A 60,948-nucleotide genomic window follows, 5' to 3' on the forward strand; every position below is an offset into this window, starting at 1 on the left:
AATGTGGGAAATGTTTTACCCAGAAGTCTGGTCTTGTTGACCATCAGAAAACCCACACAGGGGAGAAACCCTTTTCATGTTTGGATTGTGGTAAATGTTTTACCCGGAAATCAGTTCTTGCTGAGCATCAGAGAATTCACACAGGGGAGAAGCCATTTTCATGTTTGGAATGTGGAAAATGTTTCTCTAAGAAATCAGTTTTTGTTGACCATCAGAAAATTCACACAGCATCAAAGCGTTTTTCATGTTTGGAGTGTGGAAGAGGATTTAATAGGAAATTAGATCTTGTGGAACATCAGAGAAGTCATACAGGGGAAAAGCCATTTTCATGTTTGGAATGTGGAAAATGTTTTTCTAAGAAATCTGTTCTTGTTGATCACAAGAGAACTCACACAAAAAAGAAGCAGTTTTCATGTTTGGAATGTGGGAAGTGTTTCTCCAGGAAATCCCTTTTTGTTGACCATCAGAGAATTCACAAAGAGGAGAAGCCGATGTCTTGTCAAGATCCGGGAAATGTTTTAAGCACAGATCAAAAAGTTTAGGGAACTAGATTCTTCCCACATATTCGAGTCTGTAACTTTTGAATTTTAATTTGTCATTGAATTTCCTTTAATCTACTTCTCCCAAGTTGGCCTTTTCTGATATTTATGAAGGCTAGACGCCTAGAAGGTGTAGAGAATCAGAGAGGACCTCCCTGTCTTCTGAAGTTGTAAAACTTTGACTTCTGGTCAAAGGGCCAAGATTTCCCTCCATCTGATGGAGCTTTTTTCTTTTCTGTAGTTTCAGATCATGCCATTATCATGCAGGTAAAAGCTGCTGTCCCATGAGCACTCCCTTCATAAAATAGCACTTAGTCCTGAAATCTCTCAGGACTCCAGTAGCCGTACTCCACAATAGCAGCATTGTGACCTGCCCTGGAGTTTGCTATGGGGAGCTGTTACACATTCCCACCAGTTTTGATACATTTTCCCAGTGTTTTTCTCCCAGACGATTGTGAAATCTACATGTTCCGCAATGGATGATCCTCCATGGAAAATGTTTGTAAACACTTTTTTATAAAATACTGCTCCATAGGGAAAATGTACTGTAACGCTTAGTTCCATGGCGTTCCGTGTACGACCCGCTGAAAGGTGATGTAAAATATAGTTTTTGGCCTCTGATCAAAATATCTGGATGGTTGTCAGAAAGGCTTATTTACACACAGATTGCTTTTTTTTATCCCGATTGGAACAGGTTTTACTTCAATCGTGGCTTTCGCCTTCTTTGTGGGATCAAATCCTCCTGTTGCCATCGGTACAATCATGGAGTATTAATCATCGGTACCCGTCAGTCATAATAATCATTTTCAGGCAGGTTTTAAGGTCAAATACATTGTCTTACACATGAATACCTGCTGACCGTTTACACGCAGCAGTTTAGATGGATATTGGTCTGTTTTATGGCCAAATCTGTGTTTATGAACGACTTAAACTGCCCTCACATTGGTATAGATGGACTTTCATCGGACCCAGTTCTGTAAGTTGGTCTAATGTTTCAAAATGAATCTAACATGATCTATTCTGTTTGATGTTGGACATTTGATACAATCAGATCTACCAGCAGGTCTGCCAACATTTCAACAGATACTTAGTAGATGACCTTAGCTCCGTGTTTGGACCACTCCAAGTATAGTATTGTGCATTGAATTAGACATGATTAAAGTGTCCCTGGAAAGCCAAGACTGCGGGCGCCATGTCATGGCGACACATCTGCACTCTAGTACCTCTTGGTTGAATTAGCCGGTATACGTGGCTTTTGTTCTGGAAGGCTTGATCTATCATTGTATTAGCCTAAGAAGAATGGCCTACCGAAGGGCTAAAATGGCCACTGTGAGGAATGTTACATCTTTGCTTGATTTATTTTTTTAAGTTCCCCCTTTCCGTTAATACTTGGACCAGTAAGATACCTTCTAGGCAATACTTCTCCTAACTGATAGTGCCATACAAGTTTACCAGTGTGTTGAAGAAACAGATAGGGCATTTCGGGCTCAAGATCTCTCTGTAATGGAGTGAATGTCCCATCGAGCTGTACATGTAGACTGATTGCACATGACTGCACGGCTCTTATACCTCCACATCATTGCAGCAGTACCGAGACAAAATAAAAACGTAATTCCTCAGCTCTGCTTCCATCCTCTGTTCATGGCTACCTGGAGGGCTTGTTTATACGGCCTGGGGAATACTAGATGAATGCCTTAGATGTCATACCATCCATCCAAGGTCCACGGCTCTGAATTGTTACCGCACTGCTCTTTGTTTGCTTGACTTCAGTAACTCTTTGGACAATGAGAAGAATAAGAATTACCATCTTAAGAGTACATCAAGATAGTCACTCTGTAACAAAAGCAATGCTCTGGTACCCTGTTTACCTGGTGAGACCTTCAGTTCAGTAATGGATAAACACTCCTTGAGGAAGAGGAACACATGACAGTTGGCATTCTGTATGCCAGAGGTCAGCTGTAATGTAGACGGAGCTCCGTGCGGCACTGCATGCTTTGTGTGTGAATACCAGAAAGCATCACTGATATACCGTATTTTTCGCTATATAAAATACACTTTTTTCCCTCAAAGCTGAAAGAAAAAAGTTGCTGCGTCTTATAGAGCAAATGTGCCGAAATTCATTACAGTCGCCATTTTTTTTGCCCAATTGCGAGTTCAATGCGCAGCCGCAATCTAGTTAGCGTAATCGCACGTTAAATTTACAATCACACGAACAAACGTGTGATCAGTTAGCAGTTTTCTCTCCTCCCCACTGCCGCCTGTACGTACCGCCGATTGGTGGTGAGCGCCGGCAGGTACTGCTGCCGCTCCCCGCCTCCACCAAATGGCTTCTTCCCTTCCTCCTGCCGCACACAGGCGCCGCTGTGACACAGAGCTCCGGTTTTTCAGACCTCTGCTGCTTTTTATGCTCCTTCGTCCAGCACTATCGCTTGCACTGTCCCTGGGTGAGTTCAAAATATGTTTTCCCTATTTTCCCGCTCTAAAAGAGGGGTGCATCTTATTGTCCGGTGCGTCTTAGGCTGCCTGCAGACGACCGGGTTGGCCTCTGCGAGACTCGCACAGAAATAGAACATGTCGCGATTTGTTTCCATGTGTGATTTCACATCGCGGCCGTCTGCTAGGATAGCGTTTTTTAACACAATCCTATGGCAGCTTCCACGGGCGGAAATTCTGCGGGAAATCCCACCGTGGAATTTCCGCCCGTGTGCAGGGGGCCTTTATAGAGCGAAAAATACGGTACCATGCAAATCAGCATTGCTCTGGGGTCAGTATATGATTGTAATATTTTTAATATTGACACCATATTGTAGCCTTGGGAATGTAGAGCAAGGAGCTGAAAAAGCAGGAACACCTTACCTGGGCCGGAAAGTTTAAAGATAACTAGTGATGCACTGCCCGGAACTGGCACGGCAGGAGTGCGTTGTTGTGGCCAGTCATGTCCCACATTAAAAGTACCAACTAAATGTAGGAATGTACTAATTGTTTTACTGATCTGAGTGGCGCTGCACCGAATAAGGTACTAGTAACAATGTTGGACGGCATATGAAATGATGTCCTCATGTAACAAAACTCTCAGGGTTCAACAGTCGTATGACTCAACCTTCTCTGACATCAGAGCCATATTTCATGGGAGGAGGGCATGTAGGAAGCTTACAGGGCCCTTTAAATCTGTCATGCCACAGATGAGGTTTGGTGATGTACACATTCGTGCCTTTCTTTGTATTCAAGGATGAGTGTTCTGCTCTGACCTCTGGAGGGGATTGTGAACCCCATGGAGTCACTGTTAGAATGGGCTCAAAGATAAATCAGGGGTGATGTTTGAAGGATTTAACTATTTTTCTCCTTAAAGCCAACTTAAATGGGGGACTGACTTTGATATATGTCCCCCGGGTAGTTTCTAATAGCGACTGCGGATTGCTTGCAGATAGTATAGCTAGAGAGTTCATGCAACATTATACAGGTCAAGAAAGGCAGTGATTAACAGACAGGTTCAAAACCATAAACATCTGCACACATGAACGAAACCCTTGTTGCCCAGGTGAGGTTTGGCAGTTCTGAAGAGATGTACATTATCTAAGGCACTCAGCTTGAGGCTGCGATACTATTGCAATATGTCTCCACCGGATCTATGGGTAGAGACATGGGCTGGCCAGGCTCAGTGACAGGGAACGGGCAGGTCACGCCCCCTGCTGTGGATTGGCTGCTGCCGCCGCTGGAGTGGAGAGGCTGCATACCAACAGCTGATTTGCGCCTGCCCCTTTAAGACGCCACACAGTGCAAAACTGCACTTGCACAGAGAGCCCAGTGATGGTGATAGAGAGTGACGCTGATGACACAGGTGACATGGCCTTTATGTTTAGCTGTGCCAGTGGATCCCCTGCATGAAAAATTAAATTTCAATGGAAAGAAGCTGCGCTCAGTTTTGCCTGTCTTAGTTTCACTGTATACCACATTTTTTGATTTCTTGTCCAAGGCGAGGATATAAAGGTTACTTTTAGAGCTTGCCCACAATGTGCACAAATCCATGCCTGCCACCCTCAAAACTTGTCTCTGCATTTTATTAAGTCCTTACCAAACTCTACAGGAAATGGCTGCTGTTTAAACTGGAGGGGATATCTAGGGGGTAAATTGGTATTCTTGGTATCAAGACCTTTCCTATGGTGCCGTAGCCAGTGAAAGCAGTTGCTTCTCAAAGCTTTGCTGCTGTTAACGTGCAGGCGGGTGCTATTTCATAATTTGGGTGGATATGTTTCCTAATAAATTTCTAGTGTTAAGCGTTGAGAGGTGTGCCTTTACCAGCCGTGGGCCCCTCCATTCAGAAGACTCTTCAGAGAAAGGCTTCCCTCTCAATGCTCCATTAGCACTGCGGCGCAGTCCGCCCCCCTCAGACGACTCTTCAACAAGCTGGGTGGCAACTCGTTCTCCATCCCCAATTAAAGGAACCTCGGTTGTGTGATGTCAAGGCTTCTGAGGGTCCTTTTAGACGGGACGATTGTTGTGCTCTTAGTCATGCCAGCGATGATCGCTCAGTGGATAGAGGTGGAGCGGCCGCAGAACACTTCGGCTGCCGCCTCACAGGCAGTTGTTCCTAGATGATGAACAGACAGATCATCGTCTGGTTTTTATGCCTGCAGACACTAAGCGAGGAACAAGTTGTCGTCCGTCATTCAGTCACTGCCAGCACTGGCGCTGAACCAGATCATTCCGATGGCCGCGCTCCAGTGAGGATTGTTCAGTAAGAGGACCCTAAGCGTGACGAGTCTACCCTCCCTATATGAAGAAGGTTGTTGACTCGTGTCCCACAAAGGACGGGCTTCTCTCTGGGACCTACTCTAATGGTTTCTATGTTACCGTATCCTTTTAGCGACTTGTGTATTTTTACTCAATGAAGATTTTTCATGCCAAGGTATGGAAAAGGAAGAGAAAGGCAAGTAATGAGCTAAATGAGCCCCACTGAATGCAAAGTAAACTTCACCACTGAATAAACAACGTGGCACATTTATGAAACTGTCTAAAAAGAAAAACTGGGTGTTGCCCATACCAACCAATCACAGCGCAGCTTTCATTTCTCATAGCGAAAGAAAATATGTAAACTGCTAATGGCAAAAATATTATTACTTTGTACGTACCAAATAGATTGATGAGTCAAAGCCTAAATAACCTGATAATGCATGAAAATGGGGGCAGCAGTTCTCGAGTTATAAGCGAACGGCCAGGCGTTGCAGTTTATAATAGGTAGAAGTTACTATCTTCAGACATACTCTTTAGCAGCTTCATTTCACTTACACTAACCCTCCTGGATGAGGTGTTACATTGGGCACACTTACTATTAACTCACCTTAGTGAGGATCTTTTTGAGTCTATTAACCCTTCCACAAAGAGAATCTGCTATATCTAAGCTTAGCTTTCCTAATATTGCCTCGTTTCACTTCTGAATAAGTTTCTTAGTCCCTTTTCCTGTCAGCTTTTGGAAGATCCCAGTCTGCATTGTCTGCCTTCTCCAGTGTCACAGGCTGCTGCTTTACATCCACAGTTTAATCACCCATCTTCCAGTGCGCCCATTAATTTATCTCCATTTCCGACATCGCCAACTGCCAGTGTCTTAACCAATAAACAGGCAGCCGTTTCCCCCCTTGTGGGCTGAATAAAAAAACTATTCCGTCAAACAGACAAATGATCCGACTCCTCCAGCTTCTCGGGGGATGTAGAGGAGGACACATCTGCCCAATTCCATCTCCAGTGGAGACTGACTGAAAATGGCTTCCAAGCCCTGGTGGTCCTGGTTCCGTGCCATGCGTGTTATAATAGAACCTCACAAAGCAGTCTCAACTGCTAGACCGCCAGGCTTATTATATTGTGTCTAATGAATCATTTTACACTTTGCTTGCCATGGATTATTCTAGGGGTTTTCTCCAGCTCGAAACGTTCTTTCCACTGCGCATCTGTGTCTAGCAGAGTGCAGTACAATTGGGAGCAAAGCCACAGCCCGTTAATACCAACTATAAGATTAGGGAGGTAAACAAGTGGCTCAGGAGTTGGTGTAGGAAGAAGGGTTTTGGTTCTTGGAGAACTGGGACAAGTTTGCTGTTGGCAACAGGTTCTACTGTAGATATGGGCTGCATCTCAGTGAGGAGGGGGCAGCTGTGCTGGAGGAGAAGATGGTTGGAGGCGTCTGTAGACTAGAGACTGGGGGTGAGGGCAACCAATGGGATGGAAAGGTAGATGGTAAACAGATCTGTGACTAATGAGAATGAGGGTGGAGCGGTGGGAGGAGTTAGTACAGTTAGAACTGACAGGATAATTAATAGGGAAAAAATATCAAAAATAACCAAAACCTTCTAAACTGTATGGTTACTGATGCTAGAAGTCTGACCAATAAAGTTGAAAAACTGGAAGTAATAATGACTGAAGAAAACTATGATATAGTGAGAGTAACTGAGACCTGGTTGGATGACAGCTGTGACTCGGTGGTGAACTTAATGGCCTACAGTCTGTTTATAAGGCATTGTAAAAACTGGAAAGGGGGAGGGATTTATCTTGTTTGCTACCTACCTAACAACTTACTGGCTTGGATGACTTAGTGACTACCATTCGGTACACCCTGAACCCAACATCCAACCTTATTACTAAGTCTTACACTTAACCCAGTCTGTTTATAAGGCATTGTAAAAACTGGAAAGGGGGAGGATTTATCTTGTTGCAAAATCATGTTCAAAGACCACACTACTGGAAGATATATGGAAGGGAGATGCACATGTGGACTATCTATGGGTGGACTTCAGGAAGGCAACATTTGATCAGTTTAAAGAAGCCTTTAAATTGGTCTTCAAGGTAGCCCTGGCTGTCAGTTGGAGTGGGAACTGCTGCCCCAACCCATGTAGTGGCTGGTGCTTGTAATTGCAGGAGCAGTTCTCATTGAAATCAATGAGAGTTGGGCTTGTAATTGCAGGCTGAAATCCCACTGATTTCAGAATGGGAGGAAATGGTCTAAGTGGCAGCACATGTGAAAAAAATGTGGGTATACTAATAGATCATAGACTGAACATGAGTCAACAATGTGATGCAGCAGCCAAAAAGGCAAACACAATTCTGGGATGTATTAAGAGAAGCATAGAGTCTAAATCACGTGAGGTCATTATCCCCCTCTACTCTTCCTTAGTCGGACCTCATCTGTGATGAGGTCAGAGAAGAGTTATCCAGATGGTGAGCGGTCTGCAAATCATGTCCTATGAGGAATGGTTAAAGGATCTGGGAATGTTTAGCAGAAGAGAAGGCTGAGAGGAGACTTAGTAGCTGTCTACAAATATCTGAAGGGCTGTCACAGTGCAGAGGGATCAGCCCTATTCTCATCTGTACAAGGAAAGACTAGAAGCAATGGGATGAAACTGAAAGGGAGGAGACACAGATTAGATATTAGACAGTGAGGGGGATCAATGAGTGAACAGGTTGCCACAGGAGGTGGGGAGTTCTCCTTCAATGGAAGTCTTCAGAGGCCGGACAGACATCTGTCTGGGATGATTTAGTGAATCTTGCACTGAGCAGGGGGTTGGACCTGATGACCCCGGAGATTTCTTCCAACTCTACTGTTCTATGGTCACTGTGCTTTGGCCCGTTTCTCCTCTCTGGCACTTCAATCATGCCTTGCCTGAATACCAGTTGCTCCTAGTTGTGATCCTATGAACTACTAAGCCAGGTCATCCTGTTATCTAGTCTTGTCCTGTTCCCTGCATAGCTCTGTTTCCTTGATACCTGTGCAGCTCTATTACACCATTGCCAAGCCACCCCATGATTGCAAGTCAGATTGCAGCTCAAGGATCCACAAAGCAGGTTCCCTTACGTTTTCTTTTTTATAAATCAGTTTTTATTGAAGTTTTGGCAATTAGACAGAAATATCAAAAGATACAACATGTAACAAGCATACATGGGAAGGGAGAGTGCAACCTGCCAGTATTATAATTTCATACTCAGCTATTCGTTCTGCGATTGGCATTATGAAAAGATATTTGTAACGCTTCTGGAGGAGTTTTCATAATAAAATAAAGCAACACTATCAGAACTCTTCTCCTCCAGTTTAACTCTTCAACCCGACAGATGGTAATATAACACAAAATCAACATCTGTGGATTGTGAAGGGGGGGGGGAGGAAGGAGGGGGGAGGAGAGTGCTGTAGGGACGAAGGGGGAAGGGAGATGGGAATGCCGTGGTGGTCTCTTAGTACAAGGGGGGGGGGTGAGATGGAAAGAGCGCCCCCAACTCATCCGTCTCTTTAGTCTCACAACGCCAGGGGCCGAACCTCACGCCATGGCGCCCATGTTACGATGAACTTGTCATAAGATTTGTTGGACCAGCTATGTAATTCTTCTAACGAGTATAGATTGTCCACTCTATCTCTCCATTGACCCAACGTTGGGGGAGTATTTTGTAGCCATAGACGGGGAATTAGGGATTTAGCAGTATCCAGGAGCAAAGCAATCAATTTATTTCTGGAGGGGTGGAAATGCGCATTTGGCCTCCATAACAGGACTAGGTCCGATGAGATGAGATCTTTGGGTTAATCTTCTGTATAATTTCTTCCACGCCTCTCCAAAAGGGGGTCAGCAATGGGCATGACCACCAGATGTGAAGGTATGTCCCTACATCTTTCTTACAACTCCAGCAAGCTTTCTGGGTGGAGAGTTTGTGGTCAAATAACCACTGAGGGGTTCGATACCACCTTACCAGCAGCTTGTAGTGTGCCTCTTGGGCCAAGACGCAAGGGGACAGACCGAATGAGGTATTAAGGATTGAATTAGTTTCTTCTGTGCTTAGATGGATCCCCAATTCCTTCTCCCACGAGATGAGGAAGGTTGGTTTATAGGGGTGAACTGGGGAGATAAAGTTCTTACGAAGGAAGGTAATTTTCCTTTGAGAGGCTTTGTTGTCTAGCCAGGCCCTTTCAAAGGGTGTAGAAGGTCTAGTGGATTTGTAAGTGCTGAGGTATGCTTTAAACATGCCCGTCACCTGAGCTACCTCCAAGAAGGAGAAGTTCTGCTCCGGCTGCAGCTTTTGGAGGATGCTGATAGGGTCCAGATGGGCCAGGGATTGTAGATGTGCTATATGAAGTGACTTAAATTTCCCCCACATCGGGGCAAAGTCCTGACTCTTATGGGGGTTCAGAATTTTGGAGATGGAGGACAGCGGGAGTATGGGTGAGGGAGATGGAGCCAGCTCCTCTCTAAGCCTATCCCATACCCCACAAGGCCCCCTGAGAAGCGGGTTGTAAGTCTTGGCCTGATAGCGTGATCTGACTGGGAACCATAGGTCCTCTGCCAGAGGAGTACTGTTATACCCTTCTGCCAGTTTTGTAAGTATCCTATCTCCCTTCGTCTGCGTCAGGTCCCACCAGTATTGAAGCTGGGAAGCTCTGTAGTAGTCGCTTAGGTTGGGGAGCTCTATGCCCCCCTCCTTGCCCCTCCTGACCATCAGGCTGTGCGCCAGTCTTGGTCTCCTCCGCCTCCACACAAAACATGAGGACGAGCGCAACTCCTTAAAAAAGCTGGTAGGGAGGTGGATAGGGAGCATCCTGATCTTGTATAGAATTATGGGAAGAATTTAGGTTTTAATAATGTTTTTTTTCCCAAACCATGACACAAATGGGATGTCATAATTTTTTGAGAAGGTGCTTGACCCGGTCGATAAGAGGGGCGAAGTTTGCGTTGTATAAATCTTCGGCTTTTCTGGTTAGTCTAATACCCAGGTATTCTAGGTATGTGGATGACCAAGCCCATGGCGAGTTGGCTCTCAGCTGGTCGTACTGCTTGGATGGAATAGAGATATTTAAAGCTGTCGACTTTGCGAAGTTAATTTTAAAGTTTGATAATTTGCCAAACTCCTCTAAAAGCTCTAAGAGTCTGGGCAGACTCTTCTGGGGGTCGGTAACCAAGAATGCCACGTCGTCCGCGAAGGCCGCCGCTGAGAGTTGTTGGCCACCCACATTGAGGCCTTTCACCCCAGCGTCCTGCCTTATCCTCAGCAGTAGGGGTTCCAGAGACAGAATAAATAGAGAGGGGGAGAGGGGGCACCCCTGCCGAGTGCCATTTTTTATGTGGAAGGGAGGGGAGAGAGTCTCGTTCTCTTACATTTTCTATGGGGTTCAAGGCAGGTGACTGTTACAGCCATTCCAGAATCTGCTACGGTTTCTGAAACCAAGCTTTGGTGGATTTTGAGATGTACTTGGGATCACTATCCTGTTGGAAGGCCCAGCGCCCCCCAGGCTCCAGCTTCCTCACTAGAAGCATTACTCTTTTCCTCCTAGGATTTCCTGATACGTGATTGAACCCGTCTTGTCCTCCACACGCTGCAGGTTTCCAGTGCCGGAGGCAGCGCAGCAGCCCCGAGCTTCACCAGCCACCACCCTGCTTCACTGGACGCAGGGTGTTTGTTGTTTAGCGTATACCTCATCCTTCCTCCTCCAGACACACTGCTAATCCACAGAAAATAGAAAAGCAAGCACCAACAAATAATGCAAACATTTTAAATTGTGCAACTCCTGAAAATGCAGCGCTTTGGGTTAGCAGGGCGCAGGCTGTAACAAAGTGTCCCGACGGTGGTGAGCAGGAGTTTATGTCTGATGGACAGCTGATCAACCATTCTGGTCAACAACCCTTTCTCAGGCTGTACAAAAATAACACGGTGGAGACAAAAGATCCTGTTACCATCCGAGTTCAAATAAAGGGAGATGGAATAGTTCCTCCACAGTGCCACCTATTGAAAGGCGTGATATAGGTGGCACTGTGGAGGATTTATTCCATCTCCCTTATTTGCATATTACCCAGAGGAGCATGCGTGGTCATTTGAGTCTCCTCACTTAGTTTATAGTATAGTTGCTCTCCCTTAGGAGAAAAGATAGTGTTTCTGACATCCGAGTTCAGTGACGTCATAGTGGAATCTATCTGACACAGAGGCTATGATTAATGTTAGTACATTTCTAGAGCATAATATAACATTGTACAACAAGCTCGCACCTAAATCGTGATCTGTGATTGGTTATTGAGCACCATGGCTCATCCAATCAGTGCAATCGCTTGCTGGAGGCAGGATTTACAAACCCCGTTACCTGCAAGCAATGTTCTGTCAGGCTGAGAACTGTAAGAAAGCCTGCTGGTACTGCGGAGAGCAACGGGAGGGACCCGGACGGCGCCTGCCAGGTAATGTATTGCTGTTTTTTCATGTAGTGTAACTAGGGCTTATCTTCAGGGTATTTCTATCATATACCTATGACCGACTCGAGGAAGTAAAGAAGAACAAGAGTGCGCACAGATCTAGTAAGACATTTGCTGTTAGCGCTACAAACAACAAGTAGATGTCGGTCTTTTTATTTTACAACCATTTACGGTATTGTTGTTATTGGGGAGGTTGGGCAGTCACTGGTAATTGGAACTATTATTGTGGTTATTCCTACTGCATTGTTAAGGGGATTGTCCCATCTCAGGACTTTACCCCCAGCCAAGCCCGCAGTGCCTCTGCTCCATTCATGGCACCACTAAAGATTGCCGCGTTCCAGCGCTTGGCCATCTCTGCCAGTGCCACACTCTACAACATGATGAAACACTGATATAGCCCAATCCTCTTTTTCCAATGAACATCCATCCAATAGAAACTATATTGTATATGACAAGGGTACGCAACTACTTTTAGTAAAGGTGCAGTCCCTGGGTCTGCCAGTAGGTGAAGGTCCAAGCTGAACACTTAGGCTGCCTGTCCACAGGCGGGTTTTCATTGCATTCCCCATGGCGATAATCTGGCCACGGGGAACACAGTGAAAGCTCTCTATAGCGTTGCTTCCCCCGTTGCATGCTGCGAATTTACCATGATTCTCCGCGGTCAGATACGGTGAAGATTCACCTGCCAGCTACTGCTCCCGGGTGGCGGAATCCGGTGGCAGATCTCTGCTGTGGGATACAGCAACGCCCATGGACAGGCAGCCTTAGGCCAAAAGACTTATACACTGGGAGCAGGACCATATTAGTTACCACTGTATACGAGTGCCCAGCGTGGCTCTGTGGCAGGGCAAGCTCCAAGTGACAGGGATGAACTCATTGTATTCTTCTCCTTTATCCCCGGCCTTCTGCAGGCTGCCCAGTACAAGCTGCATGTCTAACGTACAAACGGTGCTGCAGAATTGAAAATGGCTGCATTCTTCTGGCAATGCCACAGCAAAAGCCACAGGCAGAAATGCAGATTTGGGTGTGGATTTCCCGAGGCAAATTCTGCTACATGTTGTGACCAATTGTATTCTGTGCGAATTCTCGTTTGTGGGTCAGATGGTGCAGCATGAATGATCAGCGCTCAGATTCCTGCAGGCCAGCGAGAATCTCAATGTTAGTCGTTCAGTATAAAAAGTTCCTTACAGCCTCAAAACAAGCAAACGAACAGCACCACAAATCAGAGCCATCAATGCTTCACACAAAGCAACCAGCAGACACACCTCACCATCAACTGTCCAGAGGAGCCGCCGGGAAGCAGGCCCTTAGGGGCGAAGTCCTACAAAGAGCCATTACTGAGAAACATCAAGAAGAAGAGGAGGATTGCTGGGGAGAAGAAACGCAAGGATGGACATTCGACCAGTGGCAGTCTGTATACGGGTCTGATGAGTCAAAGTAAGGTGCACACAAATGATGTCTACACATGTGGTTCCCAGCGTGAAGCACGGAGGAGAACATGTGGTGGGAGTTTTAGTAACCATTCATTGTACACTGGACCAGCAGGGCTCCCACCACGCTCTGACCTCACTCCAGCCCATGTGGTTTGCACTTAGGCTATGTGACCCAGAAGGAGAGATGGAGGGCTGCGGCACATGACATGGTCTTCACAACCCCCCGACCTAAGCCCAGTTGAGATGGTTTGGCGATGAGGTAGATGGCAGAGTAAAGCCTCTTCACACGGGCGACAGCGATATTGCTGTGTTTTTTCGTAGCGATATTGCGATTTTGTGTTCTACAACGTTGTAGCGCTCTTTTGCCGAGATTTTTTGAGGGGCTTAAAATATAATCCCCATCCTGAAAATAGACTCTGGCAACATAAAACAACACAATACATCACCGACCAGGCGATGTCCTCTCCACCGCACTTCTCCTCGCAGCACTTGTTTGTAGTCTTCTGTCAGTGCTTCCTGGATTGGACGTTCAAAAACCCCGCCTCCAAGAAGTGCTGGCTCGTATTGGTTCTTGAGTGCCGTGGCTCAGCCAATCTGAGCCAGCGCTCGAGAACCAATCAGTCATTCAATATTGGTTATGCATGCAGTATGCAAATGCACTGCCTCAAATAAGACAGGCAGCACCATCATCGCTTCCTGTCAGTGCAGCACTGTGGAATCCCGGCCTCCTCTTCTGGCCACCTCCCTCTGGTAGCGTCCCGTCACTGGATCTTCTGCTGCATGTGCAGTGTGTTGGTGAAGCCGAGGTGTATACAACTTGCTTAACCGCACATGTGTGGGCCGTCAGGCTGAACGGCACTACCACCGCTGATGTCAATGCGCTGGGGGAGGCGGTTGGGTTTTTGCTGCGACACGCCGACTCAGAAAAACACTAGTAAAATCTAAACCTATATCATCGCCGTAATCGTCCGGACTCACTTCGTGGGGTTAATGCAGCAATTATACCGCCGCACGCCACCCTAAGAACGAGCTGCCATCAGACAGAACAATTACTGTTCAAACAAGCAAAAGTGAGCAATAATCCTTCAGGGGAAATGTAGCCGACGACTGAACGCCCAACGAGAATCATTCCCTTTCATTCATTGTATTCAGCATACAAGTCATCGTTATCGGTCGGTGAAGACAGCTGTTAGCCTATACAGTGAGTGTGATATACAACGTATCTGCTGTGTAACAGGCTGACCGTCAGCCAACGAGCCGACTCTGCTGTCAGTCGCTCCTTCAACTGAGAAGCGGCACGTCAACAGCTCCCTTATTCTAGTGAGTTTACAATATATATATATATGCGCGCAACGTACCTCGACTCCGAAAGCCATGTGAATCACTGTGAACGGCGCTATCAGCGGGGGGCATTTACACCTTACATTGGGGCCCTTTTACACGGAACAATTACTGTCAAGGAGAGAAAAAAACACTAGATCCTGTGAATGATGATGCTCAGTATAAACACGGACAACGAATGAACAAGAATGCCCTCCCTCATTCTCACACACAAAGCTTGTTTCCATGACCTCCCCCAATCACACACAGCCTGCTCCCCGCCTCCACCCTCATTCACAAACACAGCCTATTCCCAGTGTCCTCCATCATTCTTACACATACAGCCTGCTCCCAGTGTCCTCCCTCATTCACGCACACACACAAACAGCCTGCTCCCCGCCTCCTCCCTCATTCACACACACACACAGCCTGCTCCCCATGTCCCCCCTACTCACACACACACAGCCTGCTCCCCACCTCCTCCCTCATTCACACACAAACACAGCCTGCTCCCCACCTCCTCTCTCATTCACACACACACACACACAGCCTGCTCCCCGCCTCCTCTTTCATTCACACACACAACCTACATCCTCCATCATTCTCACAGACAGCCTGCTCCCTGTGTCCTCCATCATTCTCACAGACAGGCTGATCCCCGCCTCCTTCCTCATTCGCTTATATACAGCCTGCTCCCAGTATCCTCCCTCATTCTCACACATGCAGCCTGCTCCCCATGTCCTCCCTCATTTTCACACACACAGCCTGCTCCCAGTGTCCTCCCCCATTCTCATACACATAGCCTGCTCCCAGGCTCCTCCCTCATTCACACACAGCCTACTCCCCCTGTCCTCCCTCATTCACACACACACAGCCTGCTCCTTCATTCACACACACACAGCCTGCTCCCCACCTCCTCCCTATTCTCACACACACAGCCTGCTCCCCACCTCCTCTTTCATTCACACACACGCAGCCTGCTCCCCACCTCCTCTCTCATTCACACACACACAGCCTGCTCCCAGCCTCCTCTCTCATTCACACATACACACACAGCCTGCTCCCAGCCTCCTCTCTCATTCACACACACACAGCCTGCTCCCAGCCTCCTCTCTCATTGACACACACACACAGCCTGCTCCCCGTCTCCTCTCTCTTTCACACACACACACACACACACACACACACACAGCCTGCTCCCCGCCTCCTCTGTTTTTCACACAAACAGCCTGCTTTCCGCCTCCTCTCTCATTCACACACACAGCCTGCCCCCGCCTCCTCTTTCATTCACGCACACACAACCTACTCCCAGTGTGCTCTCTTATTCTTACACACAAAGCTTGTTTCCCACGACCTCCCTCATTCTCACACAGCCTGCTCCCCGCCTCTTCCCTCATTCACACACACACACACACACAAAGCCTGCATCCCGTGTCCTCCCCCATTTTCACACACACAGACATGCTCCCTGTGTCCTCCCCCATTTTCACACACACACAGCCTGCTCCCTGTGTCCACCCTCATTCTCACAGACAGCCTACTCCCGGCCTCCTACCTCATTCACACAGACACAGCCTGCTCTCTGTGTCCTCCTTCATTCTCACACACACAGCCTGTTCCCCATGTCCCCCCTTATTCACACACACACATACACAGCCTGCTCCCCGCCTCCTCCCTCATACACACACACACACACACACACACACACACAGCCTGCTCCCCGTATCCTCCCTCATTCACACACACAGCCTGATCCCCACCTCCTCCCTCATGCTCACACACAAAGCCTGCTCCCCACCTCCTCCCCATTCTCACACACACAGCCTGCTCCCTACCTCCTCTTTCATTCACACACACAGCCTGCTCCCAGCCTCCTCTCTCATTCACACACACAGCCTGCTCCCAGCCTCCTCTCTCATTCACACACACAGCCTGCTCCTCGCCTCCTCTCTCTTTCACACACACAGCCTGCTCCCCACCTCCTCCCCATTCTCACACACACAGCCTGCTCCCTACCTCCTCTTTCATTCACACACACAGCCTGCTCCCAGCCTCCTCTCTCATTCACACACACAGCCTGCTCCCAGCCTCCTCTCTCTTTCACACAAACAGCCTGCTTCCCGCCTCCTCTCTCATTCACACACACAGCCTGCCCCCGCCTCCTCTTTCAGTCACGAACACACAACCTACTCCCAGTGTGCTCTCTTATTCTTACACACAAAGCTTGTTTCCCACGACCTCCCTCATTCTCACACAGCCTGCTCCCCGCCTCTTCCCTCATTCACACACACACAAAGCCTGCTTCCCGTGTCCGCCCCCATTTTCACACACACAGATATGCTCCCTGTGTCCTCCCCCATTTTCACACACACACAGCCTGCTCCCTGTCCACCCTCATTCTCACAGACAGCCTGCTCCCGGCCTCCTCCCTCATACACACACAGCCTGCTCCCCGTGTCCTCCCTCATTCACACACACAGCCTGATCCCCACCTCCTCCCTCATGCTCACACACAAAGCCTGCTCCCCACCTCCTCTTTCATTCACACACACACAGCCTGCTCCCAGCCTCCTCTCTCATTCACACACACAGCCTGCTCCCAGCCTCCTCTCTCATTCACACACACAGCCTGCTCCCAGCCTCCTCTCTCATTCACACACACAGCCTGCTCCCAGCCTCCTCTCTCATTCACACACACAGCCTGCTCCCAGCCTCCTCTCTCATTCACACACACAGCCTGCTCCCAGCCTCCTCTCTCATTCACACACACAGCCTGCTCCCAGCCTCCTCTCTCATTCACACACACAGCCTGCTCCCAGCCTCCTCTCTCATTCACACACACAGCCTGCTCCCAGCCTCCTCTCTCATTCACACACACAGCCTGCTCCTCGCCTCCTCTCTCTTTCACACAAACAACCTGATCCCCGCCTCCTCTCTCATATACACACAGCCTGCCCCCCGCCTCCTCTTTCATTCACACACACAGCCTGCTCCCCACCTCCTCTTTCATTCACACACACACAGCCTGCTCCCAGCCTCCTCTCTCATTCACACATACACACACAGCCTGCTCCCAGCCTCCTCTCTCATTCACACACACACAGCCTGCTCCCAGCCTCCTCTCTCATTCACACACACACAGCCTGCTCCCAGCCTCCTCTCTCATTGACACACACACACAGCCTGCTCCCCGCCTCCTCTCTCTTTCACACACACACACACAGCCTGCTCTCCGTGTCCTCCCCCATTCTCACACACACAGCCTGCTCCCCACCTCCTCCCTATTCTCACACACACAGCCTGCTCCCCACATCCTCTTTCATTCACACACACACAGCCTGCTCCCAGCCTCCTCTCTCATTCACACACACAGCCTGCTCCCAGCCTCCTCTCTCATTCACACACACACAGCCTGCTCCCAGCCTCCTCTCTCATTCACACACACACAGCCTGCTCCCAGCCTCCTCTCTCATTCACACACACAGCCTGCTCCCAGCCTCCTCTCTCTTTCACACAAACAGCCTGCTTCCCGCCTCCTCTCTCATATACACAACACAGCCTGCCCCTCGCCTCCTCTTTCATTCACGCACACACAACCTACTCCCAGTGTGCTCTCTTATTCTTACACACAAAGCTTGTTTCCCACGACCTCCCTCATTCTCACACAGCCTGCTCCCCGCCTCTTCCCTCATTCTCACACACACACACACACAAAGCCTGCTTCCCGTGTCCTCCCCCATTTTCACACACACAGATATGCTCCCTGTGTCCTCCCCCATTTTCACACACACACAGCCTGCTCCCTGTGTCCACCCTCATTCTCACAGACAGCCTACTCCCGGCCTCCTCCCTCATTCACACAGACACAGCCTGCTCTCTGTGTCCTCCTTCATTCTCACACACACAGCCTGTTCCCCATGTCCCCCCTTATTCACACACACACATACATACACAGCCTGCTCCCCGCCTCCTCCCTCATACACACACACACACACACACACACACACACACACACAGCCTGCTCCCCGTATCCTCCCTCATTCACACACACAGCCTGATCCCCACCTCCTCCCTCATGCTCACACACAAAGCCTGCTCCCCACCTCCTCCCCATTCTCACACACACAGCCTGCTCCCTACCTCCTCTTTCATTCACACACACAGCATGCTCCCAGCCTCCTCTCTCATTCACACACACAGCCTGCTCCCAGCCTCCTCTCTCATTCACACACACAGCCTGCTCCCAGCCTCCTCTCTCATTCACACAAACAGCCTGCTTCCCGCCTCCTCTCTCATATACACAACACAGCCTGCTCCCCACCTCCTCCCCATTCTCACACACACACAGCCTGCTCCCTACCTCCTCTTTCATTCACACACACAGCCTGCTCCTCGTCTCCTCTCTCTTTCACACAAACAGCCTTCCCCCCGCCTCCTCTTTCATTCACGCACACACAACCTACTCCCAGTGTGCTCTCTTATTCTTACACACAAAGCTTGTTTCCCACGACCTCCCTCATTCTCACACAACCTGCTCCCCGCCTCTTCCCTCATTCTCACACACACACACACACACACACACACACACACAAAGCCTGCTTCCCGTGTCCTCCCCCATTTTCACACACAGATATGCTCCCTGTGGCCTCCCCCATTTTCACACACACACAGCCTGCTCCCTGTGTCCACCCTCATTCTCACAGACAGCCTACTCCCGGCCTCCTCCCTCATTCACACAGACACAGCCTGCTCTCTGTGTCCTCCTTCATTCTCACACACACAGCCTGTTCCCCATGTCCCCCCTTATTCACACACACACATACACAGCCTGCTCCCCGCCTCCTCCCTCATACACACACACACACACACACACACACACACAGCCTGCTCCCCGTATCCTCCCTCATTCACACACACAGCCTGATCCCCACCTCCTCCCTCATGCTCACACACAAAGCCTGCTCCCCACCTCCTCCCCATTCTCACACACACACAGCCTGCTCCCTACCTCCTCTTTCATTCACACACACAGCCTGCTCCCAGCCTCCTCTCTCATTCACACACAGCCTGCTCCCAGCCTCCTCTCTCATTCACACACACAGCCTGCTCCCAGCCTCCTCTCTCATTCACACACACAGCCTGCTCCCAGCCTCCTCTCTCATTCACACACACACACACAGCCTGCTCCTCGCCTCCTCTCTCTTTCACACAAACAGCCTGCTTCCCGCCTCCTCTCTCATATACACACACAGCCTGCCCCCCGCCTCCTCTTTCATTCACGCGCACACAACCTACTCCCAGTGTGCTCTCTTATTCTTACACACAAAGCTTGTTTCCTGCGACCTCCCTTATTCTCACACAGCCTGCTCCCCGCCTCTTCCGTCATTCACACACACACACAAAGCCTGCTCCCCGTGTCCTCCCCCATTTTCACACACACACACACAGCCTGCTCCCTGTGTCCTCCCTCATTCTCACAGACAGCCAGCTCCCCGCCTCCTTCATCATCCTCTCATATACAGACTCCTCCCAGCATCCTCCCTCATTCTCACACACAGCCTATTCCGTGTCCTCCCTCATTCTTACACACACAGCCTGTTCCCCGCCTACTCTCCCATTCTCACACACACAAAGCCTGCTCCCCGTGTCCTCCCTCATTTACACACACACAGCCTGCTCTCCGTGTCCTCCCCCATTCACAGACACACAGCCTGCTCCACACCTCCTCCCTCATTCTCTCACACACAGCCTGCTCCCTGCCTCCTCCCTCATTCTCTTACACACATCCTGCTCCCCTCCTCCTCCCTCATTCTCTCACACAAAGCCTGCTCCACGCCTCCTCCCTCATTCTCTCACACACAGCCTGCTCTACTCCTCCTCCCTTATTCTCTCACACAAAGCCTGCTCCCCGCCTCCTCTCTCATTCTCTCACACACAGCCTGCTCCCGGCCTCCTCCCTCATTCTCTCACACACAGCCTGCTCCCCGCCTTCTCCCTCATTCTCTCACACACAGCCTGCTCCCCGCCTCCTCCCTCATTCACACATGGCCAACTTCCCGCCTCCTCCCTCATTCTCACACACACAGCCTGCTCCCCGCCTCCTCCCTCATTCTCTCACACACAGCCTGCTCCCGCCTCCTCCCTTATTCTCTCACACACAGCCTGCTCCGCGCCTCCTCCCTCATTCTCTCACACACAGCCTGCTCCCCGCCTCCTCCCTCATTCTCTCACACACAGCCTGCTCCCCGCCTCCTCCCTCATTCTCTCACACACGGCCTGCTCCCCGCCTCCTCCCTCATTCTCTCACACACGGCCTGCTCCCCGCCTCCTCCCTCATTCTCTCACACACGGTCTGCTCCCCGCCTCCTCCCTCATTCTCTCATACACGGCCTGCTCCCCGCCTCCTCCCTTATTCTCTCACACACAGCCTGCTCCCCTCCTCCCTCATTCTCTCACACACGGCCTGCTCCCCTCCTCCTCCCTCATTCTCTCACACACAGCCTGCTCCACGCCTCCTCCCTCATTCTCTCACACACAGCCTGCTCCACTCCTCCTCCCTTATTCTCTCACACACAGCCTGCTCCCCGCCTTCTCCCTCATTCTCTCACACACAGCCTGCTCCCCTCCTCCTCCCTCATTCTCTCACACACAGCCTGCTCCCCTCCTCCTCCCTCATTCTCTCACACACGGCCTGCTCCCCGCCTCCTCCCTCATTCACTCACACACAGCCTGCTCCCCCTCCTCCTCCCTCATTCTCTCACACACGGCCTGCTCCCCGCCTCCTCCCTCATTCTCTCACACACAGCCTGCTCCCCGCCTCCTCCCTCATTCTCTCATACATGGTCTGCTCCCCGCCTCCTCCCTCATTCTCTCACACACAGCCTGCTCCCCCTCCTCCCTCATTCACTCACACACGGCCTGCTCCCGGCCTCCTCCCTCATTCTCTCACACACGGCCTGCTCCCCTCCTCCTCCCTCATTCTCTCACACACAGCCTGCTCCCCGCCTCCTCCCTCATTCATGGTCTGCTCCCCTCCTCCTCCCTCATTCTCTCACACACGGCCTGCTCCCCTCCTCCCCCCTCATTCTCTCACACACGGCCTGCTCCCCGCCTCCTCCCTCATTCTCTCACACACGGCCTGCTCCCCGCCTCCTCCCTCATTCTCTCACACACGGCCTGCTCCCCGCCTCCTCCTTCATTCTCTCACACACAGCCTGCTCCCCTCCTCCTCCCTCATTCTCTCACACACAGCCTGCTCCCCTCCTCCTCCCTCATTCTCTCACACACGGCCTGCTCCCCTCCTCCTCCCTCATTCTCTCACACACAGCCTGCTCCCCTCCTCCTCCCTCATTCTCTCACACACAGCCTGCTCCCCCTCCTCCTCCCTCATTCTCTCACACACGGCCTGCTCCCCGCCTCCTCCCTCATTCTCTCACACACAGCCTGCTCCCCGCCTCCTCCCTCATTCTCTCACACACGGCCTGCTCCCCTCCTCCTCCCTCATTCTCTCACACACAGCCTGCTCCCCAGCCTCCTCCCTCATTCTCTCACACACGGCCTGCTCCCCTCCTCCTCCCTCATTCTCTCACACACGGCCTGCTCCCCTCCTCCTCCCTCATTCTCTCACACACGGCCTGCTCCCCTCCTCCTCCCTCATTCTCTCACACACGGCCTGCTCCCCTCCTCCTCCCTCATTCTCTCACACACGGCCTGCTCCCCTCCTCCTCCCTCATTCTCTCACACACAGCCTGCTCCCCGCCTCCTCCCTCATTCTCTCACACACAGCCTGCTCCCCTCCTCCTCCCCCATTCTCTCACACACGGCCTGCTCCCCTCCTCCTCCCTCATTCTCTCACACACAGCCTGCTCCCCGCCTCCTCCCTCATTCTCTCACACACAGCCTGCTCCCCTCCTCCTCCCCCATTCTCTCACACACGGCCTGCTCCCCTCCTCCTCCCTCATTCTCTCACACACAGCCTGCTCCCCTCCTCCTCCCCCATTCTCTCACACACGGCCTGCTCCCCTCCTCCTCCCTCATTCTCTCACACACGGCCTGCTCCCCTCCTCCTCCCTCATTCTCTCACACACGGCCTGCTCCCCTCCTCCCTCATTCTCTCACACACGGCCTGCTCCCCTCCTCCTCCCTCATTCTCTCACACACGGCCTGCTCCCCTCCTCCTCCCTCATTCTCTCACACACAGTCTGCTCCCCTCCTCCTCCCTCATTCTCTCACACACAGCCTGCTCCCCGCCTCCTCCCTCATTCTCTCACACACGGCCTGCTCCCCTCCTCCTCCCTCATTCTCTCACACACGGCCTGCTCCCCTCCTCCTCCCTCATTCTCTCACACACAGCCTGCTCCCCTCCTCCTCCCTCATTCTCTCACACACAGCCTGCTCCCCTCCTCCTCCCTCATTCTCTCACACACAGCCTGCTCCCCTCCTCCTCCCTCATTCTCTCACACACGGCCTGCTCCCCTCCTCCTCCCTCATTCTCTCACACACGGCCTGCTCCCCTCCTCCTCCCTCATTCTCTCACACACGGCCTGCTCCTCGCCTCCTCCTTCTCTGCCCCCTTCTTAGCTCCCAGCAGCCTCCAGTACCTCCGGTTTGGCTCCTCCCCGCAGCCACCTGGTCACGTGGCCATGACAACATCGAAGGTCCTTTACCCCACAAGGAGGCGGCGGGCTGCAGCGAGTCGGTGAGTGAGATGGAGCGGCCGGTGCTGTGGGCACACCGGAGCGTCATACTGTCATGTGACCAGCGGGACCGGCATACGGGGTTACACTGTTGTGGCTCTCGGGGCGGCCGCATTGTGTCCCTCACACACCATGCCACACTATAGACCACATGTAACGCGCTACATGCTACACACACTACATGTAACATGCTACACATACTGCATACTAGATCTACTACATGCTACACACACCACATGTAACATGCTACACTCACTGCATACTATATCTACTACATGCTACACACACCACATGTAACATGCTACACTCACTGCATACTAGAACTACTACATGCTACACACACCACATGTAACATGCTACACACACTGCATACTAGATCTACTACATGCTACACATACTACATGTAACATCCTACACTGCATGCTACACACACTGCATACTAGAACTACTACATGCTACACACACCACATGTAACATGCTACACACACTGCATACTAGAACTACTACATGCTACACACACTGCATACTAGAACTACTACATGCTACACACACCACATGTAACATGCTACACACACTGCATACTAGAACTACTACATGCTACACACACCAGATGTAACATGCTACACACACTGCATACTAGATCTACTACATGCTACACACACCACATGTAACATGCTACACACACTGCATACTAGAACTACTACATGCTACACACACCACATGTAACATGCTACACACACTGCATACTAGAACTACTACATGCTACACACACTGCATACTAGAACTACTACATGCTACACACACCACATGTAACATGCTACACACACTGCATACTAGAACTACTACATGCTACACACACCAGATGTAACATGCTACACACACTGCATACTAGATCTACTACATGCTACACTATAGACCACATGTAACGCGCTACATGCTACACACACCACATGTAACATGCTACACATACTGCATACTAGAACTACTACATGCTACACACACCGCATGTAACATGCTACACTCACTGCATACTAGAACTACTACATGCTACACACACCACATGTAACATCCTACACACACTGCATACTAGATCTACTACATGCTACACACACCACATGTAACATCCTACACACACTGCATACTAGAACTACTACATGCTACACACACCGCATGTAACATGCTACACACACTGCATACTAGATCTACTACATGCTACACACACCGCATGTAACATGCTACACACACTGCATACTAGAACTACTACATGCTACACACACCGCATGTAACATGCTACACACACTGCATACTAGATCTACTACATGCTACACACACCGCATGTAACATGCTACACACACTGCATACTAGAACTACTACATGCTACACACACCGCATGTAACATGCTACACACACTGCATACTAGAACTACTACATGCTACACACACCACATGTAACATGCTGCACATAGTACACACACACACACGCACACTGCATACTAGATCTACTACATGCTACACACACCACATGTAACATGCTACACTCACTGCATACTAGAACTACTACATGCTACACACACCACATGTAACATGCTGCACATACTACACACACACACTGCATACTAGATCTACTATATGCTACACACACCACATGTAACATGCTACACTCACTGCATACTAGAACTACTACATGCTACACACACCGCATGTAACATGCTACACACACTGCATACTAGAACTACTACATGCTACACACACCACATGTAACATGCTGCACAAACTACACACACACACACACTGCATACTAGATCTACTACATGCTACACACACCACATGTAACATGCTACACTCACTGCATACTAGAACTACTACATGCTACACACACTGCATACTAGAACTACTACATGCTACACACACCACATGTAACATGCTGCACATACTACACACACACACACACACACACTGCATACTAGATCTACTACATGCTACACACACCACATGTAACATGCTACACTGCATACTAGAACTACTACATGCTACACACACCACATGTAACATGCTACACTCACTGCATACTAAAACTACTACATGCTACACACACTGCATACTAGAACTACTACATGCTACACACACCACATGTAACATGCTGCACAAACTACACACACACACACTGCATACTAGATCTACTACATGCTACACACACCACATGTAACATGCTACACTCACTGCATACTAGAACTACTACATGCTACACACACTGCATACTAGAACTACTACATGCTACACACACCACATGTAACATGCTGCACATACTACACACACACACTGCATACTAGATCTACTACATGCTACACACACCACATGTAACATGCTACACTGCATACTAGAACTACTACATGCTACACACACCACATGTAACATGCTACACTCACTGCATACTAAAACTACTACATGCTACACACACTGCATACTAAAACTACTACATGCTACACACACTGCATACTAGAACTACTACATGCTACACACACCACATGTAACATGCTACACACACTGCATACTAGATCTACTACATGCTACACACACCACATGTAACATCCTACACACACTGCATACTATAACTACTACATGCTACACACACCGCATGTAACATGCTACACACACTGCATACTAGAACTACTACATGCTACACACACCACATGTAACATGCTACACACACTGCATACTAGAACCACTACATGCTACACACACCACATGTAACATGCTACACACACTGCATACTAGAACCACTACATGCTACACACACCACATGTAACATGCTACACACACTGCATACTAGAACCACTACATGCTACACACACACCACATGTAACATGCTACACACACTGCATACTAGAACTACTACATGCTACACACACCGCATGTAACATGCTACACTCACTGCATACTAGAACTACTACATGCTACACACACCACATGTAACATCCTACACACACTGCATACTAGATCTACTACATGCTACACACACCACATGTAACATCCTACACACACTGCATACTAGAACTACTACATGCTACACACACCGCATGTAACATGCTACACACACTGCATACTAGATCTACTACATGCTACACACACCGCATGTAACATGCTACACACACTGCATACTAGAACTACTACATGCTACACACACCGCATGTAACATGCTACACACACTGCATACTAGATCTACTACATGCTACACACACCGCATGTAACATGCTACACACACTGCATACTAGATCTACTACATGCTACACACACCGCATGTAACATGCTACACACACTGCATACTAGAACTACTACATGCTACACACACCGCATGTAACATGCTACACACACTGCATACTAGAACTACTACATGCTACACACACCACATGTAACATGCTGCACATAGTACACACACACACACACGCACACTGCATACTAGATCTACTACATGCTACACACACCACATGTAACATGCTACACTCACTGCATACTAGAACTACTACATGCTACACACACCACATGTAACATGCTGCACATACTACACACACACACTGCATACTAGATCTACTATATGCTACACACACCACATGTAACATGCTACACTCACTGCATACTAGAACTACTACATGCTACACACACCGCATGTAACATGCTACACACACTGCATACTAGAACTACTACATGCTACACACACCACATGTAACATGCTGCACAAACTACACACACACACTGCATACTAGATCTACTACATGCTACACACACCACATGTAACATGCTACACACACTGCATACTAGAACTACTACATGCTACACACACTGCATACTAGAACTACTACATGCTACACACACCACATGTAACATGCTGCACATACTACACACACACACACACACACACACTGCATACTAGATCTACTACATGCTACACACACCACATGTAACATGCTACACTGCATACTAGAACTACTACATGCTACACACACCACATGTAACATGCTACACTCACTGCATACTAAAACTACTACATGCTACACACACTGCATACTAGAACTACTACATGCTACACACACCACATGTAACATGCTACACACACTGCATACTAGAACCACTGCATGCTACACACACCACATGTAACATGCTACACACACTGCATACTAGAACCACTACATGCTACACACACCACATGTAACATGCTACACACACTGCATACTAGAACCACTACATGCTACACATACTACATGCTACTCTACATATTATACACATACTAAGTGTAATATAATACATGCTATACTGAGGAGAATCTACCTCACCTCTATGTGTATATACTGAGGAGAATCTACCTCCCCTCTATGTGTATATACTGAGGAGAATCTACCTCACCTCTGTGTATATACTGAGGAGAATCTACCTCACCTCTGTGTATATACTGAGGAGAATCTACCTCACCTCTGTGTATATACTGAGGAGAATCTACCTCCCCTCTATGTGTATATACTGAGGAGAATCTACCTCCCCTCTATGTGTATATACTGAGGAGAATCTACCTCACATCTATGTGTATATACTGAGGAGAATCTACCTCACATCTATCTGTATATACTGAGGAGAATCTACCTCACATCTATGTGTATATACTGAGGAGAATCTACCTCACATCTATCTGTATATACTGAGGAGAATCTACCTCACATCTATCTGTATATACTGAGGAGAATCTACCTCACATCTATCTGTATATACTGAGGAGAATCTACCTCACCTCTGTGTGTATATACTGAGGAGAATCTACCTCACCTATATGTGTGTATACTGAGGAGAATCTACCTCCCCTCTGTGTGTATATACTGAGGAGAATCTACCTCCCCTCTGTGTGTATATACTGAGGAGAATCTACCTCCCCTCTGTGTGTATATACTGAGGAGAATCTACCTCCCCTCTGTGTGTATATACTGAGGAGAATCTACCTCACCTATATGTGTATATACTGAGGAGAATCTACCTCACCTCCGTGTGTATATACTGAGGAGAATCTACCTCACCTCCGTGTGTATATACTGAGGAGAATCTACCTCACCTCCGTGTGTATATACTGAGGAGAATCTACCTCACCTCCGTGTGTATATACTGAGGAGAATCTACCTCACCTCCGTGTGTATATACTGAGGAGAATCTACCTCACCTCCGTGTGTATATACTGAGGAGAATCTACCTCACCTCCGTGTGTATATACTGAGGAGAATCTACCTCACCTCTGTGTATATACTGAGGAGAATCTACCTCACCTCTGTGTATATACTGAGGAGAATCTACCTCACCTCTGTGTGTATATACTGAGGAGAATCTACCTCACCTCTGTGTATATACTGAGGAGAATCTACCTCCCCTCTGTGTATATACTGAGGAGAATCTACCTACCCTCTGTGTATATACTGCGGAGAATCTACCTCACCTCTATGTGTATATACTGCGGAGAATCTACCTCACCCCTATGTGTATATACTGAGGAGAATCTACCTCACCCCTATGTGTATATACTGAGGAGAATCCACCTCACCTCCATGTGTATATACTGAGGAGAATCTACCTCACCTCCATGTGTATATACTGAGGAGAATCTACCTCACTTCTATGTGTATATACTGAGGAGAATCTGTATATACTGTGGAGAATCTACCTCCCCTCTCTGTGTATATACTGAGGAGAATCTACCTCACCTCTGTGTATATACCGAGGAGAATCTACCTCACCTCTATGTTTATATACTGAGGAGAATCTACCTCACCTCTATGTGTATATACTGAGGAGAATCTACCTCCCCTCTGTGTGTATATACTGAGGAGAATCTACCTCCCCTCTGTGTGTATATACTGAGGAGAATCTACCTCACCTCTATGTGTATATACTGAGGAGAATCTACCTCACCTCTATGTGTATATACTGAGGAGAATCTACCTCACCTCTATGTGTATATACTGAGGAGAATCTACCTCATCTCTGTGTGTATATACTGAGGAGAATCTACCTCCCCTCTATGTGTATATACTGAGGAGAATCTACCTCCCCTCTATGTGTATATACTGAGGAGAATCTACCTCCCCTCTATGTGTATATACTGAGGAGAATCTACCTCACCTCTATGTGTATATACTGAGGAGAATCTACCTCACCTCTATGTGTATATACTGAGGAGAATCTACCTCACCTCTATGTGTATATACTGAGGAGAATCTACCTCACCTCTATGTGTATATACTGAGGAGAATCTACCTCACCTCTATGTGTATATACTGAGGAGAATCTACCTCACCTCTATGTGTATATACTGAGGAGAATCTACCTCACCTCTATGTGTATATACTGAGGAGAATCTACCTCACCTCTGTGTATATACTGAGGAGAATCTACCTCACCTCTATGTGTATATACTGAGGAGAATCTACCACACCTCTATGTGTATATACTGAGGAGAATCTACCACACCTCTGTGTGTATATACTGAGGAGAATCTACCTCACCTCTGTGTGTATATACTGAGGAGAATCTACCTCCCCTCTGTGTGTATATACTGAGGAGAATCTACCTCCCCTCTATGTGTATATACTGAGGAGAATCTACCTCCCCTCTCTTTGTATATACTGAGGAGAATCTACCTCCCCTCTGTGTGTGTGTATACTGAGGAGAATCTACCTCCCCCATGTGTATATACTGAGGAGAATCTACCTCCCCTCTATGTGTATATACTGAGGAGAATCTACCTCCCCTCTCTTTGTATATACTGAGGAGAATCTAGGTGAGGTAGGTTCTCCTTGGTATACACACAGAGAGGGGAGGTAGGTTCTCCTCGGTATATGCCCACATAGGGGAGGTGGGTTCTGCTCGGTATATGCCCACATAGAGGGGAGGTGGGTTCTCTTCGGTATATGCCCACATAGAGGGGAGGTGGGTTCTCCTCGGTATATGTCCACATAGAGGGGAGGTGGGTTCTCCTCGGTATATGCCCACATAGAGGGGAGGTGGGTTCTCTTCGGTATATGCCCACATAGAGGGGAGGTGGGTTCTCTTCGGTATATGCCCACATAGAGGGGAGGTGGGTTCTCTTCGGTATATGCCCACATAGAGGGGAGGTGGGTTCTCCTCAGTATATGCCCACATAGAGGGGAGGTGGGTTCTCCTCGGTATATGCCCACACAGAGCGTCTTTCGCCCAATGTTACCCAATGTTTTCGATGTGAACCTTGGCATCGCACTGGTGTGACCTCACATACCGTATGATGTGTTTTCTGGGCTCATTTAATACAAAGGGAAGTGCGTTGTGAGGGAACACCCACGGATAAGACGCGCCGCCATTTACTTTCCCCGCACCAAATGAATGGCGTTCATATTGGTGCAAGACATCTCAAGCGAGTTTCTCGTCCGTTTCAACGCAGCTTAAGATTAATATGGACAAGATGTATATCTTAAGTATGTCTAGTGCCATTGTAGCCCGTGTGGCCCATTCATTGGGATCGGTGGTGACATCCAGCGGAGCCCACGGACATGGCTGTCTCCGGACATCCCGCTAACTGATCTTCTCTCTACTTGTACTTCCAGGATAACCTGAGCAGATCATCCCAGCATGGAGAAGGAGAAGAGCGCCGTAAGCCAGCAGATCCTAAACCTCATCCTGGAGATCCTCTACCTGCTGACCGGGGAGGTGAGGGATTCGCAATGTCACATGACTTCACTCCTCTCTGATTGGCCGCTCTCACGCCCGCGTTGGGGTCGGTTCAGGTTTTCCATCGCTGCTCCATTTCTGAAGGAGAGAAACTGAAACAAAGCGGGAAAACCTGCTTAGCTTTTTCATCCCATTGATCTCAGTGCAGTTTGTTCAGACCTCCCCTTTTGCTTCCGTTCCCGTAATTGTCTGTTTTTTTTAATGGACACATAGTGCCATCTGCAGCGTTACTTTTCCATAAACCCCCAGAAGCTTGATGGAGCAGTAACACATGAACATCTTCCCCTGTGTTACGTCTTCTTCATAGCCGCCCCATGTGGGCTCTTCTTACATTGATGTTGCAGCATGGTGAATATGTCAAGTCTGCGGCCCCCACCGTTCGCTGCCAGGCACGTCCACTGAGAGTCACTGGTGCTGACCGCCCACTTGGCACACTCGGGGCTGATGAGATATCCGAGCGTTGCTTTTTTTGTTGCAAGCACATCGCTGCCGCCCGCGATTTTCTCGCACATTTTTTTCACAGTAGACAATAGGAGTTTCTGATGTTAAAAACGCATCGCGCAAAACTCGCAAGTTCATACATTGCGATACAATAAAAAGGAGGCTCCATGGGGAAACATCCGAGGAAAGAAAAGCAAAACGCAGAAAGATGGGGCGGGCAGCAATGTTTAATTTGTTTCTACTCCCCATCGCATGAAAACATCATAAATGTGAAGGAAATGACTGAAAATCCTGGGTTTCATAATTCTGTGTTTTCACTCACTATCACATCACACAATTTAATTGCCAGTGTGAAGGCGCCCCCACTGTGCTGGCAGCCAGATCCAAGAACCACCTTGTGGGGGGAACAGAAGCTGTGAGCGGCCGTGGCCACAGAACTGCGCCGCCCACTGGCCTGACGCACCAGGAGCTCCTCAGGACTCGCCCGTGTCTAGTTTTATTTCACTTTCTAAAAATGACAACTCCTTTTTTCCACGGACGTCGCCGTCTGCGGGTTGTTTGTAGCGGGATGAGTTGTATTCTGCAACGCCACTAGTTAATGTACCATATAACGTTTGCAAGTGGAAGAAAATGGGAAAAATTGCACTTGTACCATTTTTGGGAGAGTCTTGTTTTTGTGGCATACACACTGTGGCAGATGACATGCTAGCTTTATTCTGTGGGCGGTGCGACCACAACAATATGACCTTTATATAGCTTCTATCGCCCTCTTCTGCCCACCAATGCAGCTGCATGAGGACTTGTTTCTTGTGGGCCGACCCCTGGTTTCTGTTGCTCCCGTTTCGCAGCACATACAGCTTTTTGTTACATTTATAGAGCATACTTGATGAATTAATCAAGGGCATTTAATTAGTAGCCCCTGGCTGTTACTTCCTATGGATACAGTAAGGATCTACCTAATTTTTCACACACTGCTTCTGCATTTCTGCCTCTTGTTTGTTAACTATAATGACACTTGTCATCTGAGTTTGTATTCACCTCATTTTATAAACCTTCCATGGAGCAGATGTCTTATGTCCTGATATATGAAACCATAGAATCCAAAGAGGGTGCACTTAGTATCTCTCATGCCTGTACGGTGTACGGCGGTGTACGGCGCTGCAGCTCAGGCTATGAACCAATCCACAAATACAACAATATACACCCAGCACAGGTTTGCCTAACTTCACAAGCGTCCGTGATCCGGGGATTATTCTGATTGCCAGATTGGGGTCACAAGGAGTTTGTTTTTTCCCCTAAATGGAGGAGGGGGGGGGGTTAATATTATGGACTATGTAAGAGTATATTCTAAAATGATGTTTGCACAGGATTACATTATTGTGAAGAAGCCGGGCAGACAGACCGCTCACAAGAACAGACTTCAGGTCGTAGAAGGGATTTGTAGAACTCTTGGAAATGTCTTACGGACTCCAGCGCACTCCGTGCCGCCAAGAGAGGACAACCGGCAGAAGATCCTCCAACTCACCAGCAAGATCACTGAGCTGCTGACGAGAGAGGTGAGCGCCCCGGGGATGGGGGACCTTCTACTGTAGCACAAGGGATCCTGCCGCAGATCTACTCTAACCGCTAGACCGCGCACACTTGGAGTGCTTCCTGACAGAGCAATCATTCTTCAAACAAGCGACAGTCTGAGCGTGCGCCAATGACCAGCGCTAATCGTTTGCTTTTCATTCGCTCTTCGCAGGCATAAAAGTCATCGTTGGCTCGTTCACTTATTCAGTTTAAACGGCGTTTGTTCATTCCTTATTCACTTATACACGAATGTGAAAGGATTAAACGGTTTCGAACAAGCCGACGATGTCTGCCCGGGAGCCAGCGGGTTAGTGGTGACGTCCCTCCCTCGTGCAAACAATAAAAGGACCCCTAAACAGCGGTGAAGGGCCCCAGCTCTGGCCCAGCGGCTCATGCTGCACGGTGAATTAACCCATTAACCCGCCTAGTTTAGGACTGCTTTTCTACCAAAATTTTGGTCACAGCTCTTTTTTTGAACATGCCAAAGACACATAATAAATGTGGCGCAAAGCATGCAAGACCGTTTCTGGCGCAGTTTGCACTAGAAAACAGGCGCATTTTCAATAGTAAATCTGCCCCAATGTACCTGGCTGATGACTGTATGTTGTGTTGTCAGGTTCCTATGAGGTGTCAGGATGTGGCCGTCTTCTTCTCCATGGAGGAGTGGGAGTACCTGCAAGGACACAAGGAGCTCTACAACGACGTCATGATGGAGGACCACCAAAATACTGAGTTACTGGGTAAGGGAGGAATCTTTGTGTATTCTGATGACTCTTGTGGTGTCCCCCTTATTAAAGGCGCCAATGCCTCTTTAGTTTTTGTAGGTCATTATGGCCATCTGCACACGGGCGGGTCAGACCCCGCATGCTGGATTCCCGCAGCAGAGTTCGATCCAGTGCCCGGCTGGTGACCCCAGCTTACCTGTCTGGCATCTTCTCCTCTGCCACGAAAGTAACGGCTGGAACGCTGGTGCACAAGTGCAGTACGGAGGACGCAGCACTGTCGCTGTGGCGATGACGCGGCTCCTGCACCATTCTGCAATGATAATTGCAGAATGGCCGCGGGATGGATGGCATCCATTGACTTCAATGGAAGCCGTCAGTGCGTAGCCCACACAAAATTACAGCATGCTGCAATTTCTCCCTTGCGAGCAGAAAATCGCAATCCATTTCCGTTTGTTGGCACTATATTGTTAAGCTCTCGCTCACGACCTGAAGGTGGTGAGTTCAATCCCCGCTTGGTTCAGGGAGCTCAAGGTTGACTCAGCCTTCCATCCTTCTGAGGTCGGTAAAATGAGCCCCCAGCTTGCTGGGGGGTAATAAGTAAATTACCTGAAAGCGCTGCGGAATATGTTGGCGCTGTACAAATAACAAGTCCCCTGTCCCCCTATTGCATTTTCTCATAGCATGCTATGGACTGGATTAGCTGCAGAATGTAGGAGGCCCAACTCAAATAATAGCTTCATCCTTCCAAGTAGAAAACCTCTGTATCTCACAGCCAGTGTCATAATAATGACTTTCTTCTGTTATCCTGTAGATGGCTCGATGTGCAGAAGTAGTCTCTTCAGTAATGTAACAGCAGATCTTGTAAATGAAGATGGCTTGCCCATGGATACTGAATCGGGCACAGAAAGGTTAAACGTCCTTTATCCCAGAGATATGCAAATGACTTCTAATGGAATGATTACTGAAAAAACCTCTGGATATCAGAATGGAAACCTCAGTGCTGCCGATCCTAACTGTGACTCCTCCATTCATATCAAGGTGGAACCATACGATGCCTTGTGGGACGGAGCCAACGTCCCCATTACAACCACTCGCTCACCTGCGCAACTTCACTCTCTTCATATTAAAGCAGAACTAACTTCACACGAGGGAGAGAACGCCCCAGAGCCCGGTAGATATAGCCAACATCCTCCTTCTCCTGTCATGGAGGAACCCATCTCATGCCGCAGGCAAAACCTCACACCACCCAATTTTCATACATCCACAAATCCTACACACTATGCATCTACTCGGAATATCGAGGAACCAATCTCCTGTGATGGAGGTAATCTCACAAAATCCAACGTTCAGACCCAACAACATCCATCTGCTCCTATTCTGGAGGAACCAGCCGCCTCCAACAAGGAAGACCTCAATGACCGCAACTTGCCTATTCATATCAAGGAGGGATTGGTCTCATGTGAAGATCATGAAGACACCCAAACCCGCAGATATCCTACGCGGCAGTCAACAGCTGCTCTTGTTAAGCCAAGGGGAGCAGCGCCACGTAATAGAAGAAAGCGCAAAAACCTCAAAAGTCCTTCTAAGGAACCATCAGTTGAATCAGCCACTTCAGGGGACCCCAAAACAGAAGGTAATAATGAGGAAAGCAGCAATTCTTCTATCTACTCGGTGCGTCAAAGTGCCGACGCGATGGAGATCTTGTATCACTGTCCCAGTTGCCATAAGGGCTTCTTCAGTAACTTGGATCTTGCGCGACATCAAGTCATTCACACCGTAGATAAACTGTTTGTATGTTCCTCGTGCGGGAAGAGCTTTACGGAGTTGTCGTTCCTGGTCAAGCACCAGGTCATTCACACAGACCTGAAGTTGTGCGTGTGCCCCGTGTGCGGGGGCTGCTTCTACAGCGAGACGTCTCTGGCCAAGCATCAGAAGAGCCACTCCTTGCCGCTCTACTGCTCCACGTGTGGCCGATGCTTCTTCAATAAGACAGAGCTGGAGATCCACAAGCGGAAGCACACGGGGGAGCGGCCCTACGCCTGCTGCACCTGCGGGAAACACTTCTTTGCCAAATCGGTCCTCACCAAACACATGCTGACTCATAAACAAGCAGAACAGTCTGAGCCGCTCCTGGGGCCGGAAGGTTCTCCGTCCGGTGAAAACTGATGGTGCGCTTAAGACTGAGCTGGTTGGTGCTGGTGTGGCGCCAGCCCTTTGTACGCCACGTGACGCACCCCATGTTTCCACCAGCCCTTTGTACGCCACGTGACGCACCCCATGTTTCCACCAGCCCTTTGTACGCCACGTGACGCACCCCATGTTTCCACCAGCCCTTTGTACGCCACGTGACGCACCCCATGTTTCCACCAGCCCTTTGTACGCCACGTGACGCACCCCATGTTTCCACCAGCCCTTTGTACGCCACGTGACGCACCCCATGTTTCCACCAGCCCTTTGTACGCCACGTGACGCACCCCATGTTTCCACCAGCCCTTTGTACGCCACGTGACGCACCCCATGTTTCCACCAGCCCTTTGTACGCCACGTGACGCACCCCATGTCTCCACCAGCCCTTTGTACGCCACGTGACGCACCCCATGTTTCCACCAGCCCTTTGTACGCCACGTGACGCACCCCATGTCTCCACCAGCCCTTCTGTATTTCACATGTTACTTGTTTTTCTTCTGACCTAAACTTGAAAGTGGAGGCCCACGATGTTAATGAAGTTGATGAGTTTTGCCGCACTCCCCCAATACTCGGCAGAGTTTAGCAAGTCTGCACTTGGTCTTTGCTGGGAGGATAGAGTTGTGCTTGTTCTCAATGTGCCTTCTGAGCGCACGGCTTTAGGGCGAGTCCGATCGAACTGACTGAGGTGTAGTCATTGTTAACGTGCAGTATTCATATAGGATGTATGAAGATCAGCAGGGGGGAGCCGAGCCGCTGATCTCCGAATGAGGGGTGAGGTTCCTGTGCGCCGCCTCCATTGCAGACTCCTGCGTGCCGTCCGACGTGTGGGACACATTACATGCCCTATTCTTGGGTGAGACTCGCACAGGAACAGGAAATGGAGCAAAGACCTTCGGTTTAAGTGAAGAATCGCTTGTGTGCATGAACTCATTCAAATGAATGAAATGCAAACCAGAGAGCAGCTCCTCTGCAGTCGCTCCCATGAAAGGACTGCCTGGAAACCACACTAGATACACAGGTGAAGGGAGAAGGTCCAGCATAGGATAAAAACTCTCTGAGGGCCGAAGCTTCTTGTTCCTGTACGGCTGGCGGGAGGTTGTCTGCTTCGCCGGACCTTCTCCCCTTCCTGTGCATTCAGATGAATGGGCTCGTGTCCTGTAGGAGTTTCATCCACATCCCGCACGGTCATACTGCGTGTGTAAATACTCTCTATTTACATGAGCAGAGGCGCGCTCACGCTGCCTATTTGTGCACGCATGCGCATCTTACTGTACTTCTTGCATGCGCAATTCATGCACATTTGTGCGTGCAAAAAAACATGCCCCCCCCCCCCCCCCCCATTCAGTCAATGAGTTGGATTTGTGCACAAATACGCAGGAACATGGCGTGCGCTGAGTCTGTTGTCACGAACGAAGCGGCCAAAATATGTTTGTGATGAAGCCATTGACAACAACGGGTTCTGCTGACTGTATTGTGTGCGCCAATGCGTAGTGTGAGTGCGGCCTCATCCTACATGTTGTAATCTGGGGGCCAGGACATATTGTTAGGGCGTCACCGGCCGTCATTAGAGCTGCACACTGATAGGCTGTTCACCCATCTCTGTCCTGGAGCCGCATACAGGGGTCACAGCCACGGTGGGCGGGGGACAGCAGGACACCGCATGGAGGACCTCAGGTGGGAGTTCAGGGCATTACTAGGGACTTACTGTCTGTTTATAACGTCTACACACTTTAGTGTCGTCTGGGTTTCGCTCTGATAGTTGGGATATCTTTTTACAGTGATGTCATATTTTATGTTCTGACTGATACTATAAAGCAGTTTTCCACCATTGTAACGTGCGATGATTGTAGCGGTTGTCCAAGGTTGGAGAAAAGGTCGGCTGTGCTCCCCCCCCCCCCCCCCCCTCCCCCCAGTCTCCCACTTTGGCGCTTGGGCTGTATTTGGTTCTGCAGCTCAGCCCCATTGAAGTGAATGAAGACGAGTTGTAGTACTGCGCAGCACGTCAACAAGAGGCCGACTGGGCACCGGCGGGTGTGATACCGGACCATGATAACAGCCGATCGCCAACATGTGATCTCACCGCGGCTACGAGGCGCTTTTGTATCAAGAAGATCTGGCATCACTTCGGGGATGTGGCGGACCGCAGCGGTGACAGAGCGCAGAGTTTCTCCCTTTGTTTTCATTGTGCGCACCCATCACGGGGTGCGAGGCTGCCGCCGGCCTGGCTGCAGACTATGGGAGATGCCAGGTTACATGGAGCGGGATGGGCGCCTCACAACACACACATCTTGTGCACTTTTCTTGGCCTAGCTGACCTTTAGGGCGGCTTCACACGGCGTACATGGTTACCCGTGCCCTGTATTATACCGTACTTCTTCTGCCCACATGGCATCTTTACTTCACACCGCACACAAACGCACCAATATAATGGCTAGTTAGTTCCAGATGTGTTCTCTGCCCAGCCCCTCCTCGTGTATTGCACCCCGCATTACTCTGGTATACAAATACGCAGAATGATGGAGCGGCTACAAAATACGCCCTTCACTTTATATAGAATTCAGCAAGAAGGCGCTTCGTCGTGCAGAGGGACCCAAGAATGGACACTAAGAAAAGTGGTACCTCCAGCAGACGTGCAGCGGCACAACACCGTACAAGCGCTAAATACTAACCCGCCAGCAGCGTCACAGGGCAAGCGGGGGTCCGGGCAGGAGACTCGAGAGACAAGTAACCCCGGAGCGCTGGAAGGAGGACCGGTAGTGGAATAGCGGCACTTCTATCGGCCCGAGGCAGCACAGTTACAAGTGCCGCTGTCTGTTACGCTGCGCTCCTCCGTCCGCCCCCCCCCCCCCCCCCCCCCGCCAGGACTTGTTTGTCTTACTTTAGGGATATCTTAAGCTAAGCTCTAGGGGTCCAAGATCCCGCAGCAGCCTCCCATCCAGTCTCCTACGTCTTGCTCCATTTTTTTCTTCCCTTTTGGTACGGCTGACATTCCTGGTATAAGTGACTTATTGTATCATGGCGGCCGTCCCCCACAGGCTCTGCGCTAACCATTGTGCCAGGATCCATAATGATGCTTCTAGAGATGAAGATTGCAGCTCGCTAATTGGATGATATGGCTGCATTTACACGGCGTTTGCAGCGTCACCCCTATGTTCACATGTTAAAACAATGGATGCAGCATACTATACTTTTTTTCGGCATGCCTCTGGATAGAAGCAAATAAGGGAGATGGAATAATACCTCCACAGCGCCACCTACTGGAAGGCAGCATTCCTTCAAGCCAAAGCCAGACTTTTTATACAAGCCTTGTAACAATGACTGGGAATTAAAAGCAAAGCCAGACTCCATGTACAGACAGCTGTTTCAGGGTTTTTGCCCCTCATCAGTGTACAGTAGGAGTCTGGCTTAGCTTTGAATTCCCGGTCATTGTTACAAGGCTTGTATAAAAAGTTGGCTTGAAGGAATGCTGCCTTCCAGTAGGTGGCACTGTGGAGGATTTCCTCCATCTCCCTTATTTGCATATTACCCAGAGGAGCGTGCATGGCCATTTGAGTCTCATCACTTAGTTTATAGTATAGTTGTGTTTCTGACCTCTGGATAGAAGGTGATCTGGTAGATAGGAGACCTTTTACTGGCCAACACAAATACATGGTGTAATGGGAGCTTTCACACCTACTCGGGGTTCTTCAGGCTTAACAGAGTATATCCAAAGAAATATATATATATATATATATATATATCTCATGTCTTAAGTGCAAATGAATCCCATCATGTCTATGCACAGACCTATGACCAGGCACAGGCATGATGTGGTTAATTGGCACTTAAAACCCTCCCAGAAGAGGCTGAGCAGAGCAGGAATGAGTCCACTGATGGGGATGTGACCGCTTTATGGTTCTAGATGGGTATTGGTGTTCTCTCTGCTGGTCCCATATTCTCCTCTCTACCATGAAGCCGCTGGAGATGTTTGCCTTCACAGGGTCAGAGACGGTTATAACCCTGTACGCCCACATGGTATCACACTTTTCTTCTTTCTGCATAGAATACCATAGTTGACTGTTCCGTCCAGCAAAAAAACTGTATACCAGCCCAACTGAGCGACTAAAAGGACACAACGGGGTGAATGGTGACCAGCAGATCTGTTTAGCATATACATTGACTGCACACCCCTAGGCCCCATGCACACCGGCGGATCTGCATTGCAGAATCCAGGGCCACTTCTGCACCCGGGTTCAGCAGCAAATGCCTTCCATAGCATATTATGGATAAGAGCTTTTTCCCGGGCGTCATCCCGACGGCCCCATTTACATATGGAGGTTGCCCTCTGACCCAGGTAGGGACAGGAAGAGTTTAAAAGCACCTCCCCTTCCACCCATGCTTTAGTGTCTTCCTGTTCCTACGGTGGGACAGATGAGCAGAGAACTCCAAGCAAGTCTGTGGAGGAAAAGAGAAAACTCACCGCACGCTGTGCGATTCCCCCTGGAGGGATAGAGGTCGGCGCCACCTACCGCTGAGTCCCTGCATCCCCGACCTGCGCCGCCGACGGAGCCGTAAGTCACCTGAGCAGCGCAGGTCTCCCTCGCGCGGTTCTGGCCGCCGCTGTCACGATGAGACAGTTACTCCTGGCAGAGGAACAGCCGCGGCGGCCTCCCAGAGCTCCTGGATCCTCGGCGCGCATAGCGGTGACGTCATCCGGCGTGGTGACCTCACGCGCTTGACGTAGGGGGCGTGGCTACCGGCGAGAACCCGGAAATGGCGCCAAATTCAAAATTTCTCTTATATAAAGCAGGCTCTACTCCATGGAGGTATCCTGGTGACTGACGAAGTGCCAAACAGCATGTCTACCCGCGACAGCTCAGCATGAGAGGGAGAAACAGAGACCCTACAAGCTGTGAGTAGGCTATATACCAAAAAATGGAATGCGCAAATTACCGCTTGTACTGGATTGGATGCATATATGTTCCCCTTTTTCTCTCCCCTCTCCCCCATTGTTGTATGGGTTAGATGGATAAGGAAGGTCCGAAGAGTAAGGCGGACCCCAGAAAAAAAATCAAAAATGTGTCCTCTGCAGCAAAAAGCCTAAGGAGAATTATAAAAAACCCCTATGCGAGGAATGCACAGGGAAGATACTAGCAGAGGAAAAAGCAGCGTTTAAATCTGACATCCGCTGTATGATCAGGGAAGAATTGCAGGCCTCTATGGCGTCCCCCAGGCTCAGCCAGGTCCGTCACGGGTCCCTAAAAGGCCAAGACAAACCAAATCGGCGAGCCCAATGTGAATCCCTGGAGCTCCTGTCTGAAGGAGAGCTAGAGGACCCGCCAGTACTTATAGAGGATGAGAAAAAGTATTGTTTCTCCTCAAATGACATTGCGCACCTCATCAAGGCGGTGAGGGAGACAATGCAGATAGAAGAGGATCACCTGCCTAGGACAATCCAAGATTAAGGCCTCATGTCCACGGGGAAAATCAGACCCGCTACAGATTCTACATGGAGAATCCGGAGCGGGTCCCTCCTGCCCCGCGGACATGAGCGCTGAAAATAGGAATTTAAAAGAATTAACTCACCCGCAGCGGACCGGGAGGGTCTTCTCTTCCTCACGGCCGGATCTTCTTTTTCGGCCGGCGGATGAACTCGGCACATCCGCCGAGCCGAAGCAAGAAAGATCCGGCCGTGAGGAAGAGAAGACCTTCCCGGTCTGCTGCGGGCGAGTTAATTCTTATTTTAGGTCTCCCGCGGATCTGGACGGCTTCCATAGGCTTCAATAGAAGCCGCGGGAGACCCGCACGAAAATAGAGCATGGTCCAGATTTTTTCATGCTCCATTTTTAAAAAAATCACTTTTATTGACCATCCGCGGGTATTTATCTACCCGCGGGTGGTCAATGTATCCCTATGGGGTGCGGATCCGCGTGCGGGAGAAGAGTTAAAATCCGCTGCGGATTTTAATTCTTCTTTTTCCCGTGGACATGAGGCCTAAATGTTCGGCGGTCTCCGGTCAAGGAGAAAGACCATGTTCCTGGTCAACCAGACCCTACAACAGGTAATTGCCGATGAATGTCAGGAGCCTGAGAAAAGAATAGCGGTATCAAGGGAAATCCGAAGCCGGCTTGCGTTCGCTACTGAGGACGTCCGCCTATACAGGGAGACCCCAAAGGTCGACATACAAATCGCAAAGGTGGCCAAGAAAACCCTCTTGCCCTTTTGAAGATACCTCACAACTGTCTGATCCGATGGATAAGAAAATTGCGGGTTAATGAGGAAGGCCTGGGAGGCCACATCCTTTACCATTGAGACCAACATAGCCTCGACTTCCGTAGCCAGATCGATGGTCCTATGGCTAAACAGGCTGGAAGCCTCCATCAAAGATCGGGCCCCTAGAGGGGGGGGGGGGGGGGGAATACATGTTTGGGCCCGTCCTGGACAAGATCCTGGAGAAAGTCGGCCACAAGAGCAAGACCCTTCCCGACAGACAGCCTTACAGGAAACCATCCTTTCCGAGGAGGACACGCCAGCCATCTCCCGAAGTTAAAGGGAAAGGGAAGACTGGAAGATGGTCGTACCCCAAGGGAGGTCGGGGTAAGGAAGCTAAACCCTCTCCTGAACAAACGGGGTAGATTAGCAGGCTATCTAAGTTAGTGGCAGGGGATAACATCTAACCCCTGGGTACTCCAAATAATTGAAGCAGGGTACCGAATTGAGCTCCACTCCCTACCCCCTAGGAGATTCCTCATAACCTCCAGAACAAGGGAACCTCATAAAAGGTGTACAGGAACTCAAGGACTTAGGGGTCATTGCACAAGTCCCTGATCATGAAAGGAGTGAGGGATTCTATTCCCCCCTATTTCTAATCAAAAAGCCAAACGGTTCCATTAGGACTATCTTTAACCTTAAGGCCCTAAATAAATTTATTTCATATAAAAAATTTAAGATGGAAACTGAGGTCTATTGTCTCACTAATAGACCGGGATAGTGTAATGTGCACTATAGATCTCAAAGATGCATACTACCACGTCCCAATAGCTGCAGTCCATCACAAGTACTTGAGATTCGCTCTGCGGGAAGGTGACAGGATCCAACATTATCAGTTTACAGCCCTTCCATTCGGAATCTCCACCGCCCCTCGGGTGTTCACAAAGATAATAATAGAGATGGTAGCCTATTTCAGACGGAACCAAATCCGTATATTCTCATATCTGAATGACTTCTTGTTAGTGTCGAGGACAGAAAAGACTATATGTATAGACCTAACTATGGTCTTGTCTACCCTAAACAGTTTAGGGTGGATAGTCAACGAACAGAAGTCCGACCTGAACCCAGGTACACAGAAGGTATACCTGAGTGTATTACTAGACTCCCACATCCAGGAATCTCGGCTTCCATCATCTAGGAAGGAAGACCTCATCCAAAGAGTAACCTCCCTCTGTCAGGCTATGACTATATCTATCAGGGAAACAATGAAGGTGCTCGGCATCCTAACAGCCTGCATACAGATAGTACCATGGGCACAAGCCCATACTCGACAACTATAAGGGTTCATTCTTGCCAGGTGGGACAAACAGCAGACCTCCCTGGATAAGAAGGTGAGCCTGTCCGTCCGAGTCAGAGTCGCTACGCTGGTGGACCTCACAGAGGAACCTAAGCAAAGGTACTTCCTGGTCGCAAGAACCTACTGTACCCATCACAACAGATGCCAGCAAAACAGGATGGGGAGCGCAAGTAGCCGACCTAAATCTACAGGGAATCTGGGACCCCCAAGTAGCAAAGCGCTCATCAAATTACAGAGAATTAAGGGCAATCTGGGAGGCCCTTCAGGCAGCAGAACCCCCTGTAAGAGGAAGGCATATCAAAATTCTGACTGATAATATGACAGCTCTGTCATTTGTTCGTCACCAAGGGGGAACGCAACACCCACACCTGCAACAACTGGCGATAAAGACACTCCGCTGGGCGGAATCCAATGTGCTGTCTCCCTCAGCGATGCATCTAAAAGGGTCCACAAACGTCGTTGCCGACTTCCTGAGCAGACAGAGCATCCTTCCAGGAGAAGGGGGGCTGAACCAGCGAGTCTTCGACCAACTAATCTGCCAGTGGGGAGAACCACAGATAGACCTGTTGGCCATGAGGAAAAATTCAAAGTGCCGGGACCTTTACTCGCTGAATCCAAGAGACAACCCGTGCGGGGTAGATGCCCTGTCCCAAAGCTGGGACATGGACCTAGCATACGCCTTTCCCACTGATCCCCCACACCCTCAGGAAAATCCAGACCAGCAGGGTGTCAGTCATCCTTAGTGCCCCCATGTGGGACAAAAGGCCCTGGTATCCCCTACTAAAAGCCTTGACTATTCGGGGTCCACTCCTACTACCAGCCGTGGAAGATCTCCTGCTCCAGGGCCCGCTAACATACCCGGGGGTCGAGAAATTGAATCTAGCAGCATGGATGCTGAAAGCATGATACTGCGTGGGAAGGGGCTCTCCCATAAAGTAATTACCACTCTGACCAAAGAGCCGTAAACCTATCACTACAGCCATCTATGATAGGATATGGAGGAAGTTCACAGACTTCTGCAAAATAGAGCCAGGGGAAATCCCAGGGATTGACATACCCGCAATCCTGGAATTCTTACAGGCAGGCCTAGAGAAAGGCCTTAGCCCAAGAACCCTTAAGATTCATACAGCAGCACTAGGGTCCTACCTAGACTTCCCCTTGGCAGAACACCGCGGGGTGCGTAGGTTTCTCAAAGGGGCAGAAAGACTTCGACCCTTTATTAGAGAAACCTTCCCTACCTGGGACCTAAATATAGTCCTAAATAGTTTTTGCCAACCCCCCTTTGAACCCCTCTCCCAAATTCCCCTGAGATTACTCACACTAAAAGTGACCCTTTTAGTTGCCATAACTTCGGCTCAGAGAATAGGGGAATTACAAGCCTTATACTGTATTGAACCATACATGGTAATACAAGACAACAGGATTACCTTCAAACTGGACCCAGCCTTCCTACCGAAGGTCGTGTCAAGATTCCATAGGGAGCAGACGATCACTCTGCCCTCCTTCTGTCAAAATCCCCGCAATGAAAAAGAATGAGAATTTCACAGCCTAGACGTTAGGAGAGCCGTTCTAACGTATCTAGAGGCCACCCGCTCTTTCCGCAAAAATAATAGCCTCTTTATCCTATTTCAGGGGCCGGCAAAAGGAAAGACGGCATCTAAGGGCACCATTGCGAGGTGGATCAAGACTGCCATCCAAGAGGCATATAAAGCCAGGGGCCTCGATCCTCCGGGGAAAATTAGAGCTCACTCCACACGCTCCCTCTCCTCTTGGGCAGAAAAAGACCAGATTTGCAAAGCAGCCACCTGGTCTAGTATACATACATTTACCCGACACTACAGGGTTAGCGTCCAGTCGGACAAAGACCTGGGCTACGGACGAAAAGTCCTTCAGGCAGTGGTCCCACCCTAGGGCCACGTATAATTTGGTATACTCCATATGTAATGGGGCCGTCGGGATGACGACCTGGAAAGATACGGATTACTTACCGGTAGTCCCATTTCCAGGAGTCATCACGACGGCCCATAGTTCCCTCCCTTTAGAATAATTTATGTTCTTCAATGTAAATATGACCGAATAAAGGTAAATTATGGTTTAGTAAACATTGTCCACCATAATAATTTGTAAGTCACTGAAGCATGGTGGAAGGGGAGGTGCTTTTAAACTCTTCCTGTCCCTACTGAGGTCAGAGGGCAACCTCCATATGTAATGGGGCCGTCGTGATGACTCCTGGAAATGGGACTACCAGTAAGTAATCCGTATCTTTCCTGCCCACGAGTGAAACTCAATTGCGATTTTTCTGCTCGCAGGGAAAAAGTCATAGCATTCTACACACATCCGGCTTGCATTAAAGTCAATGGAAGCCGTCCGTCCCACGGCCCATCCACAATCATCATTGCAGAAAGGTTGTGGGACCCGCGTCATCATTTGGTGACTGTGCGGGTAAATCTGTATGGCGCATGTTCGACGGCTTCCCCCCGCCAATACTTCATCGCAGTAATCTAAAGCCTTGGATGTGATCGCCACAAGTTTACCATCAATGTTATTTATTCTGATTCCTCTCCGCGAGCCCTGATGCTTCTGCACGACCCCTGACTCCTCTGCGCGAGCCCTGACTCCTCTGCGCGAGCCCTGACTCCTCTGCGCGAGCCCTGACTCCTCTGCGCGAGCCCTGACTCCTCTGCGCGGGCCCTGACTCCTCTGCGCGGGCCCTGACTCCTCTGCGCGGGCCCTGACTCCTCTGCGCGGGCCCTGACTCCTCTGCGCGGGCCCTGACTCCTCTGCGCGGGCCCTGACTCCTCTGCGCGGGCCCTGACTCCTCTCCGCGGGCCCTGATGCTTCTCCGCTTACTAAAGTTAGTGTTTTGCGACTTTCCTTATTTTGTTGCAAATATGAGGGACAAGTTTGAAGATTGGTTAGATGGGAAGGTGGTTCTTCAGTTCAGTTGTATGTTCTCTTCTACTCAAACCAACATTTTAGAGTAAAACAGGACTTGCGACTGAAATGTATTAACCCCTTAGTGACCAAGCCGGTTTGCGCCTTAATGACCAGACCAAATTTTGGAAATCTGACGTGTCACTTTGACATGGCATAACTCCGTAAAGGTTTTGCAGATCCCAGTGATTCTGACATTGTTTTTTTGCCACATGTTGTACTTCATTTAGGTGGTGAAAATAGTCTGATAGAATTTGTGTTTATTTATTAAAAGCACCAAAATTGGGAAAATTTTGAAAATTTTTTTTTCACATTTTCAACTGCGATATCTCAAATATGTGCAAATATGCTGTACAAATTCTTGATAAGATATATATTTCCATCTGTTTACTTTATTCTGGGCTCACATTAGAAAAAGTTCAGTTTTTTAACCATTTAAGAGACGTGCAAATTTAACATTGATTTTCAGCATTTTGAGGAACACTTTATTTTCCGGCACCAAGCCAAGATTACAAAGGCTCATCGGTGTCAGAATGATAGATACCCCCACAAATGACCCTATTTTAAAAACTACACCCTTTAATGTATTCACTGAGGGGGTGGTGAGTATTTTTACCTCACAGATTTTTTTCAGGAATTAATGCAATTTAGAGGAGAAAAAATAAAATTTCATGTTTTTGCAAATATGCGATTTAAAAGATGGGATTTTTTTCTATAATGCACATGAAAATGCGTATTTGCACCCAAAATGGATCCCCCTGTTTGCCCCGTGTTCAGAAACATTCCCATTGTTGCCCTAATCTTCTGTCCATATGCACAACGGGGCCCAAGCTGAAGAGAGCAGACGGTGACTTTCACAACAGTCATTTTGCTTGAAGGCGATTTCAGCCCTATTGCCCACTTGTAGAGCCCTTGATGTACCAAAACGATAGAGAACCCCCACAAATGGCCCCATTTTGAAAATTAGACCCCTTAACAAATTCATCTAGGGGTGTGCTGCGTATTTTGACCCCACGGTTTTTGAATGAATCTAAGCAAAGCAGAAGGAAAAAATTACGATTTTCATTGTTTTGGCAATCATGTCACTTTTAAACCTGTTTTTTTTTGTACAGTGTACATAGGAATTAAGACTTTCACCCCAAAATGGATACCCCTGTTTGTCCCGTGTTCAGAAACATACCCATTGTGGCCCTAAAATTCTGTCTGTATTCACAACGGGGCCCAAAACGAAAGGAGCAGCCGGTGGCTTTTAGAGCAGACATTTTACTTGAAGGCGTTTTATGCCCCATTGCCCACTTGTAGAGCCCTGGAGCGGCCAAACCGACAGAGGACCCCCACAAATGACCCCATTCTGAAAACTAGACCACTTAACGCATACACCTAGGGGTGGACTGTATATTTTAACCCCACAGTTTTTGAATAAATCTGAGCAAAGCAGATGGAAAAAATTATTATGATTATTATGATATTAATTTTTTTGGCAGTTGTGTCATTTTAAAAACCTTTTTTTTGTATAGCGTACATAAGAATGAAAAAGTTCACCCCAAAATGGATCCCCCCTTTTGTCCCGTTTTCAGAGACATACCCATTGTGGCCTTAATATTATGTCTGTATGCACAACGGGGCTCAAAAGGAAAGGCGCATCAAACTTCAACTGTGTCTTAAATTTTACGTAATCGCCTTTATCTATTGGATAACAGCGATCATGTGACCGGGGACCGCTCACTGCGGCCCTCGGTCACTGCTCCAGGCTCTTGGCTACATTTAGTAGCCAGGAGCAAGGAGACTTTGAATTTCCAGGGCCCTCAACAGCTTTTGCGCTTGCGTCCGCCATTTTGCTAATGGGCACATGCGCAAAGTTGGGGAAAGGTCCGTGGATAAAGATCCCGTCGGGGGACATCGCCGCAGGCCTTAGGTAAGTAATTTCACCTCCCTTCACTAATCTGATCTGTGATTGGAGGTGAAATTTTCACTTTTTTTACTTTTACGTGATCGCCGTTTTCAATTGGAAAACGGCGATCACGTGACCAGGAACCGCGTTTTGCGGCCACTGGCGAAATCTCCAGGCTCTCGGCTACGTTTGGTAGCCAAAAGCAGGGAGATTTTAAATTACCCTGGCAATGTGCGCCTTTTGCACATGCGTCCACCATCTTGGCGGCGAGCGCGTGTGCAGAAGCCGTGGTGAAGTCCACGGATAAATGCGGTGCCTTAGGTACGTTATTTCATCTCCCCTCACGGATATGATCCGTGAGGGGAGATGAAACGTAAACCTTTTTTTTTTTTTACTTTACTTTACATGATCGCTGCTATCCATTGGATAGCAGCGATCATGTGACCGGGAACCGCATACAGCGGCTCCCAGTGACATCCCTCTGCTCTCGGCTACACAGGGGAGCCGGGAGCAGAAGGATTTTAAAATTTCCCGGGCCGCGCGCGCCTTCTGAGCGCGCGCCCGACGTATGACGTCAGGCGCGCATGCGCAGAAGGCGCTGACGGGACCTGGAGGCTGGGACACCGCCAATCATCGGGGTGAAGGCGTGTGAGTACTTTCAGCTGCCCCGATGGATCCGATCCACCGGGGCAGCTGAATCTTTCACTTTTTAAAAAATTTTTACTAACTTTTATATGATCGCCGGCATTCGGTAAATGCCGGCGATCATGTGACCGGGGGAGGGGATCTGCGGCCCGGAATGGCAGCTCCAGGTTCCCGGCTACCTCCCGGAGCCGGCAGCATGGAGCTGTCACGTCCTCAGCTTGCAGGACCTTAATCCCTGCAGGAAACCTATTTCTACGTCCTCAGGTAATAAGGCCCAGCAAGTGAGGACGTAAAAAGACTATGGGCCGGTCGTTAAGGGGTTAAGATTACATTAACCCCTTACTGACTGTACACCTTTTTACAGACCTCCTTAATGGGCTTTTAACCTGCACATATTTCTTTTTAAGGCGGTGGTTTAGCTGACTAGCTACGGCCCGGCTCCTGCTCTAACCGCCAGATACAGAAAAACCTCATGCCGAAATCAGGAGCAATGTAAGCAGGTGACAGGCATCCTTTTGTCACCCATCGGCACCTCACCGTGTGAGTAGAAGGTAAAATGGGTTCCCAAAGCAGCTGGAGGCCTTTTTCTTTAAAAATATGTACTTATTGTGCAAAAGTAGTAAAAGAAAAAAAAAAACACAAAACGCTGGGGAAGGTCTGGGGGAGCTTTCCATTTCCTCCCCCCACCGCCTAAAAAAATGAATAACATTTATAGGACACATAATGTGGGCCCCAGCGTAGAGCCACGAAAATATACAATGTGTCCCCAAAAAACAAACAATCCCTTATACGGCGGTGCCATCGAGGTATGGCTCCTGCAATGTGACCATAAGGGGGAGGAAATTGTATGATGTCCCAGCGCTGCAGCCAGTGGCTCCCTGCACATGTGTGATGTTTTAAGGCTTGCGATGCAGCATTAACACAAAATCGCAGCATGTCCATTCTTTTTGCAATCTCGCCCATTGTTTCCCAAGGGGCCGGCGGCAGCCCTATTGAAATTAATGGGAGAGGGTCGCGATCCTCTGCTACCGCTGTGACAGCGGACTCTCCGTGACAAGGATTTTCAGGGTGGGGGGCTTAAAATATAAGCCCTACCCCAAAAATAGTCCATAACTATAGAAAAACGGTCTTATCTCCGGCGCGTCTTGAAAAATCTCTGCCTCCTGAAGCGCTGCCTCTGATTGGCTGAGCACTGTGACCGTGAATGACATCTGAGTGCTGCCTCTGATTGGTCACAGCACTCAGCTAATGGCAGAGGATCGCGATTGTGTCCCATTGATTGCAATGGGAGAAGCCCACTATCTCCTGCCGTGGCTATGAAGGCCACACCTGCTGTGATGGGAGGTTGTTTCCCTCGGGCTTCAGAAGGATTGTGAGGGCGACATTGGGGCGTCAATCACATCCCAATATCGCTCTCGCTAATGGGCCGGAGCCCTAAGAATTGTTTGGCCATTAAAGCAAAAGATAGACTAGTCACTAAGGGGTTAACTTGGAAACCATTTATCTATGTGCTGGGCAATAAAATATTGTTTCAAGTTCCAATTCCGCTTCTTCATGTTTGTGTCACCTGTCACCGATGCGTTGGGGTACGTGACACGAGAGATCCACGTGTGCGCACCGCGAGCCGCCGCACCGTCTCCTTACCTTCATAGTCCGGGACCCAACCTGGCTTATTGGAGACGGCCGCCAGGATTATATCTAAGCTTTATGTTTAGAAGTTGTTTGCAGAAGAACAATCAGACAAGAACAATAGCTGAACATGAGTGATCCAGCAGGGGGCGCCCCGCAGTCACCGCACAATGCGTCACCCCCTTCATGGCCGGCGGCTTTAGTACTTAGACGCGTTTGCTGGTATGAGCGGCTGCAGACGTGATGTATAACCGGACGGCGTTCCCCAGGGGTCTCACCCCGCCCCCCTTGGACAACGTCCTCCGGCTCACTAATATCCTTGGGTTTCAACTTCAAATACCAGAAAGCATTGTCCGCAGGTTCTGGCCCTTGTAGACGAGATGGGCTGTCGGGAAACTACCCGATCCGCGTCCCAGGGATGCTGCTGTGCCGTTACACGGGATCGCTGGCATTGGGCTGCCGGCATGGAGGCGGGGTGGTTGAAGAGCTCTCACCCCCCCCATTCACTGTTAGCAGACAGCTGTCCCAAAGTGAGTGACTGCCCTCTCGCTGCTTGCAGAAACTGAATGACTCAATAATTCCTGTTCAGGCTCTGAGCGATGACGGCAACGTGGATTACCTGATTTGTTTTTGACTCCTGTTTTATATTGACTGCAATCCCTGCTAGCCACCATATTGGGCCCATCTCCACCCCGCCATACTGCGCTCATCTCCACCCCGCCACCCCGCGCCCATCTCCACCCCGCGCCCATCTCCACCCCGCGCCCATCTCCACCCCGCGCCCATCTCCACCCCGCGCGCCCATCTCCACCCCCGCCACACCGCGCGCCCATCTCCACCCCCGCCACACCGCGCGCCCATCTCCAGCCCGCCATACCGGGCCCATCTCCACCCCCGCCACACCGCGCGCCCATCTCCACCCCCGCCACACCGCGCGCCCATCTCCAGCCCGCCATACCGGGCCCATCTCCAGCCCTTTACCCTCTGTATCACCCCATTACTTGTAGTATGTAAGCTCGTTGGAGCCGGACCCGCACCCCTATTGTCTCCATCAGCTGATTACTATGTATCCGTGGTTCTGTAATGTTTGTACTTCTGTATCCCCCTGTCTATGTAAGCGCTGCGGGATATGTTGGCGCTATACACATACAGATTCTCATCAGTCACTTGTCCTCCATCACTTTTGTCCTCTTACATACCAATTTTTCATCATTTCAGTAATTCTGATTAACAAGACATTAAAGTGCACAGAGCGGTATGTGGCGGTAGACATTCTCTCTGATGTCGTTCATTCTGCATCATTTCTACAGCAGACGGCGGCACGTTGCGCTGTTGTAATGGCGGACATTGGGTAGAGGCTCCATCAAGCAGAGCTAAGCCTGATATCTAGAAGAGGCTTCAGAGGACGCGGCATCTGGTAACCGTGCAGAGAAGGAGGAGGTGAACCGTCCACATGTCTTGTTCTACTTGTGGCCGTCTTATGAACGCAGAGGCCGAGCCGAACCTCCTTGGTTAAGTGTTTACGTCGCTTATTTTGGAATGAAGCTGGGGGATCCAGATAAGCGGCGGCCCCTCATACAGGGTGCCCAGCTGAGACCGGGAAAGAGAAAGGCACTTAGTATTGGGGCTCCAATGGGACGGTGTGCACCAAGGATGATTTACCAACCTGATGCCATACAGGAACATGGAGGTGATTTCTGTCATCCACACCAGCAGTTATTGGACGGGTGATGGAGCGCTCCATACAAGAGGGGGCTGGATGCCTTGAGTGTTACCATACTACATGGTTTTCAGCCATGCATGCGGTGTTGCGATGAGTGAACGCCTTCCCTTCTGGCCAGACCCACATGTTCACTGTAAGCCCAATAAAATCACACCTTTATCAGAAGTGCGGGCCCAGACCAGTGAGCCAACCAACACATGACTGACTACACGTCCCTGACCATGGCTGCAGACCTATATCTAAAACCACATCCCGTCACATGACTGGTAAAATTAACATATATTCAAGCTCAGAAAGGTTATTAAGGAAAGTAGTGTGTTCCATGATAACTTTTCAGGTTTGAATATATTTAACCCCTTAACGACCAGCCCATAGTGTTTTTACGTCCTCCCGAAGTGGGCTTTATTCTCTGAGGACGTAAAAACATGTGTCCTGCAGAGAATAAAGTCCCTCGGGCTGTGGACGTGACAGCTCCATGCTGTCGGTGTCCGCAGGTAGCCGACAGCATGGAGCTGTCATCCTGGGCTGTTCGGACCCCCCCCCTCCCCCCACGGCATTCCATTGGATAGCGCCGATCGCAAAAAAGTAAATGAAACTGCAAAAAAGTTAAAGATTCAGCTGCCCTGATGGATCGGATCCATCAGGGCAGCTGAAAATACTCACCGAGGTCTGCCGCACGACTCCCCGCTGTCCCGATGCTCCGGGCGCCAGGCGGCATTACATCAGCCGCATGCGCAGAAGGCCCGGCGGCGCGGGAGACTTAAAATCTCCTGGCTCCCGGCTCCTGTAGGTAGCTGTGAGGCAGGAGATGTCAGCGGTCCCCGGTACCGCGATCGCCGTTATACAATGGATAACGGCGATCGTGGAAAAGTGAAAAAAAGTGTAAAAAAAGAAAGGTTTCACCTCCCCTCATGGATCGGATCCTCCGGCCAGTGTCGGGTCCCCCGCTGGCTTCTGCGCATGCGCCGATGTGGCGCGCATGCGCAGAAGGCCGGCGAGCCTGGCAAATTCAAAATCTCCCTGCACCCGGCTGTCGCAGATAGCCGAGTGCAGGGAGATATGACTGGGGACCGCTGTATGCGGTTTCCAGTCATATGATCACCGTTATCCATCGGTGATCATATAAAGTTAAAAAGTAAAAAAAAAAAAAAGTTAAAAGTTTAAAAAGTTAAAGTTTCATCTCCCCTTATGGATCGTATCAGTAAGGGGGGGATGAAATTACGTACCCAAGGTCCCGGATTTGTTCCCTGATGGGATGTTGATCCGCGGACCTTACCCCAGCTTCGGCGCATGCGCCCGTCAGCATAATGGCGGACGCATGCGCAAAAGTGAAATATTGCCCAAGAAATGTAACATCTCCCTGCTGCTGGCTACCAAAGGTAGCCAAGAGCCTGGAGATGTCACGGGGGGCCGCGGTATGAGGTTACTGGTCACGTGATCGCCGTTATCCAATGCATAATGGCGATCACGTAAAAGTTATTTAAAAAGTGACAGTTTCATCTCCCCTCACAGATGCGATCGGTGAGAGGAGATGAAACATCTTCTCGGAGGCTTCCGCATTTGAATCCAGATGCGATTATCCTCCATGGACCCTTCCGGCTGCTGCGCATGCGCCCGCCGGCAAAATGCCGGACACATTCGCAGGAGCCGGGGAGCCCAGGAAATTTTAAATCTCCTTGCTCCCAGCGACCAACGGTCGCCGAGAGCCTGGAGCAGTGACCGGAGACCTCGTTGAGCGGTCCCCGGTCACGTCATAAAGTCGCAATCTAATATTAGGCCGGTCACACATGACCGGAGAGGAATTACGGGTTCTGCATGCGCTTGATCAGCGGTAATCCACGGATCAATCACATGTATTGGATTACACATTTCCCCCCTAATTAGCGGGTCGGAATTACGTAATCCACTCTCAGAAACAGAACACGGCATGCTATATTTTACCGCGGCTATCCGCGACCTAGAGCCCATTGTGCTCTATGACCGCGGATATACCCGCAGCCCATATGCAAACACATTGTGAACGGGCTGCGGGTACCCGGGTCATCTCTAAGCGACGGCGCGGGAAATGCAAACAAAAAACAGTGTACTACGCATGACCGCCTGTGTGAGTAGGCAGTTATGCGCAGTACATTACGCGGCCGTACGCAGGGTCACAGCCGTGCTCACAGCTGGGATCTGCTGCGGGCCTCCGCAAGCGCATTCCACATTTGGCCGTGTGACCCCGGCGTTATTCAGACCGCTACCTGTAATACGTATTTTACAAGAAGCCCCGGGAACGCTCGCCTTCATGCAGTTCCAGGAGCAGCTTGTTGAGCGTCTTCTGTGTGAGACCGCCGCACTGCAGCAAGATTACGGAGACAGAGCGCCAATTTTTACACCCCGTCCCTGTCACTGAGGTCACAAAATACCCCCCAAAATACATGAGAGGAGGGGGCATACCCGGTTTTCTTGCCCCATGTGCCCATCCCAACCAGCCTCTGTAATTACCCCTGTCTTCGGACATAAAACGCAGTTTATATTATTACCTTTATCTAATATTTAGGGAATGCCAAAAAATGGGGGGGGGGGGATTTTTAGGGAGTCAAATTTTTTTCCGTATAAGCGGGCAATGGGGCCTGGAATTTATTCAGTTCTGCCCTGAAATCCAGCGGGCATTCCCTCCATTATGGGCCTAGCCATGTGTCCTGTAAGTAGATTAGGGCCACAATGGGTATGTTTCTGAACACGGGACAAACGGGGGGATGCATTTTGGGGTGAAAGTCTTCATTCCTATGTACACTGTCCAAAAAAACCCTGTTTTTAAATTGACACAATTGCCAAAAAAATGAAAATCATAATTTTTTCCTTCTGCTTGGCTTAGATTCATTCAAAAACTGTGAAGTCACAAAAGTCATCATACCCCTAGATAAATTCGTTAGGGGGTCTACTTTTCAAAATGGGGTCACTTGTGGGCGTTCTCCATCGTTTTGGTCACTCAATGGCTCTACAAGTGGGCAATGGGGACTAAATCTCCTTCAAGCAAAATTTCTGTTCCGAAAGCCACCGGTTGCTCCTTTCATTTTGGGCCCCATTGTGCGTCCAGACATATGATTAGGGCCACAATGGGTATGTTTCTGAGCACGGGAGAAACAGGGGTATCCATTTTGGGGTGCAAGTCTTCATTCATATATGTGCGGTACAAAAAAATGCTTTTGAAATGACAGAATTACCAAAAAAATGAAAATCGTAATTTTTTTCCTTCGGCTTGGCTTAGATTCATTCAAAAACTGTGAAGTCAGAAAAGTCATTGTACCCCTAGATAAATTCGTTAAGGGGTCTAATTTTCAAAATGGGGTCACTTGTAGGCGTTCTCCATCGTTTTGGTCACTCAATGACTGTACAAGTGGGCAATAGGGCCTAAATCTCCTTCAAGCAAAATTTCTGTTCTGAAAGCCACCGGTTGCTCCTTTCATTTTGGGCCCCATTGTGCATACAGACGTAATACTAGGGCCACAATGGGGATGTTTCTGAGCACCGGACAAACAGGGGTATCCATTCTGGGGTGCAAATCCTCATTTTCATGTGTACTATAGAAAAAAGTCCTGTCTTTAAAATGACATATTTGCAAAAATATGAAATTTTAGTTTTTCTCTTCTAAATTGCATTGACTCCTAAAAAAAACTGTGGGGTTAAAATACTCCTGACACCCCTCAGTGAGTACATTAAGGGGTGTGGTTTTTAAAATGGGGTCACTTGTGGGCTATCTATCATTTTGACTCCTATGAGCCTTTGGAATCTTGGCTTGATGTAGGAAAACAAAGTGTTCCTCAAAATGCTGAAAAGTAATGTTACATTTGTACGTCTCCTAAATGGGTAAAAAAAAAATGAACATTTTTCCAATGTGCTTCCAGAATAAAGTAAACGGATGGAAATATGTATCTTAGCAAAAATTTCTATATTATGTTTGCACATATTTGAGATATTGCAGTTGGAAATGTGAAAAAATGACGATTTTTTTCAAAATTTTCCCAATTTTGGGACTTTTAATAAATAAACACAAATTCTATCGGTCTATTTTTTCCGCCTAAATGAAGTACAACATGTGGCGAAAAAACAGTCAGAATCGCTTGGATATGCAAAACCTTTCTGGTGTTTTTCCATGTTAAAGTGACGTGTCAGATTTGCTAAATTTGGCCTGGTCATTAAGGCGCAAACAGGCTTGGTCACTAAGGGGTTAAATACACACACAGCTCTGCAGCATTCACATACACACATACAGCTCTACTACATGCACAATCATAGAGCTCTGCAACTATCACATACACACATACAGCTCTACCAGATGCACAGCTCTACTACATGCACAATCATACAGCTCTGCAGCATTCACATACACACATACAGCTCTACTACATGCACAAACATACAGCTCTGCAGCATTCACATACACACATACAGCTCTACTACATGCACAATCATACAGCTCTGCAGCATTTACATACACACATACAGCTCTACTACATGCACAACCATACAGCTCTGCAGCATTCACATACACACATACAGCTCTGCAGCATTCACATACACACATACAGCTCTACTACATGCACACATACAGCTCTGCTACATGCACAATCATAGAGCTCTGCAACTATCACATACACACATACAGCTCTACTACATGCACAATCATACAGCTCTGCAGCATTCACATACACACATACAGCTCTACTACATGCACACTCATACAGCTCTGCAGCATTCACATACAGCTCTACTACATGCACAATCATACAGCTCTGCAGCATTCACATACAGCTCTGCTACATGCACAATCATACAGCTCTGCAGCATTCACATACACATACAGCTCTGCTACATGCACAATCATACAGCTCTGCAGCATTCACATACATACAGCTCTGCTACATGCACAATCATACAGCTCTGCAGCATTCACATACACACATACAGCTCTGCTACATGCACAATCATACAGCTCTGCAGCATTCACATACACACATACAGCTCTACTACATGCACAACCATGCAGCTCTGCAGCATTCACATACACACATACAGCTCTACTACATGCACAACCATACAGCTCTGCAGCATTCACATACACACATACAGCTCTGCTACATGCACAATCATACAGCTCTGCAGCATTCACATACACACATACAGCTCTGCTACATGCACAATCATACAGCTCTGCAGCATTCACATACACACAGCTCTGCAGCATTCACATACACACATACAGCTCTACTACATGCACACATACAGCTCTGCTACATGCACAATCATAGAGCTCTGCAACTATCACATACACACATACAGCTCTACTACATGCACAATCATACAGCTCTGCAGCATTTACATACACACATACAGCTCTACTACATGCACAACCATACAGCTCTGCAGCATTCACATACACACATACAGCTCTGCAGCATTCACATACACACATACAGCTCTACTACATGCACACATACAGCTCTGCTACATGCACAATCATAGAGCTCTGCAACTATCACATACACACATACAGCTCTACTACATGCACAATCATACAGCTCTGCAGCATTCACATACACACATACAGCTCTACTACATGCACACTCATACAGCTCTGCAGCATTCACATACAGCTCTACTACATGCACACTCATACAGCTCTGCAGCATTCACATACAGCTCTACTACATGCACAATCATACAGCTCTGCAGCATTCACATACAGCTCTGCTACATGCACAATCATACAGCTCTGCAGCATTCACATACACATACAGCTCTGCTACATGCACAATCATACAGCTCTGCAGCATTCACATACATACAGCTCTGCTACATGCACAATCATACAGCTCTGCAGCATTCACATACACACATACAGCTCTGCTACATGCACAATCATACAGCTCTGCAGCATTCACATACACACATACAGCTCTGCTACATGCACAATCATACAGCTCTGCAGCATTCACATACACACATACAGCTCTACTACATGCACAACCATGCAGCTCTGCAGCATTCACATACACACATACAGCTCTACTACATGCACAACCATACAGCTCTGCAGCATTCACATACACACAAACAGCTCTGCTACATGCACAATCATACAGCTCTGCAGCATTCACATACACACATACAGCTCTGCTACATGCACAATCATACAGCTCTGCAGCATTCACATACACACAGCTCTGCAGCATTCACATACACACATACAGCTCTACTACATGCACACATACAGCTCTGCTACATGCACAATCATAGAGCTCTGCAACTATCACATACACACATACAGCTCTACTACATGCACAATCATACAGCTCTGCAGCATTCACATACACACATACAGCTCTACTACATGCACACTCATACAGCTCTGCAGCATTCACATACAGCTCTACTACATGCACAATCATACAGCTCTGCAGCATTCACATACAGCTCTGCTACATGCACAATCATACAGCTCTGCAGCATTCACATACACATACAGCTCTGCTACATGCACAACCATACAGCTCTGCAGCATTCACATACATACAGCTCTGCTACATGCACAATCATACAGCTCTGCAGCATTCACATACACATACAGCTCTACTACATGCACAATCATACAGCTCTGCAGCATTCACATACATACAGCTCTGCTACATGCACAATCATACAGCTCTGCAGCATTCACATACACACATACAGCTCTACTACATGCACAACCATACAGCTCTGCAGCATTCACATACACACATACAGCTCTACTACATGCACAACCATACAGCTCTGCAGCATTCACATACACACATACAGCTCTACTACATGCACAATCATACAGCTCTGCAGCATTCACATACACACATACAGCTCTGCTACATGCACAATCATACAGCTCTGCAGCATTCACATACACACATACAGCTCTGCTACATGCACAATCATACAGCTCTGCAGCATTCACATACACACATACAGCTCTACTACATGCACAATCATACAGCTCTGCAGCATTCACCTACACACATACAGCTCTACTACATGCACAATCATACAGCTCTGCAGCATTCACATACAGCTCTACTACATGCACAATCATACAGCTCTACTACATGCACAATAATACAGCTCTGCAACATTCACATACACACATACAGCTCTGCTACATGCACAATCATACAGCTCTGCAGCATTCACATACACACATACAGCTCTGCTACATGCACAATCATACAGCTCTGCAGCATTCACATACACACATACAGCTCTGCTACATGCACAATCATACAGCTCTGCAGCATTCACATACACACATACAGCTCTGCTACATGCACAATCATACAGCTCTGCAGCATTCACATACACACATACAGCTCTACTACATGCACAATCATACAGCTCTGCAGCATTCACATACACACATACAGCTCTACTACATGCACAATCATACAGCTCTGCAGCATTCACATACAGCTCTACTACATGCACAATCATACAGCTCTACTACATGCACAATAATACAGCTCTGCAACATTCACATACACACATACAGCTCTGCTACATGCACAATCATACAGCTCTGCAGCATTCACATACACACATACAGCTCTACTACATGCACAAACATACAGCTCTGCAGCATTCACATACACACATACAGCTCTACTACATGCACAATCATACAGCTCTGCAGCATTTACATACACACATACAGCTCTACTACATGCACAACCATACAGCTCTGCAGCATTCACATACACACATACAGCTCTGCAGCATTCACATACACACATACAGCTCTACTACATGCACACATACAGCTCTGCTACATGCACAATCATAGAGCTCTGCAACTATCACATACACACATACAGCTCTACTACATGCACAATCATACAGCTCTGCAGCATTCACATACACACATACAGCTCTACTACATGCACACTCATACAGCTCTGCAGCATTCACATACAGCTCTACTACATGCACAATCATACAGCTCTGCAGCATTCACATACAGCTCTACTACATGCACAATCATACAGCTCTGCAGCATTCACATACAGCTCTGCTACATGCACAATCATACAGCTCTGCAGCATTCACATACACATACAGCTCTGCTACATGCACAATCATGCAGCTCTGCAGCATTCACATACACACATACAGCTCTACTACATGCACACTCATACAGCTCTGCAGCATTCACATACAGCTCTACTACATGCACAATCATACAGCTCTGCAGCATTCACATACAGCTCTACTACATGCACAATCATACAGCTCTGCAGCATTCACATACAGCTCTGCTACATGCACAATCATACAGCTCTGCAGCATTCACATACACATACAGCTCTGCTACATGCACAATCATACAGCTCTGCAGCATTCACATACACACATACAGCTCTACTACATGCACACTCATACAGCTCTGCAGCATTCACATACAGCTCTACTACATGCACAATCATACAGCTCTGCAGCATTCACATACAGCTCTGCTACATGCACAATCATACAGCTCTGCAGCATTCACATACACATACAGCTCTGCTACATGCACAATCATACAGCTCTGCAGCATTCACATACATACAGCTCTGCTACATGCACAATCATACAGCTCTGCAGCATTCACATACACACATACAGCTCTACTACATGCACAACCATACAGCTCTGCAGCATTCACATACACACATACAGCTCTACTAC

At 48.8% G+C, this 60,948-nt stretch overlaps 2 protein-coding genes across 5 annotated transcripts in view; both read left to right on the top strand.

The window, feature by feature from the left end:
* Positions 1–2,158, top strand: part of LOC136588323 (zinc finger protein 271-like) — a 43,750-nt gene extending 41,592 nt beyond the window's left edge. For all 4 annotated transcript variants that reach the window (XM_066587440.1, XM_066587442.1, XM_066587444.1 and 1 more), the window contains one exon: positions 1–2,158. This exon is cut by the window's left edge and continues 1,020 nt beyond it. In XM_066587440.1, coding sequence (XP_066443537.1) covers positions 1–542 — 542 coding nt within the window. In that variant the 3' untranslated portion in view covers positions 543–2,158.
* A 20,887-nt stretch (positions 2,159–23,045) lies between these two features.
* Positions 23,046–37,183, top strand: LOC136588327 (oocyte zinc finger protein XlCOF7.1-like). The gene is made up of 5 exons (XM_066587450.1): positions 23,046–23,191; positions 30,796–30,898; positions 32,728–32,916; positions 33,549–33,672; positions 34,469–37,183. Exons 2-5 carry the CDS (start codon positions 30,821–30,823, stop codon positions 35,821–35,823), a joined length of 1,746 nt encoding a protein of 581 aa, XP_066443547.1. The 5' UTR covers positions 23,046–23,191; positions 30,796–30,820; the 3' UTR covers positions 35,824–37,183.
* Positions 37,184–60,948: the final 23,765 nt, after the last annotated feature.

Source organism: Eleutherodactylus coqui, chromosome 13 (assembly GCF_035609145.1).
Source record: "Eleutherodactylus coqui strain aEleCoq1 chromosome 13, aEleCoq1.hap1, whole genome shotgun sequence".
NCBI classification, from domain to species: domain Eukaryota; kingdom Metazoa; phylum Chordata; class Amphibia; order Anura; family Eleutherodactylidae; genus Eleutherodactylus; species Eleutherodactylus coqui.

What these genes read in the sequence shown, in the direction of transcription:
- LOC136588327 (XM_066587450.1), top strand. Translation starts at nt 30,821, where the DNA reads ATGGAGAAGGAGAAGAGCGCCGTAAGCCAGCAGATCCTAAACCTCATC. An exon ending in CTGAGCTGCTGACGAGAGAG is followed by an intron (nt 32,917 to 33,548) that starts GTGAGCGCCCCG and finishes TTGTGTTGTCAG; the next exon opens with GTTCCTATGAGGTGTCAGGA. An exon ending in CCAAAATACTGAGTTACTGG is followed by an intron (nt 33,673 to 34,468) that starts GTAAGGGAGGAA and finishes GTTATCCTGTAG; the next exon opens with ATGGCTCGATGTGCAGAAGT.